Raw genomic sequence first — 72,089 nt, 5'->3', positions numbered from 1 at the left:
GTGTAAAACAGTTTTCAGAAAACTTCTTTGCATTTCAAATGAAAAGACTAAATGTGTTGTACAACACTGTATTAGATTTTTCGAAATGGAAAATGTATGATTTTCATTAAAATTGTATTAAACCTAAATACAATGAAAATGTTGAATTAAATTATATGGATACAGATTCTTTTATGTATACTATTAAATCTGAAGATTTTTATAAAGATATTCAGAATGATATTGAAATGAAGTTTGATAAATCAGATTATTCCGATTATTCCCAAAGCCAACAAAAAAAAGTTTGGTGTTTTTAAAGATGAACTCAATGGAAAACCTATGACGGATTTTGTTGGTTTAAGATCAAAAATGTATACCTTTTGTTGGGGCGGGGTGGCTTGATCGCTGAAAATAGGTGAAGCCCCAAAATCGGATGGTACGCATAAAAACACGGGGGTACTTTGGGGTTTTTACGCGACGTGCATATATGTTTATTTGAACACTTGGAAATAAGAACTGCTTAAGCCGAACTTAACTTAAGCGCTCCAGAGCAGAGCGGAGACTTAGGGGAGAGGTGGAGAGGGAGAGCGGACGGCAGTGCGAGCGCGCGAGATGTAGACATCTGGATAAAACTGCCGCTCGACACTGCCTCCTGAAATTAAACGCCCTTTTGACGTAAACACCTTTAAAACATCTAATAGTAATGACAGCTCTGAAAAACAGTGAAAAAATCAATGGGAGTTAAAAGAAGTGCAGTAGACCAATTAACTTTTAATAGTTTTAAAAAATGTTTGATTTCGGAAGAGGAAGTTATTAAGAGTTAAATGTAAAAAAGTAGTTCTCAGTCATAAAGACATAAAGGTTCTTATACAAAACAATAAAATTAATACACTACAATATGGGCATTATAAAATGGAAAAAAAAAGTTTAGAAAATAAACTTAATGAAATAGATTCAAATGTTTATGAACAAAGAATAAAAAAAATAGAGAATTGTCCTAATAGAAATAATTATCAAAACATTAGAATAGAAACATATAAGATAAATATAGATGATTGTAAATTAGAAATGTTTTATACAGAATTATAAGTAAATTTACTAAATTGTGGAAATAATAAATGTATATTATAATTGTAAATAAAACAGAACAAACATCGCTTTTTATTTAAAGGTTAAAATTTAAGGTAATGTATAATACAAAGGTTACAATTCACAACATTTTTATAAAATTTTTATTTAACAGAACAAACATCGCTTTTATTTAGAGGTTAATGTTAAAATTTAAGAAAATGTATTAATCAAACAAAACAATTTAGAACATTTTCAAATTTTATTTAACAGAACAATTACAATATTTTCTTGGAACTACATTCAATTTGCTTACCTTCTTCTATATTTAGTGATATAGTTTGGTTATAGTTACCTATACCACCCTCTAATCTATACACTTTATTGTCATCATTACTTAAAGGAATTGATTTAATGTATTCATCATTATCTTCATCTAAATTAAACGGTATAGTTTGAACATAGTTATCTATACCACCCTCAACAACAATAATTTCATCCTCACTAGATGATCTTGGAATACATGGTTCCGGATTATCATCATCATAAAGAATTACATCGTGATCATCATCATCATCATCGTCATTATACAAATCAAGAGAAACTTTGCCAAACTCTTATTTATTAATGTTTTGGAGTTCTGAAAATATAAATATTATTAGTATATATAAAAGTATTATTATACCCGTTACTCGTAGAGTAAAAGGGTATACTAGATTCGTCGGAACATATGTAACAGGCAGAAGGAAGCGTTTCCGACCCCATAAAGTATATATATTCTTGATCAGGATCACTAGCCGAGTCGATCTAGCCATGTCCGTCTGTCCGTCTGTCCGTCTGTCCGTCTGACCGTCTGTCCGTCTGTCCGTCTGTCTGTCCGGATGAACGCTGAGATCTCGGAAACTATGAGAGCTAGGCTATTGAGATTTGGCGTACAGATTCCTGAGCTTCTTACGCAGCGCAAGTTTGTTTCAGTAGACTGCCACGCCCACTCTAACGCCCACAAACCGCCCAAAACTGTAACTCCTACAGTTTTGATGCTAGATAGAAAATTTTAACTGAAATGTATTGTTCTCATCAATACCTATCGATTGACCTAAAAAAAAGTTTGCCACGCCCACTTAAACGCCCACAAACCGCGAAAACCTGTGACGCCCACAATTTGCATGCTAGATAAAAAATTTTAACTGAAATGTATTGGTGTCGTCAATACCTATCGATTGATCCAAAAATAATTTTGCCACGCCCACTCTAACGCCCATAACGCTTAAATCTGTCTACCGCCGGTAGGTGGCGCATTTTAATTTCGCTTTGCTGCTTGCATATCTCCATATCCCTTTGAGTAACGGCTATCTGATAGTCGAGGTACTCGACTATAGCGTTCTTCCTTGTTTTATATGTTTTCAATGAACCTTTTTGTGTTTTTTATTAATGTTTTTGAGTTCTGAAAATATAAATATTATTTGTATATATATAAAAATATTATTTTGTATATATATATTAAACTTTTTTTTAATTTACTCGAACTATTTCTTTCATTTGGAAATCGTTAATATCGTTAATGGGTATTTTATCTGTGCTAATCGCACTTTCTTTTTTGTTTAAATATTCAATCATCATTTGAGCTGCGAAATTTCTCTTTCTTAAATATAATCCATTAATTGTTTCTGCTTCATAGATTTCCATTTCGTGGATTTGTGGACCATCACTAAGATAACCTGGTTTTTCTTCTATTTTTTCTCGTTTACTTTCTTGTTGGAAAGAAGATCAGCATCTTTCGATATTCTTTCATAAACAATCCTATTTTCCGTCTCTATGCATTAATTACTGAATGGGACAAAACTTCTGCTAATTCAAAACAATTAATTCTTAACGTTGCTAGGGGGTATTAATATTGCGTTTAGATTTTCGGTGGCGCTGGCGGCTAGATAAATATTTAAAATTTGTACGTTTAGATTTACTCAGACTTCGCCTAGAATGTGATCTTCTATATATATTATTATAACGGCATTTAACTCCTACAGTAGCACTTTCTCACTTTCTTTTATTCTCAACTAATTATTGTTTAAAATTCTCTATTATTCCTCTATTTCAGTGCTTTTTAATTTATGAGTAGTGTTTCTTTTTATTGGAACCCGACTTACACCTTTAAATTCGGTATCACTATCATTGATCCCCAACATTAATTCTAGTGATGTATTACTAATTATAGGTTCTCGACTTACGTTTTCAAATTCTGTCTCACTATCATTATACCCATATCAATTTTTTTCGATTTTTCATCTCCTATGTTTTTATTTTCTATTTGATCAACATTTGTATTTTCGCTATTAAAATCAAAAAGATTGGGTGGGTTTGTAGTTGTTGCAGATGTAGTTGTTGAAGATGTTATTGTTGTTTCTTCTTCCGGAATTTCTCTTTTTAATGTAGTTGTTGCTGTTGTTGCTGTAGTTGCTTCTTCTTCCTCCTCCAGAATTCCCCTTATCATTGTAGGTGTACTTGCAGTTGCTGTAGTTGTTGCAGATGTAATTGTAGTTGATGTTGTTGTAGCTGTTTCTTCTTCAACTGTGCTTGCACTTGTACCTGTTTGTTAAGTCTTTTTCATTAATGCTACTTGGTTTCCTCACTTTCATCACTTGTCTTGTTTATGAGATCCATAAAAATATGGCTATCCTATAGGATCTCAAATTTTAAGTCAATTTTAATGATTTTTTTTTAGTTTTGGAACATTGATATATAACCCAATCGAATTTTTGGAAGTTGATGGGTTTTCCATTAAAGTCATTTCATGGGGGAGTGGTATCATTTTCACCATCGGATTAAAGAGAGAAAGTATTACAAAAAATATTATAAAAACCGTCATTTTTTTTGTTTTTTCACAAGCGAACAAACGAACGAACGAATGAATGAGCAAACGATCTCGAAATTGCGTTGCGCGAACGAATAGATGAAAACTGAATACTTTTTGAAATTCTTCCCCCTTTATAGCCTCCAGATTTGTATATATAAATATATATATATATATACATGAGTTGATTTCTATGCTTCCACTTGTTTTTTTTGTGAATCCCACAATCTTTAGATTTTAAATAGTCTACACAGTACACAACTATACAATCATCTTTTTGTTTCCTCCAAAACTCTTATCTGTAAACGCTCTTTTAGTCTAGCCACAAGTCCGTTCAAATTCTTATCTGTACATGCTTTTCTTCACACTTTATAAATAGAAATTGTGTGTGTGAAGAAACATAATTTGATTTCACACATTGACGTCAATGCCTACATTTTAATTGTTCTATGCTTCCTGTTATTATAATTATTAATCAATGTCGATGGGTTTAAAGCCAAGTATATTTTCCATTAAAACTAAACTCACGCTACATAAGTTCTTTTAATGTTCTATTAAGACGTTTCACAATAGATGCTTTAAGAGAACTAAATGTTGAGTAATGATTAATTTCATATCTTTTCATCAATTCTCTAAAATGTTTATTATAGAATTCATTTCCATTACCTCTTTGTAAATTCTTTGGTACTCCACGACCAGATTTTATTATTTTTTCCATTGCTTTTGTAACTTCTTCTGCATTTTTTGATTTTATTGCTTCACCCCATCCATATTTAGAAAATGTATCTATTACTGTTAACAAATACCTATAGCCTTTATTTGATGATGCATATGTCCCCATTTCAACCAAATCAGCCTGCCATAAATGATTAATACCCTTTAGTACAACTCTACGTCTTGGGAAATTCTTGAATGATGGGCGATGTAACTCATTTACAATATCTCGTTTACTCATAGCTTTATTTTATCTGGTATAAATGGTTTCTTCTCTAAAGATTCAGTTTCACCTTTTAAAACTGAGGTTGGTACAATTATATAATTGAAAATGTTACTTTCTATTTCATTTATATCCTCCACTACCTTATTAAAAGTTTTCATGAGAAATTCCAATTTTTTAGAAATTTCACTGACTTTTTCCTCAATATTATTGATTCGAGGTCTTAATCAAAAGATTTGTTGTTTCTGCGGTTGCTTAGAAATTTCATTAGATGTGTTCTGTACTAGTTTACTTATTTCATCATCAATATAAATCTTTGTTGCAATATCATTTTCATGAATGGCGGGTAGGGAATTTTTAAATCGTTTCCTCTGAACATTTAAATGTCCATCATAATCATTAAGTATACTTTGAAAATTTTCCAATTTATCAACAAACTCTTTTATTGAATTATGTTGAGCTATCATTTTTATTACTTTACTTTCCAGCTCTGATACTCTTTTATTTCGTAGTTGAAATGATTTAGTTATAGTTTCCATTTCATGTGATTTCGCTTCATTAATTTTATCATCAACATAAAATTTAATAGCCAAATCATTTCCATTTATTGGTTTTGAAGAGTTTTTAATTCTTTTTTTCTGAACATTTATGTGACCATCAGTGTCTAGATATATACCTGTAAGACTATCAACTTACCTTTTGAAAAGCGAGGAAAAATCTCTATCATTTGAAAAGTGACCAAACTTCTCAATGGACATTTTACTATTAAATAAAATGAGAAAATGTATTCTATTTTATTAATATATTATTTTTGCTTCGCGCAATTCTTCTATTATTGAAAGAATTTCATTAGTGTTCAGACCCACTGCCGGACGAATCTGGACCGGCCCCGCTATCCAACTGCACCGCTCACTCGCTCTCCCGCTCTCTCGCGCTCCCGCTCTCCTGCGCTGTTCCCAGCTCCCCTCCGTGAAGTCTCCGCTGCGCTTTGGAGCGCGGAGCTGAGCTCAGTCTTGAGTAGTTCAATTTTGGCATTAATATTGAATAAACCGCGGTCGTACCCCCGCCTAATTTTTACGAAGTGAACTTTTGCGTACTACTTTTAGGTGAAGGGGCACTTCGCGGTTCGAGTGGTTTTCTCCCCTACAGCCTAGACGCTTTCCGCCGCATCAGCATCAGCTTTCCGAAGCCCAGCGCAGCAGCCCGAAGATGATATTAATGGTTTAATAGTTGAAGAATATTTTTTAGAACGATTTCCCTTTATTTGACCATCTGGTTGATAGTTTCTTTTGTGAGCACTTGTTTCAATTAAAATGTTTTTATATGATTCTAAAACATTCTTAGTATAATCCTTAGGACTATTATGAAAAATTTAAGAGTATAGACCTGGTGATAAATTTCCACTAATTCCATTACATTTTTTTTAGTTTTAAGTGTAATATTACCCAACATTAAAATATTATTTTCTTCTCTTGGTACATAACTATTGTCTGAAATCTTTTCTTTCTTTAACTGATTAATGTTGAGATTGTACTTCACCCCGGTTTCTTCATATACACTTTCATTTTAATCATCTGTGTGAGACTGTTGTGAAACACCGGATTCATCTATAAGAGACTGTTGTGAAACATCGGATTTATCTATATGACAGTTTCGTGAAAAAGCATGATCATAAGCATCACTCTTACTATCACTTTCGATTACTCTCTCGTGTACCCTTTTTATTACTTTTATTCCATTTTTTTACTTTCAGTGAGTAATTCATGTAAAGGTTATGTGATAGGTTTAAAAGATTCCTCTAAATTTGATGCGTTCTCTTTTTTTATTTGTTTCAACTCATCAAATTATCTTTTTAATAAATTTCTTCTTTTCGTCAACTGTTCTAAAAGTGTATGCTTCATTTTTGTCCTTTTCTATGATACTCATGTGCTACTGGGAAAAATGTAGTATAATTTAAATTTGTTTATTACAAAGGGTTTGAGTTTGATGAAATTTTATTTTTTTTATCAAAATAGACACATTAATAATAAAAAAACTGAATACATTTAAAGCTTTATTTAATTCTAAATAGAGGTTGTTATCATTCTTTTTAAAAATTCAAAAAAGATTATCCTTTATATATTCAATTGTTAAATCCTCTAAAGTTGAGTATCGTTCCGGCAAGTACAGCATACACTCTTCAAGTTCAAGAGTGAGGGCCATTCCAAAGCTTGTTTTCTTACGTTGAGCTCGTCGAATAGGGTAGCGCTTGTCCGATTCCATCTTCTTCTTTGTTAAAAGAAGTTTTGGTGCGTTACCATTAATATCCTTGAGTACTTTCATTATTTCCGGATTGACCATTTGTAGTTATTGCTATTGTAGTTAATTCTTCTTGTAGTTGTTTCTTCTTGTAGTTGTTTTTGTCGTTGTTGTTTTCAGCTGTTTTTAGCAGTTGTAGCTGTTTTTGATGTTGTTGTTTTCAGCTGTATTTAGCAGTTGTAGTTGATTTTGTTGTTGTTGCTTTCAGCTGTTTTTAGCAGTTGTAGCTGTTTTTGATGTTGCTTTCAGCTGTTTTTAGCAGCTGTAGCTGTTTTTGATGTTGTTGTTTTACTGTTTTAACTGTTTTTGATGTTGTTGTTGTTGTTGTTTTGGGATGTTTGCAAGATTTTTTAGGTTGAAACTTTAGGTTGAGAACGTTTTAGCTTGAAACTTTTAGGTTAAGACTGTTTGCAGGTGGTTTTTAAATGTGAGTTAGAATAACTTTTGATCCATTTTTTATACCGTAAGGTAAACTTACCCTCCCTTTTTTATCTCATTCCTGATTTAGAATCGACCAATCATAGCAGCGAATAGCATGTAAGTAGGGCGTCTTTCAAGAATCATAGAGAAATTACTTGACCATAAAGAAAAAGTTAGGGTGGAATTGAGAGTCAGAATTGGAGGGACGGGTTTCCACAATTGGTACTATTAAAGGCTTGTTTTATCTCACAGATATAGTTAATGTTATTCCCCAAGTATTTCACAATTTTTTTGAGGGGTCGCAAATTTTCAAAACTACCAAAGTAATTAATCCTTTTTTTATTTTTGTTATAAGCTACTAAATGTATGTGGCCCCATTAATTCCGCAGTGATGCAAATGTTCTTGGGACAACGACGTGTTCAATTATTATGTGTAATGTTTATTTTATATTATTATTTGGAATCAGAAATACAAAAACTTAAGTTGTAGTGTTACATTTGATGATGTACAAGGGGTATGCTTATTGGCATGCGTAGCGCGTGAGATCTTGGCACCGACTGACTTTATTAGAGTTTTATTCTCTCTCGCGCTCTCTGGATCATTAAAAACGACGACCACTCCTGGTCTCTTTGATTGCTTGCTCTTCTGGTATCTTGCGACCATCCCTATTTCCTACATTCGGCCCTCCTGACGTGGTGTTCGTCCCGAACTCCTTCATAAACTCAGCCACAGTGGATGTTTTCAAAGGTCCTTCGCTATCTCCAACTTTCTCTACATCATACCTGCCATGATTGTGAATCTCAACTATTTTGTATGGTCCAAGATACTTTCCCTTTAGCTTTAGGCCCACTCCGTACTGGGTACGCCTGATCGCAACTAAATCGTCTACCTTGTAACGCTTTTCACCCTTTCTTTTCAAATCAAAAGATCGCTTGTTTTCCTCTTGAAGAGCTTGAATGTTTTCTCGGGCTTTTTTGCGTAACTGATCTCTCTCGTGGTTTAACTTTTCTACCAAAGACTGCTGTACCTGCTCTTTAAGTCCTGCTATGTCTACCACACGCATGTCAACACCTGTTAACAGCTTGAATGGGGTTACTTTTGTGCTCCTAGGCTCGATATTGTTGATCAATTGCTGCACTCTACCCACATGCTTGTACCAATTTCCAGGATTCTCTAAGCTCATCTTCGACAACATTGGCACAACGATTTTATGCATTCTTTCGACCTGTCCGTTGCCACGAGGTACTCCTGTAGTGATTAATAAGTGCTGGATCTTTTGTTTGTCGCAGTATTCCTTAAATAAGTGTGAAGTGAACGCTGCACCACGGTCTGATACGATCCTGAAGGGATTACCAAAGGATACGGCCTGCCTGTACTGCGTGTCGGATACAACCAGACAAATTTAGAAAATGCATCTACGACAACTACTATGTGATTGTACCTTTTCTTGGTGATATTCATCGGCCCCACGTGATCTATGTGATAAGTGACTAACGGTTTGTCTCCCTTATCGATAGGATTCAGATAACCTACCTGTTTTCCCGATTTTGCGTTTACCAAAATGCATTCCACACAGCTGCCTTCTACTCTGGAAACTTTATCCCTAAGATTTGGTATGAAATAAGATTTCTCCACAAAATCTTGGGTTTTTTTCGCCGAAAAATGGCCTTGTCTGTGAGCAATTTGAATGATTTCAGTCTCCATTTAGGATGGAACTACTATTAGCTCTCGGTCTGGGTCTTTGAACAAAATCTGATTGGCAATGTAGTAATCCTCATGTCCCTTATCTTCCACCAAACTACGAACTGCATTTGTCCACACGTCTGCCATCTGAGCTTCCTTCAATTTGTGCATCACACTCTCTGTCAATACAAAACAAGTAACTCTGCTAAGCGCATCCACGTGCCTCATCTTTGTTCCTGACCGATGCTCTATCTCGTAGTCGTAATCTTGCAAAAACATTGCCCACCTAGCTACTCGTAATGGAGTTTCTTTCTTTTTCATCGTCATGGCGAACGCATTACAATCAGTGATTATTTTGAATTTCGTTCCCAAGACATATACACGCCATTTGGTCAGTGCTGCGATGACTGCTAGCACCTCCAGCTCGTATGAGTGATAGTTTTCCTCACATGGTTTGGTTTTCCGACTCATATACATGACGGGGTGCAACTGACTGTCTTCTGGATCCTTTTGTAGAAGGACTGCGCCAAAACCAAACTTAGACGCATCCGTGTGTATCTCTGTGGTCAATTTAGGATTGTACAGCTTCAAAACTGGTTTCCTAGTCAATGCTGCCTTTAATTGCTCGAATGCTACCTGCTGCAATTCTCTGAACTCAAATTTGACATCCTTCCTCAGCAAATCTGACAACGGCTTTGCTATAACCGCATACCCCTCTTCGAACTTCCTAAAATACGATGTCAATCCAAGAAATCGCTGAATAGCCTTACGAGTTTTTTCATCACTGGGTGTGATCGAACCGTTTTCGATAATGTATCCGAGGAAATCTACCCTGCTCTGTAAGATTTGACACTTGGTCCAATTGATCTTCAACCCATGCTGCTCTGCTACTCGAAGCACTTTCACGAGCTTTTCCACTCCTTGAACAACGTCCTTGCTAGGGATGACAATGTCATCCATGTAGACAACTGCGTCACCTTTATTAATAAGGTCCCTAAGAACTGCCATTATAAAACGGGTAAAAACTGCCGGTGAGTTTGAAATGCCAAAAGGCACGTACAAGAACTCGAATTGTCCATTCTGTGTAACAAATGAAGTATACTTTTGTGAGTCAACTTGTACTGGTACATGAAAATAACCGTTTGTTATATCTAGTGTTGTGAAAATCCTCGCGCCCTGTAACTTCTCTATAACACTGTCCATTTGTACCATTGGAAAGTTATCCCTCACAATTTTCTCGTTCAATTTGAGGTAATCGCAACACAACCGTTTCTGTCCGTTCTTTTTTGCTACAAGTACGATCGGAGAAGCGAACTCTGAAGTACTCGGCTTGATAATATTCTGTTCGAGCCACTCTTGAACCTGCGCATCTACTACCTTCTGTTCGGTGTAAGGAATACGTCGAGGATGCTGAAATACTGGAGATTCATCAGTGAGTATAATCTTCATCTCGACAGGGCAATGAATAATTCTCTTCGGCTTGTATTCGTCTATCATCCGCTTCACAATACCTCTCTGAGAGTGTGGCAAGTGAGATAGTTCTATATCTTTCTTAGTTTCTGTCTGCTCTAAAGTGATCATACACAAGCTCCCAAACTCAGCCAAAAACTCTGTGCATGAACTTCTGTCTTGTTCTTGAACGTAGCGCTTTTGTGCTGTGACCACCTGACTCTCTGCTCTGCGAACCAGTTCTGTTCCGTTTTTGGTTATCTTCATATCAACGCTGTCTAAGAGAGTTCGACCCAAAATAGCCATGTCCTCGCCCGATATGATGTGGAACTCTACCTGAAGGTTAAATCCATCAATCTGCACTGGAATTGTAAGACTTCCAAAAGTCACAATCTGGCTTTCTCCTATTCCAGTCAAACATTTTTGGTCACCTGTCAATTTATCTACTCCAAGCTTTAAGAAAATACTGCGCCGCATTAAACACAAATCCGCTCCCGTATCTATCAACCCTTTAAAGATAACTTTTCCGAACGAAATGTACTTCAACTCCAGTCCCGAAGACGTAAACGTGCTTGTTGGCATCGCCCTGCCTTCCATCTGTACAAGATTTGTTGTCTTTTCCTGCTTCGCTACCATTTCGACCTTGCACTGAGCTGCTCTGTGTCCTGGCTGGTTACATCTGAACATTTGTAGTCCCTCTTTGGGCAATCTCGTTTGATATGACCCTCGTCTCCACAGTTGAAACATTTCCTAACTTTTTCCACTGCCCATACTGACTCTTTCTCTCCTTTATTGAAATGAGTGTCATACCTAACTTGTTTTGCTGATCCTCGCATCTTCTGATATGCCTCTATTTGTACTTTCAACTGTCTCATGCTTTTTGCTTGGTAGAGTAAAGCCTTATTCACCTTGGAGTCTGGAATACCGTCGACAAAGTATTCGATCAAGCTCTCGTCATCAAGATCAATTGGCTTTGCCAATTCCATTAACGCGTAGAGGTACTCATGCAACGATTCAGTTTTCTTTTGCTGCCGTTTGCCAAGTCTACGATGAACCTCTGCTGATGACACCCTCACACCGAATTCGTCGAGCAATATGTTTTTCAACGATCTCCATTCCCGAACATCTCGCTGACTACGGACAAAAAGTTTGGCATTCCACCGTCAGTGCACACTCTTCTAGTTCCTCAATCCACTGATTAATGTCAGGTGAATTAGTTCCTGAAAACTGTGACACACTTCCCTCCACATCCTTCAATGTAAACCACGACCTACCTGAAGCTGAATTTACTGTCTGAAGGTTCTGCCCTTCTACGACTGCATTCCTTTCGGATCTACCACCTGCCTGCATATTATTGGAATGTACGCTTTCGAAAGAGCCCTCATCATCCTCATCCACTTCGATGCCTTCATTGTCTTCATCAGCTTGCAAACCATAGTGAGCAAGCAGTCTATTTTGCAACTCAGGTTTTCTTCCATTTGTTCTGAGTCCCAGCTCTGTTAACTTTTCGCGTAAATCTGCTACAAGCAGTGCCAAAACCTGTTGCTTGTTTATATTGAAACTTAAATATACTTATACAATATAGGAGTAATATAGATATAGTAATATAGATTAATATAGATAAGCAGTAATATCAAATATAAAATACACAGCCAAATTACAGCTTTACGGTATACGTTACGTTAAATCAACAGCTTTATGCCCTGCTTAAAATTTGCTACGTTATATACGAAAGCACTTATTGACTCTCTTCTTGTTGTTGGAATTCGTCTCGCCGCTCTCTTCGTAGTTAATTTTCGCAATCCAAAATTGCCTGAATTCTTGTCTCCTCTTGTCGCCTTCAGCCAATTTTTCTGCCACTCACCAAGAATTTCATCAGAACGAACCGTTTGCCGTCTCACACATACAGCTCCAGAATGATGTACTCGCTGCCTCACAAATACAGCTTTGAATTCGTCTTCCAGCCGCCAAAAGTTCACCACCAATACAGTTCCAACAACGACTTCTCTTTGCTCGCCAACTATTGGTACTTCTCCAGATCTTCCTGCCCCTTCTTCGGCGATCTCCTCCTGTACCAGTTCCAGCTTCCTTCGTCTTGACCAGCCTCTTGAACACCGCTTCCTTAGCCTTGACCAGCCTCTTGAAGACCGCTTCCTTGTTTTATCTTGACGCGCAAATTTTGTTCCTTGTGTTCTCCTGACGCACAGCTTCTGTGATCCGTCTGTTACCGTAACTGCTCCACGCCTTAATTTGTGTCCAGATGACCACCGCCAACGATCCTGCCTTCCGCTGGTTGACGTTCACCACAAAATTTTTGCGCTGCTCCCAGATTCGGTACTCGCTGATTTTTCGCTTTTTTCTTTGTTACGCCAGTCGCCTTTGAGTCGGTTTTTCTTCTATTTCTTTTGCGTTGCAAAAATTGAATTTCGCAACATTTTCTTCTCGTTGTCACGCACTCTGTTTCTTGCTAATTTTTTGTCTTCTATTGCGCAGCAATTTTTGATTTTTAGCAATTGCAACTACCACCGCAATGCACAAGTTTATACCACTTTTAAACTCACAACTTATTAGTTTAATGACTGTAGTTTGTATTTGATCCAAATTTATCTCCGGTTGAGCCCCCAAAATTGTGGCCCCATTAACTCCGCAGTGATGCAAATGTTCTTGGGACAACGCCGTGTTCAATTATTATGTGTAATGTTTATTTTATATTATTATTTGGAATCAGAAATACAAAAACTTAAGTTGTAGTGTTACATTTGATGATGTACAAACATGCGTAGCGCGTGAGATCTTGGCACCGACTGACTATATTAGAGTTTTATTCTCTCTCGCGCTCTCTGGATCATTAAAAACGACGACCACTCCTGGTCTCTCTGATTGCTTGCTCTTCTGGTATTTTGCGACCATCCCTGTTTCCTACATTCGGCCCTCCTGACGTGGTGTTCGTCCCGAACTCCTTCATAAACTCAGCCACAGTGGATGTTTTCAAAGGTCCTTCGCTATCTCACCGTCTCACCGACTCAACGGCACACTGACCGGCCAATGCAGTCAGCACATTTTGCAGTGTCTGCCGAGCCAACTACACAAACTGCTACCATAATCAAAACTCCCTGACCTACCTACCTACTTTAGAATATAGCGCACTTCACTAATCTTTACACTAAACTTCCGTCTTCCAAGTAGTATATCAAAGCGTCCCCGTGCCAGCGACAAGTGCTCGTTACCCCCTTGTCCCGCGGTGTGACCCGGAAGTGTCTACTTCGGTTAGGCACAAACACCAGTATTTGGACCAGATGAGACGCACCACTAACTGATTACCACCATGTAATGAAATGAGATGCGTGAATGCGTGATGCAGCCAAGTGGGTCCATGCCACCAAAGCGGGTTATCCACCAACCTTTTGAAGGGGAACTCCTCGATTAGCCAAAAGGAGAGCCCCACATAACTCCAGCCTGGGAAGGGACACCGTTTTGACTGGCGCCACACGCGTCTTGGCCGTGAGCAAGTGCATGGCCCACCTCTACGCGCACATAGATCGCAGCACCGTATGCCTTTTTTTTTTTATTCTTTCCGCCACGAAGGCATACAATTGGATATTACGGCACGACGGCCATTTATTTATAAGTTATAAGCATAAGTTAGCCATAAGTCGTTACGCCACGAAGGCAATTTATTTAAGTTCAAACTAGAAGCTAAGCCTATCAGACTTAAATATCGCGCGCACCAGGGCTGGAAAACCACCCAGTGTTGGTCAACCGAGGGCCAACAGCTGATAGTGCCGATAGCGATAGGCGGAGGATCGATAAGAAACTGTGTTGGGAAACGAAAAAACTCGGCAAACCGAGCTCAGATGCGGCCGCAAGGGCGGAAGCTCGCTCTCATTCCCGAATGGCAGAAAAGGCGACCAGACCTAGGAGCGGACTTCAACCCGGAGTGGCACAGCGGCACGAGCGTCGGCACGCCGGATCCAAGGAGTAAGTGGGACACAGACAATAGAGATCAGACTGAGTGCGAGTAGGGGACTAGGAAAATAACTTGTGAAACTAGCGAATAATAAAGATAAAAGAGAATGAAGAAGTATTTCTACGATTACTCAGTGCAAACGACCACTCGATCGACCACAGGGAGCACAGGGAAGGGTCGCCTCCGGTCATCCTCCCCTCGGATCCCTACCCCCTACCCCAGTAGCTTGTGAGTCGCACATCCAGGGGGAGCAGCCCCGCCCTCCACTATACCTTTCGGGTGCCGTGTTGCGCTAGAGCCGCTTACTCGGTGCAACGCGGATACTCTGGCCTCTTTTCCCCGCAACTCCCCGCGGCAACTCCCAGTCCAGTTTCGTTCCTATATTTTTCTACAAATTTAACTGTAGAGGACCCTGGCCGGACGGAGTTTTATCCCAGCCTATGAAAAAGGTCTTTACAGTTTGGCGCCCGAACAGGGACGAATAAGGACGACTAGATATCCTTAAGGAGAGTTGGGTTTTTACCACCAACCGCATGGCCTAAAGACCCATGTCCAGTAGACGAGATTTAGAGAAAGATAGGAGACCGCAGGAATAGTTAGAGTAGGGGATCCCGTAACGCTGCGCCCGCCAACGCCAACCCACTCCCGGAGCGCCACATAGCCACGTGGCCTCCCACGAAGCCGTCAAGCGCATACCGCGCCGGATACGTGGTAACTAGCCACGCTACGAGCGCCACCAGGAGCGCGCAACGAGCGGCCACCGCGCCCTCAGCAACGTCCATCGTGCCGCCAGCAGCGCCGTCCTCAGGGCAACGGGAGCGCCAGTCGCAACCACATCGGTCGGCCACTGCCGCACGTCAGCAGCACCTGCCGTGCGCCCCTGGTAGCGCCCAGCGCCCAGTCACGCCACTAGGAGCGCTCACCGAGTGATCCCCAGCAGAGCCATCGGCAGCGCCACCGCGCGTATGCCCAGTTACTCGGGAAAGAAAACGTCAGAGGTCGCAGAATCAAAGCCAGATCCGGCAGCTGCCGGACTGGAAGAGGACAGGTTTTTCACCGTATCCGGGGGTGATTCCACGACCGCAAAAATGGGGGTCAGGTGGATAGCCTACCGCCGGAAGGACGAGCTGCAGGCTCTACTAAAAGAGTTTGGACTTGACCCGTACGGCCAAGTAGACGAACTACGACCACGATTGGCATCCTTCATCGGAGGAGGAGACCACAGCCCGGCTCTACGAGAGCGCTTTGCCGCAGAGGAGGCAATATACCCGGAAGCACCCACCCCGAGGACGTCCACCAGTCGGGCCACCTCACCGATGCCCGGAATCGAGGATCACACGTTTTCCGTGCCCTGCTTAGGGAACCTACGGAAAAGCCCTGGACGGGAGATACCGGCCGCCAACCCAGCCGCCCATCTTCCGCACAGCCCCATATCCGCGGCCGTGTTCGCCGAGAAACTGCGAGGATGGGGCGTACTTTTTGACGTTCAATTTATAGAACGCATCGAGGAAAGTGCCACGGCCTACAATGTGAGAACGAGTGACATACCGAGGGCCGTCATTGGACTTCTCTCAGGCCGCGCCGAAGGCTGGTACCGGGCATACCAAATGCACACCGAGCCATGGGAAACTTTCCGGAGAGAGTTTCTGGAGTTTTCTTCCCTCCGCGGTACTACCAGAGCCTAGAAGATGCCATCCGGACCAGGCAACAACAAGTGGGCGAGCTCTTCAAAATATACGTAGTGGAATTACGCCTGATGATGCAACGCGCCAAGTACTCACTAGACCAGGAGCTCGAGCGGATCTACGAGAATTTGATGCCGGAGTACCAGCTTTTCATAGGGCGACATGAGTTCTCCTCACTAGAGGGGCTTACCCAACTGACAACTGCGTTCGAAATCGCACGGGATCGAGACCCCGTTCCGACATGCAGCCCTAATTCCAACCGCAAGCTGGAATTCCGGCAGAGAGAGCAGCGAAAGATCCACACCTCGACCCCGGAACTTTCCCGCTCCAACGCCCTCTGGACCCAGGAGGCCGGCGATATCCAACGGGATGATCGCCCAGGAAGCGGAACCACCGGTTGACATCGGCCGAGCTTGTCACCGCTGCGGAGAAATTGGACACTTCACACGAGAATGCCGAAACCCACCGCTGATGTACTGCTGGGACTGTGGGAAACGAAGCATCCGTACTATCGACTGCTGCCGCCGGACGGAAAACGGCCAGGGTCGCCGCCCACGTCGTGAGCCCGCGGTGACCCACTCGGTGCTCCCCCATCACTAGATTCCCCACTCCGCCTGGCGGGGGGGGCGGATTGTTGCCAATGTTACCATCGAGGGACAACCTTTCTCGGCAACAATTGACACAGGAGCCTAGCGAAGCTTTGTCAGCGAAGCGATCGCCAAGCGCCTAGACTGAGGAAGAAACAGCAGAGAAGTCCGCTCCCGCATCTCTCTGGCGGATGGATCCCAGAAAGAGGTGACCAAGGCCCTCCGGGCGCAAGTCGGCTTAAACGACCGACCGATCGGGCTGACGCTACTAGTCCTGCCAACGATCCTGGATGAAGTGATTTTGGGCATCGACTTTCTCTGCGCCATCAGCGCAACTCTAATCTGCGGGCAAGTCTGCTTGCAACTAGCCCCACCTGCCACCCGGAAGGTAGAACCAACCCCAGATACGCGGGCGACTCCTACGGCCGCAACCGCGCAATCCCCAAGCACACCCGGTACGCCGCAATCATCGCAAGGCACCGAGGGGGGGACAAAAACAGTTCCAAAGCCTGCTCCGAGGACTCACATAAAGCCAAACGCGCCAGTGCGGAAGACAAGTCCTGACCCCTCGGGACCCCCGTTGTGCCTACAGCCCTAGTCGCATCCATCCAGGAGCAGGATCGACGGAGGGTGCGCTACCTGCGCCAGATCGAGGGTCATCGGTTCCGAGTCACCATCACCGCCGGGCGGGAGGTGATCGTTTCCCTCCGCCATAATCACGCCGAAGAAAGGGGGGGTGTGAGGATGCGTGAAACACACCCTCCACATTTCGCCACTTTTATTCTTTCCGCCACGAAGGCATACAATTGGATATTACGGCACGACGACCATTTATTTATAAGTTATAAGCATAAGTTAGCCATAAGTCGTTACGCCACGAAGGCAATTTATTTAAGTTCAAACTAGAAGCTAAGCTTATCAGACTTAAATATCGCGCGCACCAGGGCTGGAAAACCACCCAGTGTTGGTCAACCGAGGGCCAACAGCTGATAGTGCCGATAGCGATAGGCGGGGGATCGATAAGAAACTGTGTTGGAAAACGGAAAAACGCGGCAAACCGAGCTGACATGGGGCCGCAAGGGCGGAAGCTCGCTCTCATTCACGAATGGCAGAAAAGGCGACCAGACCTAGGAGCGGACTTCAACCCGGAGTGGCACAGCGGCACGAGCGTCGGCACGCCGGATCCAAGGAGTAAGTGGGACACAGACAATAGAGATCAGACTGAGTGCGAGTAGGGGACTAGGAAAATAACTTGTGAAACTAGCTAATAATAAAGATAAAAGAGAATGAAGAAGTTTGTGTCCGCGTGAATTTGTGCATTTTTCGGGAACCCACGTGCAGTGATTTGTGCCGGTCGGGAATCGTGTTGCATTAGAGAAGCTTGCTCGGTGCAAACGACCACTCGATCGACCACAGGGAGCACAGGGAAGGGTCGCCTCCGGACATCCTCCCCTCGGATCCCAACCCCCTACCCCAGTAGCTTGTGAGTCGCACATCCAGGGGGAGCAGCCCCGCCCTCCACTATACCTTTCGGGTGCCGTGTTGCGCTAGAGCCGCTTACTCGGTGCAACGCGGATACTCTGGCCTCTTTTCCCCGCAAATCCCCGCGGCAACTCCCCGTCCAGTTTCGTTCCTATATTTTTCTACAAATTTAACTGTAGAGGACCCTGGCCGGACTGAGTTTTATCCCTTTCATTTATGATTGCCATCTATTCTAGGTTTCAAAAATTATAACTATAAGTAATGGTAATAACTTTGAAATCCGTTTTCTAGATTCGTTTCGATTTATGCCTTCTGCATTAGATACATTAGCTTCAAATCTAGATAGTGAAACAAATGTATATAATATATATATATATATATAGTGACATGTCCATAGTACCACATACTCCTATGTACATGTCCACACACCCACACACACATACATACACACATTATGCAGTCACCCTCAAGACACCCTTTAAGAAATAAGAATCCAGATTTAATTGTAAACAAGCTAATGGAAAATTACTAAAGGCAAGCCAGAGGAAATTTCCATGAAACAAAAAACCAAACTTTATAGACTAAACAATTATCGAGCCGCTGTTCAGACTATCGGCACGTTCCCACGAATCAGGATACTCAGATTTCGGGACCCAAGTCTGGAGTCCAAAGTCGAAATTTAAAGAATCACTCAATTGCAATAGATCCCACTCACAGAAAGCTCTAAAGCTTAAAACCGAGGTATGATCGTAAGTGAAGTAGGAGTTAGAAAATGAGTTCAGTTTGAGACTTATCAACAGTAGGTCGGTGCTCTTCCAAAATATTGTAACCAGTGTAAAAGTAAAATTATATAAAGATTTTTTTTAATACACTTATGGTGCAAATCTTTAATTATATATATATTTCCCTAACTTAATGCGAAGAAAGGGTGTATTTCCAAATGAATATTTAGATTCAGTTGAGAAATTAAAAGAAAGTAAATTACCTCCTAGAGAAAGCTTTCTATAGTTCCTTAACTGAAAATGAATGTTCAATTGAAAATTATACTCACGCACAAAAGGTATGGAATGAGTTGTCTTGTAAGAATCTTAAAGATTGTTTAGAATTATATTTGAAAACAGATGTTTTATTAACGTCTGATGTCTTTAAAAACTTCAAAAGACTTTGTACTAAAATTTATTCACTCGATCCAGCAAATTTTTTCAGTACACCAGGATTATCATGGAAAGTTATGTTAAAGTGTACTAAAATTGAATAATACTTATTAACTGATATAGATCAGTATAAATTTATTCAAAGTGGTATTCGTGGTGGATTAGTACAATGTACATGTAGATATGCTAATGCAAATATTTGAATTTTGGTAGAACTCAAAAATCATCATAACTGATTTATTTGGATGCAAATAATTTGTATGGTTGGGCTATGTCACAATCTTTACCATATGGAGGTTTTGAATGGATTTGAAGGGGAACTTGATAGTATAAACATTACAGAGATTGCAGATGATACTGAATATGGATACATTTTTGAGGTATATTTAAAATATCCTTTTAAATTGCACAATAATTACAATGATCTTCAATTTTGTTGTAATAATCACTTACCAACAAAGTCTGATAAAATAAAAAAATTAATTGCTGATTTAAGGGATAAAGAAAAATATATGATTTATTTTAAAAATCTTTATCAGTGTATAGAAAATGGATTAATTCTAACAAAAATTCATAGAGATCTCCGGTTCTTCCAGAAGCCTTGGTTAAAAACATATATTGATTTGAATACATTCCATAGAACTAATGCAAAAAATACATTTGAAAAAGATTTTTTTTAACTTTTAAATAATGCTGTCTATGGAAAAACCATGGAAAATGTGAGCAAACGCGTTGATATAAAGTTAATTACTGAATAGGGAAGACCTTCACCATCAGATTCTTCTGGGGCAAAAAGGTATTGTGGTAGATATCTTATTTCAAAGTCAATCTTCTATAGTGTAAAACAGTTTTCAGAAAACTTCTTTGCATTTCGAATGAAAAGACTAAATGTGTTGTACAACACTGTATTAGATTTTTCGAAATGGAAAATGTATGATTTTCATTAAAATTGTATTAAACCTAAATACAATGAAAATGTTCAATTAAATTATATGGATACAGATTCTTTTATGTATACTATTAAATCTGAAGATTTTTATAAAGATATTCAGAATGATATTGAAACGAAGTTTGATAAATCAGATTATTCCGATTATTCCCAAAGCCAACAAAAAAAAGTTTGGTGTTTTTAAAGATGAACTCAAAAATGTATACCTTTTGTTGGGGCGGGGTGGCTTGATCGCTGAAAATAGGTGAAGCCCCAAGATCGGATGGTACGCATAAAAACACGGGGGTTCTTTGGGGTTTTTACGCGACGTGCATATATGTTTATTTGAACACTTGGAAATAAGAACTGCTTAAGCCGAACTTAACTTAAGCGCTCCAGAGCAGAGCGGAGACTTAAAGGAGAGATGGAGAGGGAGAGCGGACGGCAGTGCGAGCGCGCGAGATGTAGACATCTGGATAAAACTGCCGCTCGACACTGCCTCCTGAAATTAAACGCCCTTTTGACGTAAACACCTTTAAAACATCTAATAGTAATGACAGCTCTGAAAAACAGTGAAAAAATCAATGGGAGTTAAAAGAAGTGCAGTAGACCAATTAACTTTTAATAGTTTTAAAAAGTGTTTGATTTCGGAAGAGGATGTTATCAAGAGTTAAATGTAAAAAAGTAGTTCTCAGTCATAAAGACATAAAGGTTCTTATACAAAACAATAAAATTAATACACTACAATATGGGCATTATAAAATGGAAAAAAAAAGTTTAGAAAATAAACTTAATGAAATAGATTCAAATGTTTATGAACAAAGAATAAAAAAAATAGAGAATTGTCCTAATAGAAATAATTATCAAAACATTAGAATAGAAACATATAAGAAAAATATAGATGATTGTAAATTAGAAATGTTTTATACAGAATTATAAGTAAATTTACTAAATTGTGGAAATAATAAATGTATATTATAATTGTAAATAAAACAGAACAAACATCGCTTTTTATTTAAAGGTTAAAATTTAAGGTAATGTATAATACAAAGGTTACAATTCACAACATTATTATAAAATTTTTATTTAACAGAACAAACATCGCTTTTATTTAGAGGTTAATGTTAAAATTTAAGAAAATGTATTAATCAAACAAAACAATTTAGAACATTTTCAAATTTGTATTTAACAGAACAATTACAATATTTTCTTGGAACTACATTCAATTTGCTTACCTTCTTCTATATTTAGTGATATAGTTTGGTTATAGTTACCTATACCACCCTCTAATCTATACACTTTATTGTCATCATTACTTAAAGGATTTGATTTAATGTATTCATCATTATCTTCATCTAAATTAAACGGTATAGTTTGAACATAGTTATCTATACCACCCTCAACAACAATAATTTCATCCTCACTAGATGATCTTGGAATACATGGTTCCGGATTATCATCATCATTAAGAATTACATCGTGATCATCATCATTATCATCGTCATTATACAAATCAAGAGAAACTTTGCCAAACTCTTATTTATTAATGTTTTGGAGTTCTGAAAATATAAATATTATTAGTATATATAAAAGTATTATTTTATATGTTTTCAATGAACCTTTTTGTGTTCCATCCGAAATGTTATTTTCAACTTTTTTATTAATGTTTTTGAGTTCTGAAAATATAAATATTATTTGTATATATATAAAAATATTATTTTGTATATATATATTAAACTTTTTTTTAATTTACTCGAACTATTTCTTTCATTTGGAAATCGTTAATATCGTTAATGGGTATTTTATCTGTGCTAATCGCACTTTCTTTTTTGTTTAAATATTCAATCATCATTTGAGCTGCGAAATTTCTCTTTCTTAAATATAATCCATTAATTGTTTCTGCTTCATAGATTTCCATTTCGTGGATTTGTTGACCATCACTAAGATAACCTGGTTTTTCTTCTATTTTTTCTCGTTTACTTTCTTGTTGGAAAGAAGATCAGCATCTTTCGATATTCTTTCATAAACAATCCTATTTTCCGTCTCTATGCATTAATTACTGAATCTGACAAAACTTCTGCTAATTCAAAACAATTAATTCTTAACGTTGCTAGGGGGTATTAATATTGCGTTTAGATTTTCGGTGGCGCTGGCGGCTAGATAAATATTTAAAATTTGTACGTTTAGATTTACTCAGACTTCGCCTAGAATGTGATCTTCTATATATATTATTATAACGGCATTTAACTCCTACAGTAGCACTTTCTCACTTTCTTTTATTCTCAACTAATTATTGTTTAAAATTCTCTATTATTCCTCTATTTCAGTGCTTTTTAATTTATGAGTAGTGTTTCTTTTTATTGGAACCCGACTTACACCTTTAAATTCGGTATCACTATCATTGATCCCCAACATTAATTCTAGTGATGTATTACTAATTATAGGTTCTCGACTTACGTTTTCAAATTCTGTCTCACTATCATTATACCCATATCAATTTTTTTCGATTTTTCATTTCCAATGTTTTTATTTTCTATTTGACCAACATTTGTATTTTCGCTATTAAAATCAAAAAGATTGGGTGGGTTTGTAGTTGTTGCAGATGTAGTTGTTGAAGATGTTGTTGTTGTTTCTTCTTCCGGAATTTCTCTTTTTAATGTAGTTGTTGCTGTAGTTGCTTCTTCTTCCTCCTCCAGAATTCCCCTTATCATTGTAGGTGTACTTGCAGTTGCTGTAGTTGTTGCAGATGTAATTGTAGTTGATGTTGTTGTAGCTGTTTCTTCTTCAACTGTGCTTGCACTTGTACCTGTTTGTTAAGTCTTTTTCATTAATGCTACTTGGTTTCCTCACTTTCATCACTTGTCTTGTTTATGAGATCCATAAAAATATGGCTATCCTATAGGATCTCAAATTTTAAGTCAATTTTAATGATTTTTTTTTAGTTTTGGAACATTGATATATAACCCAATCGAATTTTTGGAAGTTGATGGGTTTTCCATTAAAGTCATTTCATGGGGGAGTGGTATCATTTTCACCATCGGATTAAAGAGAGAAAGTATTACAAAAAATATTATAAAAACCGTCATTTTTTTTGTTTTTTCACAAGCGAACAAACGAACGAACGAATGAATGAGCAAACGATCTCGAAATTGCGTTGCGCGAACGAATAGATGAAAACTGAATACTTTTTGAAATTCTTCCCCCTTTATAGCCTCCAGATTTGTATATATAAATATATATATATATATACATGAGTTGATTTCTATGCTTCCACTTGTTTTTTTTGTGAATCCCACAATCTTTAGATTTTAAATAGTCTACACAGTACACAACTATACAATCATCTTTTTGTTTCCTCCAAAACTCTTATCTGTAAACGCTCTTTTAGTCTAGCCACACGCACAAACTCATAATCAACTTCCGTTCAAATTCTTATCTGTACATGCTTTTCTTCACACTTTATAAATATAAATTCTGCGTGTGAAGAAACATAATTGGATTTCACGCATTGACGTCAATGCCTACATTTTAATTGTTCTATGCTTCCACTTGCTCTTTATAGAAATTCGTTTTTATGAATCCAACTATCTTCTGATTTTAAAAAGCCTAGCCAACGCACAAGCTTATAATCAAGTCCGTTCAAATTCTTATCTGTACATGCTTTTCTTCACACTTTATAAATAGAAATTGTGTGTGTGAAGAAACATAATTTGATTTCACACATTGACGTCAATGCCTACATTTTAATTGTTCTATGCTTCCTGTTATTATAATTATTAATCAATGTCGATGGGTTTAAAGCCAAGTATATTTTCCATTAAAACTAAACTCACGCTACATAAGTTCTTTTAATGTTCTATTAAGACGTTTCACAATAGATGCTTTAAGAGAACTAAATGTTGAGTAATGATTAATTCTATATCTTTTCATCAACTCTCTAAATTGTTTATTATAGAATTCATTTCCATTACCTGTTTGTAAATTCTTTGGTACTCCACGACCAGATTTTATTATTTTTTCCTTTGCTTTTATCATTTTTTCTGCATTTTTTGATTTTATTTCTTCATAAAATTTCGAAAAGGTATCTATTAAAAAAAAGGAAAAGGAATCTATAGCCTTAATTTGATGATGCATATGCCCCCATTTCAACCAAATCAGCCTGCCATTAATCATTAGTACCCTTTACTCTAACTCTACATCTTGGAAAATTCTTGAATGATGGGCGATGTAACTCATTTACAATATCTCGTTTACTCATAGCTTTATTTTATTTGGTATAAATGGCTTCTTCTCTAAAGATTCAGTTTCACTTTTTAATACTGAGGTTGGTGCAGTTATATAATTGAAAATGTTACTTTCTTTTTCATTTATATCCTCCACTGTCTTGTTAATAGTAAGAAAGAAATTCCAATTTTTTAGAAATTTCCCTCACGTTTCCCTCAATATTATTGATGGTTAGTCTATGGATTTCCTGTTTCTGCGGTTGCTTAGAAATTTCATTAGATGTATTCTGTACTAGTTTACTTATTTCATCATCAATATAAAATTTTGTTGTAATATCATTTTCATGAATGTGGGGCAGGGAGTTTTTAAATCGTTTCCTCTGAACATTTAAATGTCTATCATAATCATAATCATAATCACTTTGGAATTTTTCTACACCTTTTGTTATATCTGAGTACTGAGTACTCTTTCTCATGTAAAAACAACCAAACTTACATTTTAATTATAAAATAAATAATGAAAGAATGGAATATTTATGTATGATCCACATTAATTGTTAAAACTTCTTCTTCCTTTTCACGTCGTGAAAATTGACACTTTCGAAGTATTGTTCCATCTATTTGTATCTGATCAAAACGAATGATTGGTGGAGGGTTTTTTAAATGCTGGTTTATGAATTTGTTAAGATTTTCCAATTTATCAAGATACATTTTTAATGAATTATATACTCCATTTGAGTTATCATTTTTATTACTTTACTTTCCTGCTCTGATACTCTTTTGTTTCGTAGTTGAAATGATTTAGTTATACATGTAGTTTCCATTTGATGTGATTTCGCTTCATTAATTTTACATAAAATTTAATAGCCAAATTAATTTATTGAAGAGTTTTTAATTCTTTTTTTCTGAACATTTATGTGACCATCAGTGTTCAGATATATACCTGTAAGAATTTCAACTTCCCTTTTGAAAAGCGAGGAAAAATCTCTATCATTTGAAAAGTGACCAAACTTCTCAAAGGACATTTTACTATTAAACAAAATGAGAAAATGTTTTCTATTTTATTAATATATTATTTTTGCTTCCCGCAATTCTTCTATTATTGAAAGAATTTCATTAGTATGGTTATTATTACCAGCAGCTCTCGATGCCATTAAGAGTTGCAATCTTTGCAATATACATAGTTTGGTGGTATTTTTTGTAGTCTCATATACCCAGAACCAGTAAATTCTTCATTTACTGAAGATGATATTAATGGTTTAATAATTGAAGAATATTTTTTAGAACGATTCCCCTTTACGTGACCATCTGGTTGATAGTTTCTTTTATGAGCACTTGTTTCAATTAAAATGTTTTTATATGATTCTAAATCATTCCTAGTATAATCCTTAGGACTATTATGAAAAAATAAAGAGTGATAGAGTCCATAAGTTTTCACTTCCTAATTCCATTAAATTTTTTTTAATTTTAAGTGTTGTATTACCCAACTTTAAAATATTATTTTCTTCTCTTGTTGTCGTTTTCCCTGATACTCATGTGCTACTGGGAAAAATGTAGTGTAATTTAAATATTTATAGCAAAGGGTTTGAGTTTGAGTTTTATGAAATTTTATTTTTATTTTTATTTATCAAAATAGATACATTAATAATATTAAAAAGTAATACATTTTAAGCTTTATTTAATTCTAAATAGAGATTGTTATCATTCCTTTTAATAATACAAAAAATATAATCCTTTATATATTCAATTGTTGAATCCTCTAAAGTATCTGAGTATCGTTTCGAAAAGTACAGCATATACTCTTAAAGTTCAAGAGTGAGGGCCACCCCAAAGGTGGTTTTCTTACGTTGAGCTCGTTGAATAGGGTAGCACACCTCCGATTCCATCCTCGTCTTTGTTAAAATAGGTTTTAGTACATTACCATTAAAATCCTTGAGTACTTTCATCATTCCCGGATTGACCATTTGTAGATGTTTCTTCTTGTAGTTGTTTTCGTTGTTTTTTTTGCTTTTACCTGTTTTTGTTGTTGTTTTTAGTTGTTTTTTTAGCAGTTGTAACTGTTTTTGTTGTTTAATTTACCTGTTTTTTTAGCAGTTGTAGCTGTTTTTGTTGTTAATTTTACTTGTTTTTTAGCAGTTGTAGCTGTTTTGTTGTTGTTTTCAGCTGTTTTTAGCAGTTGTATCTGTTTTAATTGTTGTTGTTGTTTTACTGTTTTAACTGTTTTTTTAAGTTGTTCTTGTTGTTGTTGATTTTGATGATTGCAAGATTTTTTAGGTTGAAACTTTAGGCTGAGAACGTTTTAGCTTGAAACTTTTAGACTGTTTGCAGGTGGTTTTTAAATGTGAGTTAGAATAACTTTTGATCGAGTTTTTATACCTTGAGGTAAACTAACCCTCCCTGTTCTTTCTCATTCTTGATTTAGAATCGACCAATCATAGCAGTGAATAGTAATAGCATGTAATAATAGCATGTAAATAGGGTGGGTTTCTAGAATCATAGAGAAATTACTTGATCATAGTGTAAAAGTTAGGGTGGGATAGAGAGTAAGAATTGGAGGGACAGGTGTCCACAGTTGGTACTATTAAAGGCTTAAAGTTAATGTTATTCCCCAAGTATTTCACAATTTCTTTTGGGGGTTGTAAATTTCCAAAACTATCAAAGTAATGTATACTTTTTTTATTTTTGTTATAAGATACCCAATGCGTACCATTTGATGAACTATCATCTAGGTTTATAATTCCTGACTCTTTGGGCAGTGAGTCTCTCATAAACACACCTCGGAAATGTGGAATGTACTTTTGAGCAAAATTCAAAATTTCGAAATTTGAAAGAGGTTTTTTAGGTAGCTTAGTAATTAGTTTTTTGGATTTCCTCTAAATGGATTAAGATATAATCCATAACCTTTTCTATAAGGTTTAAGAAACATACCTTCACCCACCTTAATACTTTCCATTTTCTTATTAAGTTGTTTACTCTCTTCTAATTGTTTTTTCCCCATATTTGCATTATTGATAGTTTTAGCAATGGCTGCACTACCAGAGGCGAGACTACCTAATGCACTTAGTGCAGTCAAAATGGGTACAATAGGTAAAAAACCACCAATTTTCGGTACATTAATAATTCGAGGAATCTTAATATTTTTTTTATTTCTACCAATTGATTTATTGACTGCTTTACGTGCAACCTTAATCGCACTCATTAGATCTAGTGGCTTCCGACTTTTCAATGCCCGTATTCCTGTTTGGATAATATTTGAAAAACTCTGTAACGAACTGATTTTTATGGTCTGCTAGCTCAGCGGCTAGCTCAGTATATTGTGTGTTCGTCCCACCAAATTTATATTAACGTGACCGCCCAGTAGCGCAGTGAGAAAGCACAGAATTCACGGGTTCGTATTGGGTTTTATTGCGGGTATATTATTACAAGTGTCTTAGTCGCTTGGTTGGCCTTGACTCGTTGCTTGTGACCTTCGGTGCTTCCGACGGTCCTGTATGACTCGACGACCTCTCGCCTTGGTGACTCGGTGCTCCAGTCCTGTAGCTCCCTGAAGATACTCGCTGCTCCCTGAAGATCCTCGCCGCTCCCTGAAGATCCTCGCAGCTCTCTGAAGACGCTCGCTCGCTGTTCATTTCTCACGCGTGACTTGGTGACGGCTGGTAACGACTCGGAATCGCGAGGGGTATCGGCCGTACGGGCTTAGGGAAGCGTCACCGTTCTCAGACTAGGGTGAACAGAAGCTGCGCTCTCCAGGATCGCTCCTTTCGACACACCGCCGCCTGTCCCTTGCTCTGTCCCGGATGGTCCCACTGGGTTTCTGCTCAGCCCGCGCGGACAGTCAAGGCGGAACGCCAGGAAGCTGCCTCGCGCCTTACTTCGCTTCCACGCCTAGTGTAAACGAACGTTCCACCCTAGCCTCACCCTTTTGCCTTTTTGTCCGGGACGTTTCCGTGTGGCTTTTGGTACTCGGGGTTCGGGCACGCCGCTCCGGGACCTCGCAAGTCGAATCCGTAGGGCTCTCCTGGATAATTCCACTCGAGACCGTACCGATCGACCGCTCTCCCTTCTGGCTTGTTGTACTCGTGGTTCGGGCACGCCGCTCCGGGACCTCGCAAGTCGAATCCGTAGGGCTCTTCTGGACAATTCCACTCGAGACCTTATTGATCGACCGCTCTCCCTTCTGGCTTGTTCCAGGCGTAACGCCAGGACTTTGTGGACAGGGTTAATCGACCGCCTTGACCTAGCCGTGTGATGCCCTCTGGATCTCAGCTACCTGTGTCTCAATTCGGAGATTCCTGGTATCCCAATCCCGAACGTCTCGACGTAGCAATCTCGCTCCTTGTAGGCTCCCACGGCGCTGCTTCTCTGGCGACTCGACTTGCTGATGCTCCCTTGTAGATTATCTGGTTGTTTGATTGTTCACTTTGGTATCTGAGTGATCTTGACGGTTTGACTCCTTGTGATCGACTGATCCAGCTGCCAGCGCTCTGCGGCCTTATATAGGGCCTCCGGGTACCGTTATTTCCCTCTTGCGCATGGCCCGCTGGATCTCTCCACTCTGGGTCCAAAGTCCGTGCCTCCTGGATGACCCACTTGTCGTTCCCGTACCGCTTCCAATCGATGCTCCGCCCACTGCTGCCATCCCGCTGATTCCCGTGATGCTTGTGGCACGCCTGTGTGCCGCTCCACCGCCGAGATGTGGCACTTCCTCTCCCGGTCCAAAGTTCACGGGAGAGTCCAAAGTCCGGTGGAGTTCCGTTACCCGCTGTTGCACACGGCACTCTTGCCTTGCCCGCGAAGTCTCCACTCTCTCTCGATCTCCATCCTTGGTCTCCAAACTCTCTCGCTCTCCTTCATTGGTCTCCAAACTCTCTCGCTCTCCTTTGTTGGTCTCCAAACTCTCTCGCTCTCCTTCGTTGGTCTCCAAACTCTCTCGCTCTCCTCGCCGCGCCGTTACTACGCGAATTCGCCGCGTATCTGGCAAGCGGCCGGCCATCTGCTGCTGTTTCTATTTGTGGGGAGTTATTCAACTCCTCACATTCCCCCCTTACTTCGGGAAACATTTTAAACTTGTTCCTACTCTCCGGCGTTTTCTTGTTTATCCTAGCCTTCGAGTCCTTGTGAATCCCGCGGCGCTCCCTCGTTGCTCCCTCGATGCTCCCACGACGCTCTTAACTCCGTTGAGTTTCTACAGCGCTGGCCATCCTCCTCGTAGCAACTTGAATCTCCCGCGCCGATATCTTTCCTGACTCCACTGGGACATCGATACTCGTGTGCTATCGATCCCCAGCTCGCTGCTCATCGCTGCGTTCTACTCCTTTTATTTGCTTCCTCCGCCTGGTCACACCAATCGTGTGTGATCGATGTGCGATATCGATATCGACGGTGCGGCGTTGCCACCTGCTCGTTGCGATATTTCCACCTTTGGCCGATATTACCATTTGACGTGTACCCATCGATCGCACTTTCATCTAGTGCCAATCGATCGCCTATCGAGGCGCCCCCTTCCCTGGCTCATGGTGATTTTGCAACTTTCTAGGTAAGTTTTCGCATTTCTTCACTCCTTTCTATTTCATCCTTTCTCTCTCCGCACGACCTCTCTCGCCTCTCGTCTCTCTCTCTCGCTCTTCAATCGTCCTTAGCCGGCTGAGCCTGGCTTTACGCTGGCAACACTCGAAAGCTGGTGCGGAGAGGACTTCGCATTTGCTTCGCTGCAGGTAAGTATTTTGGTGTCGCTTGGCTGCTTCCTGTATTAACCCAATATTGATTTCAGGACGCTGAAGCTGCCATGTATGCCCCTTACTTCTGGCCCCTGTTTCAGACGCGTTTCCCGTTCTATGCCGGTTTTTTTTTTTAAACTCTGTTTTTCGTGTTATTTAACTTTTATTTCTGCTCCTTGAACACTCTCATGCCCGCCAGCCCCAACCGGACGCGGAACGCGCGCCTCTCTCTCCACACGCGCACGCTGCGCCTGCCGCCCAGGATGCGAGCCTCCTGCACCACCGGTGTCTCCGCGATCCCTTCGGGCCACTCCGTCTCCGCGATTTCTCGCCATCGCTGGCCTTCCGGCGCCGACACCGTCCGCGACAACTTCGGCCGGGCCACCACCTCGGACACTTCGGGCGCCGAGTGCTGCCGCTTGAGCGGAGGACGGCCGTTTTCCACGGGCTCAGGCCACACCCAGGGTCCTCGCTCCAGAGGCTCCGCGGTTACTGCGCTCCCGGTAGGCGTCGGCGTCGTTGGTCCGGTGCTCGGCGTCGGTGGTGCCCACTGCTCCGGTCTGCCACGGGTCCTGGGGTCCAGCGGGCTCACCCGGGGACCACACTCTTCCCAGATCCGGGGTTCTTCCGTCGCTGCCGTCTTATCCGCGGGTCCCTCCGGCCATGTCCAGACAACCGTCTGCTGTCGCCACCTTACCCCTTCGGCCACGAACGTCCGGGTGCTGTGGCTCACGTGGGCCGCCGGTATGTCTGTCCGGATGTGTTGCTGCTGCGGTGGTGGCTGCTGCTGCGGTGGTGGCTGCTGCTGTGGTGGCTGCTGCTGCGGTGGTGGCTGCTGCTGCGGTGACTGCTGCTGCGGTGGTGGCTGCTGCTGTGGTGGCTGCTGCTGCTGTGGTGGCTGCTGCTGCGGTGGCTGCTGCTGCGGTGGTGGCTGCTGCTGCGGTGGCTGCTGCTCGTGCCTCGGCGTGGGCGGTCGCGCTGGCGTCCACCGTGGTGACCCCTCGTACCGCGGTGTGGGCGGGATTTCGGGCAGCCACCGCGGAGGCGAGGGCGCCCAATCGTCTGCCACTTCTTGCGGCGGGGTGCAGGGTTCGGGCGCATACCTCGGCGTAGGTGGGCACCCCGGGTTTTCCCACAGCTGCGTCTCCTCCTCCTCGGCCATCCGTAGTTGGGCCTGCCACTCCGGCGTCTCCTCCATCTCCTTCAACCGCCTCTCCTCGTCTCGCCTTCGCGCCTCGCACTTGCGCCGGAACTCCCACGTAGCCGCTGCCACAGCCTCGGCATGGCTACTGGGAGTTAGCTAGTCCTGAAGCGACTCCCTTTAACGACACCTCGGTTCCGAGCCTTCCTCTTTGCTCAATCCCGCTATTTCCATCGGCCTCTCCTTCTTACTACCCAGATCTACGGTACAGCTCTCTGCTCTGTGCCGTCTTCCCCCTTCCTTCGGCAGACTTTTGATGCGTGTTTTTCTTTTCCTCCGATCAGTCCCAATCGAGACCTTAGACGCTCTGGTTCGCTCCCTTTGTGTTCTTAACGTTCTCCTGATGTCCTTTATGTGTTTCATCGCGCCTTTGTAGATGCCCTGTAGTATCCTTGGAGGTATCCTTGGAATTTGTTCGTAGTATCCTTTGGGAATCCTTGCAGGTATCCTTGGACTCTTTCCGTAGTACCCTTTGGGAATCCTTGGACGTATCCTTTGACTCCTTTCGTAGTATCCTTTGGGCATCCTTGGGGTATCCTTGGCCTCCTTTCGTAGTATCCTTTGGCCATCCTTGGAGGTATCCTTGGGATCCATTCGTAGTGTCCTTTGGTCATCCTTGGAGGTATCCTTGGACTCCCTTCGTAGTATCCTTTGGCCATCCTTGGAGGTATCCTTGGGATCCTTTCGTAGTATACTTTGGTCATCCTTGGAGGTATCCTTGGACTCCTTTCGTAGTATCCTTCGGGCATCCTTGGAGGTATCCTTGGACTCCTTTCGTAGTATCCTTTGGGCATCCTTGTAGGTATCCTTGGACTCCTTTCGTACTATCCTTTGGTCATCCTTGGAGGTATCCTTGGACTTTTAATGTTGTTTTGCATCTGTTGTGTGTTTTCCGTTTGTTGCTGTTTCAGCTCGCTTACGTGGATGGTCCGCTCTTTCTTTGTGTTTATGTGTCGTATTTTGCAGATTACTGGTGACGCAAAACCTATGACTTGGTAAGGTCCGTCGTATCTTGGGGCCAATTTTGCTGCGAACCCCTCCGCCGCTTTTGATAAATGGTGTTCCTTGGCCCACACGACGTCACCCACCTTTGGCGTCCATTGCCTCCTCCTTAGGTTATAATGCCTAGCCTGGTCCTGGGATGCTTTCTCCAGGTTCCGCCTTACAATCTCGAAGATTTCCCTGAGTTTGTTTGCATTCTCTTCCGGGGTCTCTGTCGCTCGTCCGGTTCCTACGGTTTCTCTGTCGTATAGGGCGCTCGGTAGTCTTGGTTCTCTGCCTTGGGTAATGAACGGCGGTGTGTAACCTGTGGATTCAGGAACGCTCGTGTTTACTGCCAGCATGATTTCTGGCCATTTTTCGTCCCAGTCTCTTTGGTTCTGCCCTGCGAACTGCGCAATCATCGTTTTCACCGTCCTATTGGCTCTCTCAGTCCGGTTCTCCTGTGGGGTGTAAGGAGCTGTGAACTGTTGCCTGGCTCCCATTTCGGCCAGGAAACTCTTGAAGGTTTTGCTGGTAAACTGGACTCCGTTGTCCGTTATGACTATTTTGGGGACCCCATACCTCGCGATTATGCGTTCTTTAAAAGCTTTCTTTAGGGATTCGGCCGTCACGCTTCGCAGCGGCACCAACTCAGTCCACTTGGAGAACCTGTCTATCAATACCAGCAGCATTTGGTTGCCGTGCTTCGAACGCGGCAGGGGTCCGACGAAGTCCGCACATACCGTAGCCCATGGTTCCTCTGGCACCTGCGTAAGCATTTTCCCAGCCATTTGCATCTGATTCGGCTTGAACCTCATGCATGTCTCGCATGCTCGCACGTAGGCTCGGGCGTCTCTGTGCATTCCTGGCCAGTAGTACCGGGCTGCCAGACGTGCTATTGTCTTTCGGCTTCCTACATGGCCAGCCGCCGGTGAGTCGTGGTTCTCCTTCAGCACCGTTTCCCGTAGAGCTTTCGGGACGCACATCTTCCATGTTGCAACATCTTCGCTGCCCGCTCTATGAGGTATATTCCTGTACAGGGTGTTACCCTCCATCACGTAGTCTGGATACTTTTGCGGCTGGGTCCTTATCTTTTCGCGCATTTCCAGAATCCAGCTGCATGCTGCAGAAGCTTCCGTCGCCGACGTCTCCTTGATCCCTCGAAGCGTTTCCGGCAGTGGCTGCCTTGACAAAGCGTCTGCCACCACGTTGAGTTGCCCTTTCCTGTACGCTATTTCGAAGTCGTACTGCTGCAACTCCAGGGCCCATCTGGCGATCATCCCTGAAGGGCTCTCTATGCTGTTGAGCCACTTCAATGCCATGTGGTCGGTTACTACTTCCAGATACGGCTTGAGCTTTCGGATTGCGCAGACGATTGCCAAGCACTCCTTCTCGGTAGTTGAGTAATTCTTCTCAGCGCCGTTGAGCGTTCGGCTTGAGTAAGAGATTACCTTTTCGCCTCGTTCAGTTTCCTGGGTCAAGATTGCCCCGATGCCGTAGTCGCTTGCGTCAGTTTGCAAGATGAATGGTTTGTCGACGTCCGGGCATGCCAGTACGGGGTCTGCGACGAGTCTTGCCTTCACCTCTTCGAACGCCGTCTGATGTTCCTGTGTCCACACCCATTTATTGCCCTTGCGTAGCAGATCGTTGAGAGGTTTGAGTATTTTTGCGAAGTCAGGTACAAACCGGCGGTACCATGATGCGACGCCCAGGTACTGTCGGAGCTCTCTTACTGTCGATGGTGGTTCTAGTTCGGCGATGGCTGCTACCTTTTCCGGATCCGTGCCTATTCCTTCGCTAGTCACTCGATGACCGAGATATAACAGCTCTTTCTTGAAAAATTGACACTTCTCCGGGTTTAATCTCAGATTTGCCTCCTTTAGTCGTCGGAACACTTCCTTTAGGTTGGCCTTATGTTCTTCCAGCGAGCGCCCGATCACTATGATGTCGTCCTGGTAAGCAAATGCGTGCGGCGACATTTCTGGGCCGATCACCCGATCCAGCACCCGTTGAAAGGTCGCAGACGCCGAATGAAGTCCGAATGGCATTACTTTCCATTGGAATAAACCTTTCCCCGGCACTGTAAACGCCGTATACTACCTGCTGTCCGCTTTCAGTGGGATTTGCCAGTACCCATCCTTTAGGTCCAAGCTGCTGATGTACCGTGCTTCCCTCAGTTGGTCGAAAATATAATTTATTCGGGGCATCGGGTAGGCATCCTTTACAGATTTGGCGTTTGTTTGCCTAAAGTCGACGCACAGTCTCCATTTGCCCGTCTTTTTCCTAACCATCACGATGGGAGAACTTTATAAGCTTGTTGAGTGTTCTATGTATCCCATTTGGAGAAGCTCGTCCACCTTCGCATTGATCTCCCCTTGAACTTTCGGATTCTTGGGATAGTATCGCTGCTTTATTGGTTTGTCGTCTTTCATCGTGATCTGATGCTCTGCCATGTTTGATGTTCCCTTCATGCTGCTGAAAGTCGATAGCTCTGCCTCCAGGAATTTCGTCGTGTCGTCATCTTCGCTTGCCCGTTGTACGACTGCCACCGACAACTTTTCCTCGAGCCATCCCTTGTGACGATTCCTGGCCGGTGTTATCACTTCGTGTCCAGCGCACTTAATTTCGGTACCGACTATTGTTAGAAAATTCCATCCCAACACCAATGAATCCACTACCCCTGGTAGTATCAGCAGGCTCATGCTCAGTCGCTTGTTCCCGAACGCGATTTCCACCTCCAGCTGCTCATCGATTCCGCCACATCTTCCGTCTGCCAACCTAACTTGCCGTCGTATCCTCGTAATCTTTCCGAGGGCAGCCAGGTCGTCCGCCAGCTCTTTGCTTATAAAGCTTGCTGTTGCCCCGGTGTCGATTGTGGCCTTGTATGTGCCCCCACCAATCGTCACCGCTGCGGACAACTGCTGCTCCTCCTCGATCAGCTTTCCCGTTAGTTTGGAGAGGTAGCATCTTGCGACCCCCGCTCGCCTCTCTGCGGCTGAGATCGCTGGGCATTTCCCGCCTGCTGGCAGCATTCAACGCTCCTGATGCCTACTCTCCCGCACACCCAGCAGAACAACAGGCGTTGGTGCCGACATCCCCGCGCCCAGTGTCCATGACCGCCGCACTTTCGGCAGGCCTCCTGGGGGTCTGTGATGTGTGTCGTTTCACGAGGCCTTTGTGTTGTACTTGGTGGCCTCCAAACATTGTTTGCTGGTTGCATCTGTTGCTGTTGTGGTGGTGTCCATTGGCCTCCGCGTGGTGCTCCTGTTGCCTGCTGCCCTGGTACTCGGTTAGGCGGCGACCATTGGTCGTTTCCCCGCGTCTCCTGGATTCCTGTCTCTTCGCATCTTCTGCATGTTACGTGCGCTGGCAATGCCGACTTGATCTTAGAGAATTTGTTTTCCTGCGCGAACGCTTCCCGCTCTTTTTCGAGTTCTTCATACTCGTCTGCTAATATCATCAGCGTGTCCAGGTCCGACACTTTGTATGCCCTTAGGAAGATCCTTAGACTGGGGGTGCAGTTTTCCTTGATGATCCTTAGGGTCTCTATAGTGGAGTAATTAAGTGGCTTCACCATCGTCTGCATGTCGATCATGTAGTCTTTGAACGACTCGCTGAAGCCCTGCTTCCGTTGCCTGACCTGATCCGCCAGCCTGGTGAAGAAGTCTCTCGGTAGAAAGTATGTGTGGAAACTATCTATGAACTCCGCCCAGGTTTTCCATTGTTTGTTGTTGGCGATGAACCACTTCAAAGCCCTTCCCTTCAGCAATTCAGGCATCGCTCGGGGAATCATGTCTAACTCCAAGCCGTATGTGTTGGCGGACCATTCCATTTGCTCCAGGAACTCGAACGGTTTTTCCGCCCCGTCGAACCTGAACGACCATTCGCGGACCTGTTTAGCGATCCTTGCATAGTCTGATTGATTGGGTCTCGAGATCAGCGCTGTTGTTTTCCTGTCTTGGCTTGATTCTCTCCTGTTTGCCTCCTTTTATAGGTTGTCAACGCTCAGGCTTGCCACTAAGTTGTCCCCTTCGGCGGTTGTTAACGTGATGCTGGGGCCGGCTTTGTCGTGGTATGTGGCTTCCAAATCGGCCCAGATGTCAACGAGTTGTGGCTCATTATCCGTTTCTGAGTAATACTCGGATAATGCTTTTCTCATGTCCTCTAATCTGCCGTCCAGGGTGACATTAAGCCTCTGTGCGACATTGGCGAAATCCTCCCTTTTAAGCCGGTAGATCCACTTCTTCCCCATTCTGTTTAAATTGCTTTCACTGCTGGGACAATCACGTTGGGCGCCAGATGTAACGAACTGTTTTTTATGGTCTGCTCGCTACGAGATTCGTGCGGCTAGCTCAGTATATTGTGTGTTCGTCCCACCAAATTTATATTAACGTGACCGCCCTGTAGCCCAGTGAGAAAGCACAGAATTCACGGGTTCGTATTGGGTTTTATTGCGGGTATATTATTACAAGTGTCTTAGTCGCTTGGTTGGCCTTGACTCGTAGCTTGTGACCTTCGGTGCTTCCGACGGTCCTGTATGACTCGACGACCTCTCGCCTTGATGACTCGGTGCTCCAGTCCTGTAGCTTCCTGAAGATACTCGCAGCTCCCTGAAGATCCTCGCCGCTCCCTGCAGATCCTCCCAGCTCCCTGAAGACGCTCGCTCGCTGTTCACTTCTCACGCGTGACTTGGTGACTGCTGGTATAGACTCGGAATCGCGAGGGGTATCGGCCGTACGGGCTTAGGGAAGCGTCACCGTTCTCAGACTAGGGTGAACAGAAGCTGCGCTCTCCAGGATCGCTCCTTTCGACACACCGCCACCTGTCCCTTGCTCTGTCCCGGATGGTCCCATTGGGGTTTCTGCTCAGCCCGCGCGGACAGTCAAGGCGGAACGCCAGGAAGCTGCCTTGCGCCTTACTTCGCTTCCACGCCTCGTGTAAACGAACGTTCCACCCTAGCCTCACCCTTTTGCTTTTTGTCCGGGACGTTTCCGTGTGGCTTTTGGTACTCGAGGTTCGGGCACGCCGCTCCGGGACCTCGCAAGTCGAATCCGTAGGGCTCTCCTGGATAGTTCCACTCGAGACCGTACCGATCGACCGCTCTCCCTTCTGGCTTGTTATACTCGTGGTTCGGGCACGCCGCTCCGGGACCTCGCAAGTCGAATCCGTAGGGCTCTCCTGGACAATTCCACTCGAGACCTTACCGATCGACCGCTCTCCCTTCTGGCTTGTTCCAGGCGTAACGCCAGGACTTTGTGGACAGGGTTAATCGACCGCCTTGACCTAGCCGTGTGATGCCCTCTAGATCTCAGCTACCTGCGTCTCAATTCGGAGATTCCTGGTATCCCAATCCCGAACGTCTCGACGTAGCAATCTCGCTCCTTGTAGGCTCCCACGGCGCTGCTTCTCTGGCGACTCGACTTGCTGCTGCTCCCTTGTAGATTATCTGGTTGTTTGATTGTTCACTTTGGTATCTGAGTGATCTTGACGGTTTGACTCCTTGTGATCGACTAATCCAGCTGCCAGCGCTCTGCGGCCTTATATAGGGCCTCCGGGAACCGTTATTTCCCTCTTGCGCACGGCCCGCTGGATCTCTCCACTCTGGGTCCAAAGTCCGTGCCTCCTGGATGACCCACTTGTCGTTCCCGTACCGCTTCCAATCGATGCTCCGCCCACTGCTGCCATCCCGCTGATTCCCGTGATGCTTGTGGCACGCCTGTGTGCCGCTCCACCGCCGAGATGTGGCACTTCCTCTCCCGGTCCAAAGTTCACGGGAGAGTCCAAAGTCCGGTGGAGTTCCGTTACCCGCTTTTGCACACGGCACTCTTGCCTTGCCCGCGAAGTCTCCACTCTCTCTCGATCTCCATCCTTGGTCTCCAAACTCTCTCGCTCTCCTTCATTGGTCTCCAAACTCTCTCGCTCTCCTTTGTTGGTCTCCAAACTCTCTCGCTCTCCTTCATTGGTCTCCAAACTCTCTCGCTCTCCTCGGCGCGCCGTTACTACGCGAATTCGCCGCGTATCTGGCAAGCGGCCGGCCATCTGCTGCTGTTTCTATTTGTGGGGAGTTATTCAACTCCTCACAACTCTTTACCTTTGATTTCCTTTTCTTACACTTTCTCTTTGTTCCCTTTTTCACACCCATTCCGAATTTCTTTTTTGTTTTCATAATATTTGTAATCAAGTATGCTGCTGTTTTCTCTGCAATACTACTATCTTTTGAACCAACACGTTCCCACGCTTTATTTATTAGTTCTGCGTCAGCCTTATGTCGATCAGCTAGATCCTTATATTGTGAATATGCAATATCATGTACTCTACAAGCTTCATCCAATTGATTTATCCCACGATCACCGCGCTCCAACCTTTGCTTTAGCTTTCTTCCAGGTCCACAAAAATTATAACCAGGAACATGTACTTCAAATGGAAGTGTGTTAATTATTTTGTTGATAATACCACTACCTCGTTTCAAGTTTGAACTCTGACTGCAACAATTATAAAAACTTTTACCTTTTTTATATAATGTTTAATCAAGGAGCATTTCTCATCGAATGAAGTACATTACACACGTGAATATGCGTTTAATGCGTCAAAAACAAGAAATCTGTGTTAGAAATATCGACATACCACGACATAGTTCTTTATTACCCAATACAATAAGAGCATTGGTTGTCGGTCCCTCAAACTGTGGAAAATCAAATGTTATGCTCAGCCTTATTGAAAGTCCAAACGGGCTAAAATTTGAGAATATATATGTATTCTCAAAGAGTTTATATCAACCAAAGTATGAGTATTTAGAGAAACTAATTAAACCGATAAAGGGAATGGGATATTATACGTTCTCACAAAATGATGAAGTTTTACCACCCGCTAAGGCTAAAGAAAACTCTATTATGATTTTTGATGATGTTGCTTGTGAAAAACAAAACAACATTCGTTCATATTTCTGTATGGGGCGTCATAAAAATATAGATTCTTTTTACCTATGTCAAACATATACTCATATTCCAAAACATCTAATACGTGATAACGCGAATATGATTATAATGTTTAAACAAGATGATTTAAATATGCGTCATATATATCGTGATCATGTAAATACTGATATGTCCTATGATTCATTTATGAAAATTTGTCAAAAGTGTTGGAGTAATAAATACGGATTCCTCATAATAAGTAAAGATAACGATATGGAAAAAGGAATATACAGGAAGGGTTTTAATGAATTTATAATTATTTGAGAATATAAGTTTCATTCTGTAAGCTATATTTTCACAGTACATTATTAGATCCCAAAATGAGTAGATCATTCACTCTTACATTAAAGGGCAATGAACCCATTACAATCATTTCTTATTTCCCACACATTGAACTGACAAATGGTGAATATGAGTGTGCACTCATTGACTTTCATATGTACAACTCTATACCCAATGTTGATATAAATAATAATCTATTTCATATTGGTGATAAAGTAATTCAACTTCCAATAGGATCATATGAACTCAATGATATTTATGATTTTCTAAAAAATAAACTAAAAGATTATGATCTTGAGAAAACATTTCAAATGGAGAATAACACACTTCAAGTTCCTATTACAACTACCAAGGAACCTATTTATTTTAATAGAAACAACTCCATTGGACAATGGCTTGGTTTCAATATAAAAATAATTTACCCCGACTTAAAAAAAACATATATATCTGATCAACCTGTTAACATTTTAAAAATAAACACAATACGCTTAGTATGTAATATTGTAAGCGGGTCATATATTGATAGTAGACAAGATCATTCATTATACGAATTTGGAATTGATGTTTCACCAGGCTATAAAATGAATATCACACCACACAATCTTATTTACTTACCAGTCAACACTAGAGAAATAAGTACACTCTCTATACACATAACTGATCAGAACGGTGAACTAATAAATTTACGCGGTGAAAACTATACAATTCGTTTACACTTAAGATTAATACAATGATTATATACAATAAAAGAGGTGATACTTACCATCATCAGCACACTTTCAAACATAAAGTTATAGGAAGAGGATCGAAACCAAAAAGACACATACTTACATTAAAAAATAAGTTAATTCTTAAATCATTGGGCTTCAAAGTGCGAGTTTAAGTAAAGTCATGGGATTGAATGAAATATTGGCAGTACGGAAAAAACCTTTCTCTGATGAAAGTATATCAAAGAAGGAATATCACAGCTATCAACCCTATCAACAATCATTTAATCCAAATGATGAGATAAGAACTACAATCCAAAATCAAGATTTATATGTACTCCCCCATGAGAGTCTTCTAAGTTTTCAAGGAGATATAACCCTAATTAAGGAAGGGGGAGCGGTAGAAACTCAAAATGTTATTGCGAGAATGAGAAATAATTGTATGGCATACTTTTTAGATGAAATACGCTATGAAATCAATGGTGTTGAGATAGATAGAACAAGATTTAGTGGTATTACATCTACAATAAAAAACTTTGTTTCTTTAAATCAATTTGAAAGCAAGAGACTTTACAATTCTGGATGGAGTAAAGGACCCGAATTCAAATTAACCCCCCACTTCAACTTTTCAATACCCCTTAAAAATCTTCTTGGATTTGCTGAAGATTTCAAAAAGTATTAATAAATTGTAAGCATGAACTAGTACTATTAATATCAAAAAATTTTAATGATGTACTTGAGCAAGATAAATTTGAGAGTGCACAATTAGTCGGAAAATATCATCTCAATATGACTAATATTACATGGAAAATTCCTCATATAACAGCCAGCGATTCAACGAACATTAAAATGTATGATATTATAAAAAGTTGAACCAGTCTACCGATTGCATTCCGCAGTTGGGATACATACATTAATCCTAAACTAAGTAATGGAACATATCATGTTTGGAATGTTAAATTAGCTGCTGTGAGGAGTTGAATAACTCCCCACAAATAGAAACAGCAGCAGATGGCCGGCCGCTTGCCAGATACGCGGCGAATTCGCGTAGTAACGGCGCGGCGAGGAGAGCGAGAGAGTTTGGAGACCAACGAAGGAGAGCGAGAGAGTTTGGAGACCAATGAAGGAGAGCGAGAGAGTTTGGAGACCAAGGATGGAGATCGAGAGAGAGTGGAGACTTCGCGGGCAAGGCAAGAGTGCCGTGTGCAAAAGCGGGTAACGGGACTCCACGGGACTTTGGACCCTCCCGTGAACTTTGGACCGGGAGAGGAAGTGCCACATCTCGGCGGTGGAGCGGCACACAGGCGTGCCACAAGCATCACGGGAATCAGCGGGATGGCAGCAGTGGGCGGAGCATCGATTGGAAGCGGGGCGGGAACGACAAGTGGGTCATCCAGGAGGCACGGACTTTGGACCCAGAGTGGAGAGATCCAGCGGGCCGTGCGCAAAAGGGAAATAACGGTTCCCGGAGGCCCTATATAAGGCCGCAGAGCGCTGGCAGCTGGATCAGTCGATCACAAGGAGTCAAGATCACTCAGATACCAAAGTGAACAATCAAAAAACCAGATAATCTGCAAGGGAGCAGCAGCAAGTCGAGTCGCCAGAGAAGCAGCGCCGTGGGAGCCTACAAGGAGCGAGATTGCTACGTCGAGACGTTCGGGATTGGGATACCAGGAATCTCCGAATTGAGACGCAGGTAGCTGAGATCCAGAGGGCATCACACGGCTAGGTCAAGGCGGTCGATTAACCCTGTCCACAAAGTCCTGGCGTTACGCCTGGAACAAGCCAGAAGGGAGAGCGGTCGATCGGTAAGGTCTCGAGTGGAATTGTCCAGGAGTGCCCTACGGGTTCGACTTGCGAGGTCCCGGAGCGGCGTGCCCGAACCCCGAGTACCAAAAGCCACACGGAAACGTCCCGGACAAAAAGCAAAAGGGTGAGGCTAGGGTGGAACGTTCGTTTACACTAGGCGTGGAAGCGAAGTAAGGCGCAAGGCAGCTTCCTGGCGTTCCGCCTTGACTGTCCGCGCGGGCTGAGCAGAAACCCCAATGGGACCATCCGGGACAGAGCAAGGGACAGGTGGCGGTGTGTCGAAAGGAGCGATCCTGGAGAGCGCAGCTTCTGTTCACCCTAGTCTGAGAACGGTGACGCTTCCCTAAGCCCGTACGGCCGATACCCCTCGCGATTCCGAGTCGTTACCAGCAGTCACCAAGTCACGCGTGAGAAGTGAACAGCGAGCGAGCGTCTTCAGGGAGCTGGGAGGATCTGCAGGGAGCGGCGAGGATCTTCAGGGAGCTGCGAGTATCTTCAGGAAGCTACAGGACTGGAGCACCGAGTCATCAAGGCGAGAGGTCGTCGAGTCATACAGGACCGTCGGAAGCACCGAAGGTCACAAGCTACGAGTCAAGGCCAACCAAGCGACTAAGACACTTGTAATAATATACCCGCAATAAAACCCAATACGAACCCGTGAATTCTGTGCTTTCTCACTGGGCTACAGGGCGGTCACGTTAATATAAATTTGGTGGGACGAACACACAATATACTGAGCTAGCCGCACGAATCTCGTAGCGAGCAGACCATAAAAAACAGTTCGTTACATCTGGCGCCCAACGTGATTGTCCCAGCAGTGAAAGCAATTTAAACAGAATGGGGAAGAAGTGGATCTACCGGCTTAAAAAGGAGGATTTCGCCAATGTCGCACAGAGGCTTAATGTCACCCTGGACGGCAGATTAGAGGACATGAGAAAAGCATTATCCGAGTATTACTCAGAAACGGATAATGAGCCACAACTCGTTGACATCTGGGCCGATTTGGAAGCCACATACCACGACAAAGCCGGCCCCAGCATCACGTTAACAACCGCCGAAGGGGACAACTTAGTGGCAAGCCTGAGCGTTGACAACCTATAAAAGGAGGCAAACAGGAGAGAATCAAGCCAAGACAGGAAAACAACAGCGCTGATCTCGAGACCCAATCAATCAGACTATGCAAGGATCGCTAAACAGGTCCGCGAATGGTCGTTCAGGTTCGACGGGGCGGAAAAACCGTTCGAGTTCCTGGAGCAGGTGGAATGGTCCGCCAACACATACGGCTTGGAGTTAGACATGATTCCCCGAGCGATGCCTGAATTGCTGAAGGGAAGGGCTTTGAAGTGGTTCATCGCCAACAACAAACAATGGAAAACCTGGCGGAGTTCATAGTTCATAGTTCATAGTTTCCACACATACTTTCTACCGAGAGACTTCTTCACCAGGCTGGCGGATCAGGTCAGGCAACGGAAGCAGGGCTTCAGCGAGTCGTTCAAAGACTACATGATCGACATGCAGACGATGGTGAGGCCACTTAATTACTCCGCTATAGAGACCCTAAGGATCATCAAGGAAAACTGCACCCCCAGTCTAAGGATCTTCCTAAGGGCATACAAAGTGTCGGACCTGGACACGCTGATGATATTAGCAGACGAGTATGAAGAACTCGAAAAAGAGCGGGAAGCGTTCGCGCAGGAAAACAAATTCTCTAAGATCAAGTCGGCATTGCCAGCGCACGTAACATGCAGAAGATGCGAAGAGACAGGAATCCAGGAGACACGGGGAAACGACCAATGGTCGCCACCTAACCGAGTACCACGGCAGCAGGCAACAGGAGCACCACGCGGTGGCCAATGGACACCACCACAACAGCAACAGATGCAACCAGCAAACAATGTTTGGAGGCCACCAAGTACAACACAAAGGCCTCGTGAAACGACACACATCACAGACCCCCAGGAGGCCTGCCGAAAGTGCGGCGGTCATGGACACTGGGCGCGGGGATGTCGGCACCAACGCCTGTTGTTCTGCTGGGTGTGCGGGAGAGTAGGCGTCAGGAGCGTTGAATGCTGCCAGCAGGCGGGAAATGCCCAGCGATCTCAGCCGCAGAGAGGCGAGCGGGGGTCGCAAGATGCTACCTCTCCAAACTAACGGGAAAGCTGATCGAGGAGGAGCAGCAGTTGTCCGCAGCGGGGACGATTGGTGGGGCACATACAAGGCCACAATCGACACCGGGGCAACAGCAAGCTTTATAAGCAAAGAGCTGGCGGACGAGCTGGCTGCCCTCGGAAAGATTACGAGGATACGACGGCAAGTTAGGTTGGCAGACGGAAGATGTGGCGGAATCGATGAGCAGCTGGAGGTGGAAATCGCGTTCGGGAACAAGCGACTGAGCATGAGCCTGCTGATACTACCAGGGGTAGTGGATTCATTGGTGTTGGGATGGAATTTTCTAACAATAGTCGGTACCGAAATTAAGTGCGCTGGACACGAAGTGATAACACCGGCCAGGAATCGTCACAAGGGATGGCTCGAGGAAAAGTTGTCGGTGGCAGTCGTACAACGGGCAAGCGAAGATGACGACACGACGAAATTCCTGGAGGCAGAGCTATCGACTTTCAGCAGCATGAAGGGAGCATCAAACATGGCAGAGCATCAGATCACGATGAAAGACGACAAACCAATAAAGCAGCGATACTATCCCAAGAATCCGAAAGTTCAAGGGGAGATCAATGCGAAGGTGGACGAGCTTCTCCAAATGGGATACATAGAACACTCAACAAGCCCATAAAGTTCTCCCATCGTGATGGTTAGGAAAAAGACGGGCAAATGGAGACTGTGCGTCGACTTTAGGCAAATAAACGCCAAATCTGTAAAGGATGCCTACCCGATGCCCCGAATAAATTATATTCTCGACCAACTGAGGGAAGCACGGTACATCAGCAGCTTGGACCTAAAGGATGGGTACTGGCAAATCCCACTGAAAGCGGACAGCAGGCAATATACGCCATTTACAGTGCCGGGGAAAGGTTTATTCCAATGGAAAGTAATGCCATTCGGACTTCATTCGGCGTCTGCGACCTTTCAACGGGTGCTGGACCGGGTGATCGGCCCAGAAATGTCGCCGCACGCATTTGCTTACCAGGACGACATCATAGTGATCGGGCGCTCGCTGGAAGAACATAAGGCCAACCTAAAGGAAGTGTTCCGACGACTAAAGGAGGCAAATCTGAGATTAAACCCGGAGAAGTGTCAATTTTTCAAGAAAGAGCTGTTATATCTCGGTCATCGAGTGACTAGCGAAGGAATAGGCACGGATCCGGTAAAGGTAGCAGCCATCGCCGAACTAGAACCACCATCGACAGTAAGAGAGCTCCGACAGTACCTGGGCGTAGCATCATGGTACCGCCGGTTTGTACCTGACTTCGCAAAAATAGTCAAACCTCTCAACGATCTGCTACGCAAGGGCAATAAATGGGTGTGGACACAGGAACATCAGACGGCGTTCGAAGAGGTGAAGGCAAGACTCGTCGCAGACCCCGTACTGGCATGCCCGGACTTCGACAAACCATTCATCTTGCAAACTGACGCAAGCGACTACGGCATCGGGGCAATCTTGACCCAGGAAACTGAACGAGGCGAAAAGGTAATCTCTTACTCAAGCCGAACGCTCAACGGCGCTGAGAAGAATTACTCAACTACCGAGAAGGAGTGCTTGGCAATCGTCTGAGCAATCCGAAAGCTCAAGCCGTATCTGGAAGTAGTAACCGACCACATGGCACTGAAGTGGCTCAACAGCATAGAGAGCCCTTCAGGGAGGATCGCCAGATGGGCCTTGGAGTTGCAGCAGTACGACTTCGAAATAGCGTACAGGAAAGGGCAACTCAACGTGGTGGCAGACGCTTTGTCAAGGCAGCCACTGCCGGAAACGCTTCGAGGGATCAAGGAGACGTCGGCGGCGGAAGCTTCTGCAGCATGCAGCTTGATTCTGGAAATGCGCGAAAAGATAAGGACCCAGCCGCAAAAGTATCCGGACTACGTGATGGAGGGTAACACCCTGTACAGGAATATAACTCATAGAGCGGGCAGCGAAGATGTTGCAACATGGAAGATGTGCGTCCCGAAAGCTCTACGGGAAACGGTGCTAAAGGAGATCCAGGACTCACCGGCGGTTGGCCATGTAGGAAGCCGAAAGACAATAGCACGTCTGGCATCCCGGTACTACTGGCCAGGAATGCACAGAGACGACCGAGCCCACGTGCGAGTATGCGAGACATGCATGAGATTCAAGCCGAATCAGATGCAAATGGCTGGGAAAATGCTTACGCAGGTGCCAGAGGAACCATGGGCTACGGTATGTGCGGACTTCGTCGGACCCCTGCCGCGTTCGAAGCACGGCAACCAAATGCTGCTGGTATTGATTGACCGGTTCTCCAAGTGGACTGAGTTGGTGCCGCTGCGAAGCGCGACGGCCGAGTCCCTAAAGAAAGCTTTTAAAGAACGCATAATCGCGAGGTATGGGGTCCCCAAAATAGTCATAACGGACAACGGAGTCCAGTTTACCAGCAAAACTTTCAAGAGTTTCCTGACCGAAATGGGAGCCAGACAACAGTTCACAGCTCCATACACCCCACAGGAGAACCCGACTGAGAGAGCCAATAGGACGGTGAAAACAATAATTGCGCAGTTCGCAGGGCAGAACCAAAGAGACTGAAACGAAAAATGGCCAGAAATCATGCTGGCAGTAAACACGAGCGTTTCAGAATCCACAGGTTACACACCGTCGTTCAATACCCAAGGCAGAGAACCAAGACTACCGAGCGCCCTATACGACAGAGAAACCGTAGGGACCGGACGACCGACAGAGACCCCGGAAGAGAATGCAAACAAACTCAGGGAAATCTTCGAGATTGTAAGGCGGAACCTGGAGAAAGCATCCCAGGACAAGGCTAGGCATTATAACCTAAGAAGGAGGCAATGGACGCCAAAGGTGGGTGTCGTCGTGTGGGCCAAGGAACACCATTTATCAAAAGCGGCGGAGGGGTTCGCAGCAAAATTGGCCCCAAGATACGACGGACCTTACCAAGTCATAGGTTTTGCGTCACCAGTAATCTGCAAAATACGACACATAAACACAAAGAAAGAGCGGACCATCCACGTAAGCGAGCTGAAACAGCAACAAACGAAAAACACAAGCGAGCGGCTACAGCAAGCAGACACAACAGATGCAAAACAACATTAAAAGTCCAAGGATACCTCCAAGGATGCCCAAAGGATACTACGAAAGGAGTCCAAGGAAACCTCCAAGGATGACCAAAGGATACTACGAAAGGATCCCAAGGATACCTCCAAGGATGCCCAAAGGATACTACGAAAGGAGTCCAAGGATACCTCCAAGGATTCCCAAAGGATACTACGAAAGGAGACCACGGATACCTCCAAGGATGCTCAAAGGATACTACGAAAGGAGTCCAAGGATACCTCCAAGGATGCCCTAAGGATACTACGAAAAAAGTCCAAGGATACCTTCAAGGATGCCCAAAGGATACTACGAAAGGAGTCCAAGGACACCTCCAAGGATGCCCAAAGGATACTACGAAAGGAGTCCAAGGATACCTCCAAAGATGCCCAAAGGATACTCCGAAAGGAGTCAAAGGATACGTCCAAGTATTCCCAAAGGATACTACGAAAAGAGTCCAAGGATACCTCCAAGGATTCCCAAAGGATACTACGAACAAATTCCAAGGATACCTCCAAGGATTCGAAAGGGATACTACAAACCGACTCCAAGGATTCTACAGGGCAACTACAAAGGCGCAATGAAACACATAAAGGACATCAGGAGAACGTTAAGAACACAAAGGGAGCAAACCAGAGCTTCTGAGGTCTCGATTGGGACTGATCGGAGGAAAGAAAAAACACGCATCAACAGTCTGCCAAAGAAAGGGGGAAGACGGCACAGAGCAGAAAGCTGTACCATAGATCTGGGTAGTAAGAAGGAGAGGCCGAAGGAAATAGCGGGATTGAGTAAAGAGGAAGGCTCGGAACCGAGGTGTCGTTGAAGGGAGCCCAGGTTTCAGATGAACAATCAAAATCGACGAGCATCATGAGCACACGTGTGACGAGCTGGTAGAAGACCCGCGGGTGGAGCAGCGACGATGGCGGCTTCGCAAGGCGGTCAACCGGGCCGACGGCCGCATCCCGACTGGCGCGGCTGAGGTCAAGTGGGCTAGCGAAGAGCCGCCCCAGAACCAGCTGGCTCCCAGTAGCCATGCCGAATCTGTGGTAGCAGCTACGCTGGAATTTCGACGGAAGTACGAGGCGCGAAAGCGGAGCGAGGATCGGCGGATGAAGGAGATGGAGGAGTCGCCGGAGTGGCAGGCCCAACTGCGGGCGGCCGAGGAGGAGGAGCAGCAGCTGTGGGAAACCCACCCACGCCGAGGTATGCGCCCGAGCCCTGCATCCCGCCGCCAGAAGTGGCAGAGGACTGGTCGACCTCACCTCCGCGGTGGCTGCCCGAAATCCCGCCCACACCGCGATACGAGGGGTCACCATAGTGGACGCCAGCACGACCACCCACGCCGATGTTCGAGCAGCCACCACCGCAGCAGCAGCCACCACAGCGGCAGCAGCTCGAACTCGAGCACCGCAGCAGCAGCTCGAACGCGAGCAGCCACCACCGCAGCAGCAGCCCCAACGCCAGCGGCGCCGGCAGCACGAGACCGATCCGCCGCACCAACAACACATCCGGACGGACATACCGGCTGCCCACGTGAGGCACAGCACCCGGACGTTCGTGGCCGATGGGGTAAGGTGGCGGCAGTAGACGGTTGTCTGGACCTGGCTGGAGGGACCCGCGGAGGAGACGGCGGAGACGGGGGAGCCCCGAATCTGGGAAGAGAGTGGTCCCCGGGTGAGCCCGCTGGATCCCAGGACCCGCGGCAGACCAGAGCATTGGCCCCCACCGACACCGAGCACCGGACCGGCGACGCCAAGGATAGGGCCATCGACGCCAATGCCAACAGTGAGCGCGACGGTAACCGCGGAGCCAGACGAGCCGCTGGAACGAAGACCCTGGGTGTGGCCTGAGCCCGTGGAAGGCGGCCGACCTCTGCTCAAGCGGCAGCACTCGGCGCCCGAAGTGTCCGAGGTGGTGGCACGGCCGAAATTGTCGCGGACGGTGTCGGCGCTGGAGGGCCAGCGATGGCGAGAGATTGCGGAGCACGAATGGCCCGAAGGGATCGCGGAGGCACCAGCAGTGAAGGAGGTTCGCATCCTGGGTGGCAGGCGCAGCGTGCGCGTATGGAGAGAGGGGCGCCCGTTCCGCGTCCGGTTGGGGCTGGCGGGCACGAGAGTGTTCGAGGAGCGGCCGAATAAAGTTTGAACAAAAGAAACAAAACGGAGTTTGAAAACCGGCATAGGACGGGAAACGCGGCTGAAACAGGGGCCAGAAGAAAGGGGCATACATTGCAGCTCCAGCATCCTGAAATTCACGTTGGATTAATACGGGAAGAAGCCAAACGATACCAAAATACTCACCTGCAGAGAAGCAAATGCGAAGTCCTCTCCGCACCCGCTCTCAAGGCCAGCAAGGAGCCAGGCTCAGCCGGCTGAGGACGATTGAAGGGCGAGAGAGAGAAACGAGAGGCGAGAGAGGTCGTGTGGAGAGAGAAAGGATGAAATAGAAACGAGTGAGGAAATGCGAAAACTTACCTAGAAAGTTGCAAAATCACCATGAGCCAGGGAAGGGGGCGCCTCGATAGGCGATCGATTGGCACTAGATGAAAGTGCGATCGATGGGTACACGTCAAATGGTAATATCGGCCAAAGGTGGAAATATCGCAACGAGCAGGTGGCAACGCCGCACCGTCGATATCGATATCGCACATCGATCACACCCGAATGGTGTGACCAGGCGGAGTAAGCAAATAAAAGGAGTAGAACGCAGCGATGAGCAGCGAGGTGGGGATCGATAGCACACGAGTATCGATGTCCCAGTGGAGTCAAGAAAGATATCGGCGCGGGAGATTCAAGTTGCTACGAGGAGGATGACCAGCGCTGTAGAAACTCAACGGAGTTAAGAGCGTCGTGGGAGCATCGAGGGAGCAACGAGGGAGCGCCGCGGGAATCACAAGGACTCGAAGGCTAGGATAAACAAGAAAACGCCGGAGAGTAGGAACGAGTTTAAAATGTTTCCCGAAGTAAGGGGGGAATGTGAGGAGTTGAATAACTCCCCGTAAATAGAAACAGCAGCAGATGGCCGGCCGCTTGCCAGATACGCGGCGAATTCGCGTAGTAACGGCGCGGCGAGAAGAGCGAGAGAGTTTGGAGACCAACGAAGGAGAGCGAGAGAGTTTGGAGACCAATGAAGGAGAGCGAGAGAGTTTGGAGACCAAGGATGGAGATCGAGAGAGAGTGGAGACTTCGCGGGCAAGGCAAGAGTGCCGTGTGCAAAAGCGGGTAACGGGACTCCACCGGACTTTGGACTCTCCCGTGAACTTTGGACCGGGAGAGGAAGTGCCACATCTCGGCGGTGGAGCGGCACACAGGTGTGCCACAAGCATCACGGGAATCAGCGGGATGGCAGCAGTGGGCGGAGCATCGATTGGAAACGGGACGGGAACGACAAGTGGGTCATCCAGGAGGCACGGACTTTGGACCCAGAGTGGAGAGATCCAGCGGGCCGTGCGCAAAAGGGAAATAACGGTTCCCGGAGGCCCTTTATAAGGCCGCAGAGCGCTGGCAGCTGGATCAGTCCTGGAAGTCCTGGCGTTACGCCTGGAACAAGCCAGAAGGGAGAGCGGTCGATCGGTAAGGTCTCGAGTGGAATTGTCCAGGAGTGCCCTACGGATTCGACTTGCGAGGTCCCGGAGCGGCGTGCCCGAACCCCGAGTACCAAAAGCCACACGGAAACGTCCCGGACAAAAAGCAAAAGGGTGAGGCTAGGGTGGAACGTTCGTTTACACTAGGCGTGGAAGCGAAGTAAGGCGCAAGGCAGCTTCCTGGCGTTCCGCCTTGACTGTCCGCGCGGGCTGAGCAGAAACCCCAATGGGACCATCCGGGACAGAGCAAGGGACAGGTGGCGGTGTGTCGAAAGGAGCGATCCTGGAGAGCGCAGCTTCTGTTCACCCTAGTCTGAGAACGGTGACGCTTCCCTAAGCCCGTACGGCCGATACCCCTCGCGATTCCGAGTCGTTACCAGCAGTCACCAAGTCACGCGTGAGAAGTGAACAGCGAGCGAGCGTCTTCAGGGAGCTGGGAGGATCTGCAGGGAGCGGCGAGGATCTTCAGGGAGCTGCGAGTATCTTCAGGAAGCTACTGGACTGGAGCACCGAGTCATCAAGGCGAGAGGTCGTGGAGTCATACAGGACCGTCGGAAGCACCGAAGGTCACAAGCAACGAGTCAAGGCCAACCAAGCGACTAAGACACTTGTAATAATATACCCGCAATAAAACCCAATACGAACCCGTGAATTCTGTGCTTTCTCACTGGGCTAATGGGCGGTCACGTTAATATAAATTTGGTGGGACGAACACACAATATACTGAGCTAGCCGCACGAATCTCGTAGCGAGCAGACCATAAAAAACAGTTCGTTACACTGCTAACCGAGAACGTCCACGATTTGCTTTAATTGGATTTAAAGATAACCACTATCTGATTACAAACAATTTGAGAAATCTAAAGGTCTATTTAAACTCTGAAACTTATCCCTACGATGACTTAAACTTGGACTTTGATAAAGATCGATTTGCTCACCTGTATGATATGTACTGCAAGTTTCAATTTAGCTACTATAACCGAAGTGAATCTCCTTTACTATCACCTACAGACTTTAAAACTAAAGCTCCTATTATCGTAATTGACTTATCATATCAAAATGAAGTGGTTAAATCGGGACCCATTGATGTTAGGATTTCAATTGAACTTACCAAGCCCGCTATCGAAAATGTTCAAGTATATTGCGTGCTCATACATGATCGTTTAGTTGAATGGTCTAGTTCAGCGGATTGTCTAACAATTAATCAATCAATCATGAGTGAAGATATTGTTGCAATTGATGTTCAAGGATTTCTTGGGAACAACAATAAATGTATTCTAAAGGAAATTGGAGTCGTATTCAAAAACGAGACAATCTTGAATTCTAATTTTATCATACACTCTCCACATGATTTTATTGAATTGAATAAGAAATGTAGAAAAACAGCTACTTGGCTAACAAAAAAACATCACAAAATTTATTGGAATGATGGAGTATACTTTTTCAAAGAAACACAAATGTATTTAAGAGAAATAATTAGAAAACAGGAAATAATTTGTAAGGGATATCAAAAAAGGTTATTCCTACACAAATTTTTAAAAATTGATAATGTAATTAACATTGATGAAATTGGTTGTCCCTCTCTAAAAATAATGGATGGAAAGCACTTTCCATATTGTTCATTACATGCTCGGGATGGTGTCTGCTCTCTGAACAATGCTCATAAAATCTTAAACTTTTACACAAACGAAAACTCCTAAACACCTTTTAAACAATTCATTCACATTTTGAGAGTCGGGAAAATAGGTTTACGAAATGACTGATTCTAATAACAATCTTAATATACCGACTTATTCATCTTTAATAAATAAAATTAATTTTTTTATTAATACATTTGGAAATATGATTTCAAAAGAGGACTTGAAATTACTACTGGAGACAAGGAACATGTTTATGGGTACTGACGTAAAGGAGTTTATAAAAACAACATTTGGAGAACATTTAAATTTATGTACATTTTCTGATGATAATATAGAAACTTGTGCTTGTTTTCATTTTGTAATTCAACAATATAGAGTTAGAAAATTAATTTCATCATATATTGAAATTTTTATATAAAGAGAAAACCAAAAAAAAAAAAGAAAATTTCTATTGTTTTGAATTTGTTTTCGAGGGTGGGTCTATCATCAGCTGTTGCATTTTTTAACATCTGTTTTCTAAGTATAATACAACGAGTTATCTCTACCAAACTTTAGTTTAAGATAAACATTCAGACTATTACGTTGAAAGAAAAAATTATTTCCTCAAAAATTGAAGAGTTCTTAAGGGAGCATGGAAGTGAGATCTTCAAGGAACATGCTACGAAATTGAAATCATTTCATACATTTTTAAAGATGTAGAATCCACCTCAGTAATTCATTCAAAGTATGGAGAACACCTATCATCCTGTGCATGGGCATATGATGATTGTAAAGTTGGACCTGACACTTGCAGGTGTATGCATGTTGAAAAGAAAGAAGAAGACGCCTTAAAATTGATGGAAAGATACATTCATTTATTTAAAAAACTCCATGAAAACTAATTTAACACGAAAATGATTAAATAAAAAAGTATTTGACTAAATAAACGATCTCATTGGTTTTTGTGTATATTCTGTTAGGAACCACAACCATCACCACCATTTTGACCACAAGACCGTAGACAGGTTACACTAACAGATTTCATATACAACCCTAATTGAATCTACCCTATTAAAACTATCCCTAATTGAATCAACAAAACGCCCACGCATAACAAAACAACGTTTTTGTTAGAAACCACCACCACCAACACACCTCTTACACTCCTACGCTCACTTTCCCATCTAATGCTCGCTAAAGAGGGGGAGGTTACCGAACTCACGCTTGTTTCACACCACAAAGTATGCGGTCTAATATCCCTTAAACCAACACCTTTTGACCACACGACCGCACACAGGTTACACTAACAGATGTCAACTACAACCCTAATTGAATCAACAAAACGCCCACGCATAACAAAACAACTTCCCCTCCGCCTAAATATAGTTTTACAAATTCATACGCATGACAAAACACCCCTCCAAGACAAAACAAGACATATCAAAACACCCTTCTCTAAATAAAAACGTATTTAACTATGTCGGGTCACGCAGCCGCAGCAGCCAACTAACTTCTTAATTCGATCTCTTATATTAATGGCATCGCGAAAGGTAGCTCTCTTTATCTAGCTCTCTCGTCTTTTGTGTACTTGCATTTTTCGGCCCAGCTTTCGGCTGGCTGTCCGTTTGTAAAATCAGTACGAATTCTGATCTCGACATTAAATGCACTCTCGTCTCGCCTGCTGTAGTCTTTTTCGCAAATAAATTGTTAACAAGCATAAAGCTAAAGCAACCTGAAATTCGTATTTTTTAATTTAGCAATAACTAATAAAAAAGCTTATTAGTTCAACATTGGTGACCCCGACGTGATTTGTGCATAAATAACACTAAGTGCAAATCATATACATAAGTCTATTTATTGACCTTTTCATTCTTGCTGCTGCGGTGCATTGGCGGAGCAACAATCATAAGGCCTTAAATGCAGTGAGCGCTATAAAATAAATAGCAGTTGGTGATTGCGGAAATTTACATATAAGGCGCAAAATCAGCTATACATAGAAGCGTACATAGCCAAGTAACGGGCTGTTATTCCTTCGTTTGCGTTGCGCTCATCTTCCCGCTTGAGCCGAATTTCGGGCATTTCGTCTGCTGTTGTTGTTGTAGCCATGCCTACGGGAACTTTTGGAGATGTTACCGCTGATGCAAACAGGGCAATATTTTTAAAGCGCAAGGCAACGGCTTTATTTAATAGAGTGGAGCGCTTAGTGGATTCCCTATCAAGTGCGGCGTTAACTTCATGCGACGAATCCGGTCTTCATGTGAGGTTAGAGTTGATTGATGAGCTTCAAGAGTCATTTAAAAAGGTGCTCGGTGAGCTCGAAGAGTTGGATTTAGAGGAAATTGAAAGTGATTTAAGTGAGAAATTTGATGACATTCTCGTAACTCTGAAGTCATCGGTTCGATCCGAAATTTCAAAGCGCACCTCACAGCTTCTTTCGCATTCAACTTTTGCTGACGGCATCACTCCGGGAGTTTTCGGCCCCCAGCAGCGTCAGCCTCGACATAGGGCAGCATTGCTGCCCCCACTGGAGCTTCCAAAATTCGCTGGAGGTTATGCAAATTGGTCTGACTTTTATTCTATGTTTACCACGATCATAGATAGTCATCCGGACCTCACCAACGTAGAAAAGCTGCAGCATCTACGATCATGCCTGAGGGACGCAGCGTTGGAAACTATTCGCTCATTGGAAATTTCGGATGGCAACTACGCAATTGCTTTAGATTTGCTGAAAAATAGATTTGATAATCGACGTTTGGTTTTTCAGGCACACATTATTGAGATCCTGGGACTAAAGGCGGTTCAGAGTGGTTCCGTCTCGACACTTCGGGATCTGTCCGATTAATTCAATGCTCACATTCGTGCTCTCAAGGGACTGGGCACGACAGAACAAATCGCAGGATGCATCATCGTCCAAGTCCTGTTCCAAAGGTTGGATCCGGCAAGTCAGGCAAAGTGGGAAGAGCGTTTAGAGGACCCTGCCTTCGTCAATTTAATTCCTACGTGGGAGTCAATGGCATCATTTCTGGAGCAGCGATGCAGGACGTTGGAGACTATGGATTTCGCCATGGCAAACTATACGCCGGGCAATCAGGTGGGAAGTAACAGAATACCCAATGCGCGTAGATCAGCATTTGTTGCCTCGAAAGCTAACCCCTGGATTTGTATATTCTGTAATGATACAGGGCATTCCATTTCTTATTGTCAGAATTTTAAAATCCTGTCTCCTGCGAATAGGTTTCAAGAAGCGAAACGGCTCGGTCTTTGCATAAATTGTCTTAAGGTTGGTCATCAAGTTCGGCAATGCAACTCTAGTAGTTGTCGTTCATGCGGATCTAAGCACCACACCCTGCTTCACCTGGGAAACTCACCTTCTTTTCCTTCACAAGAAGGAGCACAGCTTCAAGAAGCACTTCCTTCTGCTTCACCCTCTGCACTGCCTTCCACTTCGACTGCTCTTATTGCACAGGAATTTAGTAATGATATTGTGCTCTTAGCAACGGCTAGCATTTTAGTAAAAAACCGTTCTGGGGTTTTCGTTCCCTGTCGAGCTCTACTCGATTCGGGCTCCCAACTGCATCTAATAACGTCCCGATTCGCAAATCAGCTTCAAGTAAAGAAAGTAAAATCCTCAGCATCTGTAACTGGAGTTGGAGATTCCAGTTTTGTGACGGACGGTCACTCGGTCAATATTACGATTCAGTCCCGAACTTCCGAATACTCGGTTAACATTACCGCGGTGATTGCTCCGAACATAACAGAGCGAGAGCCTAGCTTCAACGTCGACATTGGCAGCTGGAACATACCCAAAAATATACAGTTAGCTGACCCAAGGTTTTATGCTCCCCAGCGGGTGGATCTTTTAATCGGAGCCAGCCTCTTTTTCGAGATGTTGTGCGTTGGCCAAATCAAGCTCCCACCTGGATTACCCCTAATTCAAAAGACGCGTCTGGGTTGGGTTGTTTCTGGAGGCTATGGCCTTTCCGATGGCTCGGTTTTAATGTCGTCTCAAGATGAACTTCTCGCTAGTAGAGAGAATAGTTTCGATCGGTTAGATGATCTTCTTCGACGATTTTGGGAAGTGGAAAGCTGCGCCGAGCCAATTATACGCGCTACTGAGGAAGAATTGGACTGTGAAGCACATTTCGTAAGACACGTCAATCGTTTGCCAGCTGGTGATTATTCTGTTCGGCTGCCTGCCAAGTTTAATCTAGATCTTTTGGGAGAGTCCTACCAGCAAGCTTATCGAAGATTTTTGTCCCTAGAGAGAAAGTTGAATCGTCAGCCATCTTTGAAGGCTCAATATGCAGCATTCATAAAAGAATATCTCGATCTAGGACATATGTCATCAGTTTCTGCCGCTGACATCGGGTTGTGCCGATATTTCTTGCCTCATCATTGCGTCATAAAGGAAGATAGCTCCACTACAAAGCTTCGCGTAGTTTTTGATGGATCGGCGGCCAGTTCCTCAGGCTATTCGCTCAACGAGTCTCCTCTCTGGACTCATGGACCAAAATTCCTCTGTGGTCCCAAAGCTGACTGGCCGACCCCATTCACTGCTGAAAAGCCAACGCTTGAGGTTCGCCGGAGGATTCTGCTAATAAAATCTCCATATGAAGACAGAGTGTCCAGTTCCAAATTTGCCAATTCCTTTGCTGCCCTTCAAAGAGCTTTCGCATACGTCTATAAGTTTAGTAATCGCATCCATCGCCCTACGCTCACGGTGTCTGACCTTCAAGGCGGTACGCTGCTGTCGCTTCGTCTTGTCCAGCGCTCACATTTATGGGATGACATCAAATCATTGCAGTCAAAGGGAATCAAAAGACGCGTCTGGGTTGGGTTGTTTCTGGAGGCTATGGCCTTTCCGATGGCTCGGTTTTAATGTCGTCTCAAGATGAACTTCTCGCTAGTAGAGAGAATAGTTTCGATCGGTTAGATGATCTTCTTCGACGATTTTGGGAAGTGGAAAGCTGCGCCCAATTATATTACCACGGAGTCATTCGGTCACTATTGCCATTATTACTCACTTTCATGAACGCAATCTGCACACTGGGCCACGAGCATTACTTGGCATAATTCGATCCCAATATTGGCCTATTGGGGGGAGAAAGACGGTAATGAAGGCGGTAAACAAATGCATTAGATGCTTTCGAATGAAGCCTCGAGTAGTGGAGCATATAATGGCGGATCTTCCAAAGGAACGACTTGATGGATCTCATGCATTCGAAGTCACTGGCATTGACTTTTGCGGGCCATTTCTCTACAAGTCAGAGGTGCGAAGCAAGCCTCCAGTAAAATGCTATGTTTGTGTCTTCATTTGCTTCGCCACGAAGGCTATTCATCTGGAGTTGGTCAAGGATCTCTTTACGGTATCGTTTCTACATGGCCTCAAACGATTTATATGCACTAGAAGAAGGCCGCGGCAAATTTGTGATCATCAGAGAGCTACATTGGACTTTTGCCTAGCTGAGGCTATTGATTGGTGTTTCATTCCTCCTAGGTCGCCACACTTTGGCGGTCTTTGGGAAGCGGCTGTGAAGATCGCTAAGCATCATTTCTACCGCGCTGTTGGCACTGCTGTTTTAGCCTTTGAGGAGTTGCGGACCCTGGTGTGTCACATTTCGGCGGTTGTTAATTCTCGACCATTAGTTTCGATTTCAGAAAACCCAGCTGATCTGGATGTATTAACCCCAGCACATTTTTTGAATGGTGGTCCGCCTTCTTCTTTCGTCGAGCCGGATGTGACCAGTCTTAACTTCAATCGCTTGGATGGATGGCAACGCGTGGCTTACTTGCAGCAGATCTTTTGGTCCCGATGGAAGGAAGAATACCTAACATTGCTACAACAGCGCTCCAAGTGGCGCACCCCAAAACCTGGCCTGGTTGTCGATGACTTAGTTCTGGTTAAGGACGAAAACTTGCCAGAGTGATCGAGCTTCTCTTCGGTGGAGATGGGGTTGCTCGAGTTGCCGTTCTGAAGACAGCATCAGGAGTGACAAAGCGAGCAGTAAACAAGCTGTGTCTGCTACCCCTTAAGGATAATGTTGAAGCCCAGGCTTCCAACGGGGGGAGTATGTCGGGTCACGCAGCCGCAGCAGCCAACTAACTTCTTAATTCGATCTCTTATATTAATGGCATCGCGAAAGGTAGCTCTCTTTATCTAGCTCTCTCGTCTTTTGTGTACTTGCATTTTTCGGCCCAGCTTTCGGCTGGCTGTCCGTTTGTAAAATCAGTACGAATTCTGATCTCGACATTAAATGCACTCTCGTCTCGCCTGCTGTAGTCTTTTTCGCAAATAAATTGTTAACAAGCATAAAGCTAAAGCAACCTGAAATTCGTATTTTTTAATTTAGCAATAACTAATAAAAAAGCTTAATAGTTCAACAAACTAAATAAACGAACTCATTTGTTTTTGTGTATATTCTGTTAGGAACCACCACCACCACTATAGAATTGAAACATTTAAGATTACTCTCGCCTTAACTTAATACAAGTTAGAAGCAACATACTTTAAGTGACCTGTGTGCAACCATTGCACTCCTACATGACATTTGCACCCCTCACACACAAGCAATCACAAATTCATACGCATGACAAAACACCCCTCTTACACTCCTACACACCCTATTCGGGTAAAGATCACTCTAAACAACCACAAAATCCTACACATGTCATTTGCACCCCTATCACACACACACCTTTAGGGTGAGAAAAAGACAAGACAAAACAAGACATATCAAAACACCCCTCTCACACACTCCTACACACCCCTTTCTAACCTCATTAAGTGACTAATTAGGGTCGCCACCACCACCAACTCCTTTTTCTAATCATGCTAAATAGGTCTAGGGTCACCCCCACCCCCTTTTTTGACATGATTTATTACCTAGTGAGCCAGCTCCCGTATTACCTATCTACTTACACCTTAAAATTTTATTTGAAATCCCTAAAACGGTTTTTGAAAAATCAGGAGAAAGGCTAAAAAAATGTAATATAAAAAACAACTTTAAAGCTTAATTTTTATTCGGTGGTATTTAGACAAATCGTGTTTAAAAAGCGTACGTAGTATTTCGAAATACCTTTCTAACGACGTACAGCACAAGCCTGTAGGTTCAGTACTTCACAAGTTACGGGTATACAAAATCTAGCTATTTATATATGTTTCCTCGGCAAACTAGCTAGTTTTTCCAAAAGTGGTAGAACTAATGTTTCTTATATTAAGCTGTTTAACATTATCTTAAATTTCCAGGACCTCCAAATAGATTTTGGATTCGCACAAAAAAGGTCAATGCTCAGGCAGTGTAGGATGCTCTGAACTGGTAAATGTGGTCATTTTTGTGGTTTTTGTATAAGAATGTGTCGTATACGAAAAGTTGAAAAAACCTCAAGGGCTATACACCTTAAAATTTTATTTGAAATCACTAAACCGGTTGTTGAAAAATCAGGAGAAAGGATGTAATATAAAAAACTATTTTTAAACATAATTTTTAAACGGTGGTATTTAGACAAATCGTGTTTAAAAAGCGTACATAGTATTTCTAAATACCTTTCTAACGACGCATAGCACAAGCCTGTAGCTTCAGTACTTCACAAGTTACGGGTATACAAAGTCTAGCTGTTTATATATGTTTCTTTGGCAAACTAGCTAGTTTCTCCAAAAGTGGTAGAACTAATGTTTCATATATTAAGCTGTTTAACATCATCTTTAATTTCCAGGAACTTCAAATAGATTTTGGGTTCGCACAAAAAAGGTCAATGCTCAGTCAGTGTAGGATTCTCTGAACTGGTAAATGTCGTCATTTTTGTGGTTTTTGTATAAGAATGTGTCGTATACGAAAAGTTGACAAATCTCAAGGGCTATACAACTTAAAATTTTATTTGAAATCACTAAACCGGTTGTTGAAAAATCAGGAGAAAGGCTAAAAAGAATGTAACATAAAAAACTATTTTTAAACATAATTTTTAAACGGTGGTATTTAGACAAATCGTGTTTAAAAAGCGTACATAGTATTTCGAAATACCTTTCTAAAGACGTATATCACAAGCCTGTAGATTCAGTACTTCACAAGTTACGGGTATACAAAATCTAGCTATTTACATATATTTCCTCGGTAAACTAGCTAGTTTTTCCAAAAGTGGTAGAACTAATGTTTCTTATATTAAGCTGTTTAACATCATTTTAAATTTCCAGGAACTTCAAATAGATTTTGGATTCGCACAAAAAAGGTCAATGCTCAGGCAGTGTAGGATGCTCTGAATTGGTAAATGTGGTAATTTTTGTGGTTTAGTTGACAAATCTCAAAGGCTATACATCTTAAAATTTTATTTGAAATCATTAAAACGGTTTTTGAAAAATCAGGAGAAAGGCTAAAAATGTAATATAAAAAACAACTTGAAAGCAAAATTTTTATTTAATGGTATTTAGACAAATCGTGTTTAAAAAGCGTACGTAGTATTTCGAAATACCTTTCTAAAGACGTATATCGAGAGGAAGGACCTGGAAATTTAAGATGATGTTAAGCAGCTTAATATAAGAAACGCTAGTTCTACCACTTTTGGAAAAAATAGGTGGCTTGGCGACAAAACAGCCATAAATAGCTCAATTTTGTATACCCGTAACTTGTGAAGTATTGAAGCTACGGGGTTGTGCTATACGTCGTTAGAAAGGTATTTCGAGTTACTATGGACGCTTGTTAAACAAGATTTGTCTAAATACAACCTTTTAAAAATTATGGTCCAAAGTTTTTTTTATTTATATTTTTTGGTAGCCTTTTACTGTGTACGCCTTTTAAAGACGATTTGTCTAAATACCACCGTTTACAAATTATGGTATATTTTTTTTTTTCTTTATATTTTTTTTACCCTTTTACCTGATTTTTCAAAAACGATTACATTGACTTCAAATTAAATTTTAAGGTATATAGCCCTTGAGATTTTTTAACTTTTGGTATATGACACATTCGTGTACAAAAACACGTTTCAAAGTTATTAATCAACAAAAACTTCCACATTTACCAGTTCAGAGCTTCCTACACTGCCTGAGCATTGACCTTTTTTTGTGCGAATCCAAAATCTATTTGAAGGTCCTGCAAACTTAAGATAATGTTAAACAGTTTAATATAAGAAACATTAGTTCTAAAATTTGTGGAAAATCTAGCTAGTTTGCCGAAGAAACATATATAAATAGCTAAATTTTGTATACCAGTAACTTGTGAAGTACTGAATCTACAGGCTTGTGCTATACGTCGTTAGAAAGGTATTTCGAAATACTATGTACGCTTTTTAAACACGATTTGTCTAGATACCACCGTTTAAAAATTATGCTTTAAAGTTTTTTTTATATTACTTTTTTTTAGATTTTCTCCTTGTAATAGGCAATAATTGGCGATAGCTTTAGTTTAAACTCTTTATTTCGTGATTTGACAACCGCTTTCCTTGAACGCGTAACACAGAATGCCGCAAAGCTAGTGCATTTTCTTGACATTTTTCTGCTTTGATTCTAACGTTTTCCAGGTCTCTGTCTTCTGGTGCATTATCTAATTCTTCAAGCTTTTCTTATACTTCGTCTACTACTTTTCCTCTTTGCTCTAAGCCGAATAACATTTTGCTTGGACTTTGTTTAATACTACGGTGTTGGGTGTTGTTTAGCACATGCTCTACTTTATCTATTACTAAGTCCCAGTATATACCTTTCTCAGGCTCTACCAGTTTGGCTATCATTGGTCCAAGACTTCTGTTTATTCTTTCTACCTGGCCATATGCTTGAGGTGATCCTGTTGCTATTTTCATATGCTTAATATCAAACTCTAACATAAAATCGTCAAACTCCTTGGATGTGCAGCAGCTTTCTCTATCTGAAACAATGCACTTGGGCTTGCTGTATGCTCTAAAATAATCCTTAAGGGCTATGATAACTTCTATGGTATTTGTTGTCTTTGTGGTATATAAACGTACAAAATTAGTAAAACCGTCAACGACGACAAATATATGTTTCTTTGATCTTCCTGAATCGACTGCACCATAATGGTCAATGTGGATAAGTTCAAAGGGCTTACTGCCTTTTGGAATTGAATGTAAAAATCCTGTATTGGGGGAAAAATGATAAACATTTTAGGCAGTTATTTATATGGCTCACACACTTCTCCTTGGCGTTTGGAAACCAATAACTTTTTGCAATAATATCTTACATTTTGTCTCTCCCAACATGACCGATTTCATTGTGGTATTTGAAGAGTATATGCTCTTCCATATCACGTAAAATTACAATTACGTAAAATTACAATCTGTCATCGTTAATTTTTCTATAGACTATTCCGTTTCTCATTTCGAACAATTTATGCTCATGTTCCTCTAACTGTTTCCTTATCTTCTGAACTTTTGGGTCCTTGGCTTAAAAAAATAACCAGATTGTCTTCGAATGAAATTGTTTCTACTATTAAGATGTTTGTACACCTGCTAAGGGCGTCAACGTGTTGCATTCTGTTATACTGCTATACGCGGATTCAGTTCGATTTTATTAAGTGTTAGCGTGAGAGAGTTATAATCTTGAAATGTCTACCAAACAAATATAACCTAAATCTACGCAATGCGTGAATAATGGCCATGGTTTCAAGCTCAAAACTATGGTATTTCGATTCAGCAATGCTGGTGCGCTTGGAAAAATAAAAAATTTGGTGCAATTTTCCATCTTCTTTCTTTTGGAGTAGTACGGCTCCGAAACCAAGAGAGCTGGCATCGCAATGTAGCTCTACTTCATCTTTGTGGTTATATAAGGCTAACACTGGTGATTCAATTAACTTATTTTTAAGCTTCATAAAGCAGCTCATTTTCTTTTCTCCAAAATGGAATTTCTCGTCTTTTTTCAAGAGATCACATAAAGGTTTGGCTAGAGTCGAAAAATCTTTAATGAATCTACGGAAATAGGAACATAAGTCCAAAAAACTTTGAACATGTTGCGTTTTGTCTGGTATTGGAAAATTTTGAATGGCTTCTATTCCTTTATCATCAGCTCTGATGCCCTCGCCGTTTATAATCAAACCCAAATATTTAATACTTTGTTGTAGGAACTCACATTTATCCATACGTAGTTCCAACTTATTCTTAGCTAGTCTGAGAAACACCTCCTTTAAAATCTAAAAATGTTCACTAACATCTTTGCTGGCGATTATAGTGTCGTCCATGTACACAATTACTTCATCCTGTCTAATAAGGTCATCTAAGATTTTATTTATAAACCTTTGAAAAACTGCTGAAGCCGTTTTTAGACCCATTGGCATTCTAAGGAATTCAAATTGGCCTAACGGTGTTACAAAAGAAGTATACTTATTTGATTCTTTATTGACAAAAACGTGAAAGTAACCGTTTTTTAGATCAAGTTTTGAAAATACTTTTTTATTAGCTGACTTGTCTAACAGGTCATCGATAAGCGGTATAGGGTCATTGTCTTTAATTAATTTAATTTTTTAAATAATCGTCCAAAAGTTTTTGCAGTTTTTCTTTTTCCACATACGCTAGCCGCCGCAGAGCACAACTAAACGGTTTCGAGTTTCAAATTTAATTTTTATCTCCTTTTAATAACCGGTTCCTTTGGTTTCTCTACCCAATTATCAATTATCTCTTTTAATTGAGGTAAAAGATCTTGATTATCGATTGTACCGCATATGTAATCAGTGTCTTCGTCATCCATATAGTTTATGCTAAGCATTTCACGAATCGTTTTAGACATATTGCTTTCATTTTTGTTATTGACTACATCGCCCTCACTAGCTTCGTCGATGGCAGCCAGACAGGTTGCCTTACTAACTATAGTGTTGACTTTATTCCCGATTGAAACACTTATTGCTCCACAATCTTTAAAACTAACTGTTTCAGTACCTGTACCACCATTTTTTTGTATAACTGTATCATTAACTGCTTCGCTAAATGAATCATTAATCGAATTACTAAATGTATTACTAATTTTTTCTCTGACTGTATCTCTAATTGTATCTTTTACTGTTTCTCTAACTTTATCATTTATTGGTTCGCTAACTGTATCACTAACTGTATCACTAACTGTTTCTCTAACTGTATCACTAACTGTTTTACTAACTGTATCACTAACTGTTTCTCTAACTGTATCACTAACTGTTTCACTAACTGTATCACTAACTGTGTCACTAAGTGTATCACTAACTGTTTCTCTAACTGTATCGCTAACCAACTGTATCCATAATAATTTCACTAACTTTATCACTAACTGTCTCCTTCAAAATGTCGACAGCACTTTCCGGTTCCTTGCTAGCATCTAAATTATGCGTTAATTTTAATTCCCAGGCATTGCATACACTTTCATTACAATCGGCATTCGTAGGCTCAATCGTGATCATTTTTAAGGTGCTTAAATCTAATTCTAAGTTGCAAGCATCCATAAAATTCCTCCCAAGAACAACCTCATGGCTCATAGACTCATTGGGCACAATATAAAGGTAGCAAGGGAGAACGCTATAGTCGAGTACCTCAACTATCAGATACCCGTTACTCAGCTAAATGGAGATATGCAAGCAGCAAAGCGAGATTAAAATGCGCCATCTACCGGCGGTATACAGATTTAAGCGTTATGGGCGTTAGAGTGGGCGTGGCAAATTTTTTTTTGGATCAATCGATAGGTATTGACGAGACCAATACATTTCAGTTAAAAATTTGTATCTAGCATGAAAATTGTGGGCGTCACAGGGTTTTGCGGTTTGTGGGCGTTAAAGTGGGCGTGGCAAACTTTTTTTTGGGTCAATCGATAGGTATTGATGAGAACATTACATTTCAGTTAAAATTTTCTATCTAGCATCAAAGCTGTAGGAGCCACAGTTTTGGGCGGTTTGTGGGCGTTAGAGTGGGCGTGGCAGTCTACTGAAACAAACTTGCGCTGCGTAGGAAGCTCAGGAATCTGCACGCCAAATCTCAATAGCCTAGCTCCATAGTTTCCGAGATCTCAGCGTTCATCCGGACAGACGGACAGACGGACATGGCTAGATCGACTCGGCTAGTGATCCTGATCAAGAATATATATACTTTATGGGGTCGGCAACGCTTCCTTCTGCCTGTTACATACTTTCCGACGAATCTAGTATACCCTTTTACTCTACGAGTAACGGGTATAAAAATAACATTTTAATCGTTCTTTAATTATGTAACAAAGTATTCTTCCATAAATTTTCAGTTGGCTTTTGTTCAGCCCAAAGTAGTTTTCAGAGACTAACTCCACCTTAATTTTAGAGGATATAACACCGGTTTTGGCGAATGATATTGGGCTGCCAGAGTCTATGAAGCATGCTGCAATTAAAGGGGTTTTTGGACTGTTGTAAAAAATATTTCTATGTATCTTACGTATTTATTTGCATTTGCGCTTTTACGCTCAGGGCATTGACCCACAGAGTGTCAAAATTTGCCACATGCGTAACACGATCCGGGCTCTCGTTTCGGTTTCTGGCAGTCCTTGGCGTAGTGGCCCTTCCCACAATTGGAGCAACGGAAGTCCTTTGTGTCTGCAATCATTCCGGATGAGGGCTGCGAAGAATTGATTTCCTGTTTTCGTTCAGGTAGACGGACTCCAGAGGAAGATTTTAAAATCTGCATAGCTTCAGCGAAACATTGTATGCGAGCTTGGTCGCGCAGCCCTGGTGCTGGAATTCCTTTGATGATGTTTTCGAGGAGCTCCTCCTCGTCAATGTTAATATCCTTGGCCAGCATAATTTTCTCCTCGAAATAAGAAGCGAACCTTTCTCCTGAACGCCACTGACGACTTTGGAACGCGTTCCTCAGCTCCGCCTTTGAAATCTTAGTTGCAAATGCTAGGATCAGCTGCTCACAAAGGCGGTCGGTTGGCTCCAAAATGCGTGTTGCGTTTGTGTGCAGCCAAATTTGGGCCTTTCCCTTTAGTTTGGCAATAAGGAGCATACGCACACCAAACGAATCCAAGTTGTATACCCGCGCAATGATTTGCAGTTGTGTGACCCAGTTACGGGCACACGAGTTGCCATCGTAGTCCATTGTTACTTCCTTTGCCAGTGCGAGTGTTGTTGCTGGAGATTCTAACAATTTGTTTACATTAGTAAACTGGCATTGATCAGCACTGTCTGTGGCGTGCTTTCCAACTCTAGAATTATCGATATTAAAGTTATCCCTGGCGGTGTTAACCCTGGGGCTGTTAGCATTAACAGCGTCGATGCAAGCGAAACTGTTAATGTTGCCAGAAGTTTCAATGTTGCTTTCGATGACGTCATGGACTTGCTGAGCATGATTTGGCTTGTCCCTGGTGACGTCAGCGATCTCCGCCTGAAGCTGTTGCAATATGGCCTTGTTTGCGTCGATTTCGTCGAGAATTTTCTGCAGCTTCACCCTTTCGACATCTACCAGAGAAACGTTCTCCGAGCGTATACCGTCCACTGCCTGTGACGTCGTCGTACCAGAGTCTAACCGAGCTTCCTGTGCGCCATTGAAATGTTGTTGCAGCGGCAATGATGCGGCTCCCTCTAATTCGGTTTTTGGCGGCTGCTGGCTGTTGAATGAAGCTCCATTTTGTAACAGGCTGGCTATTATATAGTATAACAGGCGTGCTAGTTTATATGTATGAGCCCGTTCTAACCGAGAGTGCGAATAAAGAAGACCTAAAACTAAAAACCGTTTGTGAACTTCATCCTGATACAATCTCAGAAGTGGGATACCGGAAAAAAATCTATAAAAACTTAAACAGTGAAATGGATATCCAAATTAGTGACGTGTCTGTGACACAACTAAAACGGTGGTTGGAACTGCTTAATTTGCCGACAACTGGATCCAAGGCCGAACTTTTTTCGCGACACCACGCAAGAAGCCGCACGTGTCAAAAAAAAATCGCCTTCAGAGACTTGAATTCGCTAAAACGTTCAAAAGTCATCCGGTTGAGTTCTGGATAAATGTTATTTTCACTGACGAGTCGAAATATAATAAATTTGGATCAGATGGCCGTTTTAAGGTTTGGCGGCGACCTGGAGATGCCTATAAACCAAAATGTACGATTAAGACCGTAAAGCCTGGTGGAGGAGGAGTAATGGTTTGGGGTTGTATGGGCTCTGCAGGCGTCGGGAACATGGAATTCATTGATGGAATCATGGATCACAAAATGTATATCGAGATCCTTAAAAGGAACTTAAAAGAAAGCGCAGATAAGCTTGGAATTGGATCATCTTTTTACTTTTACCAAGATAATGATCCGAAGCACACGGCCTTAAATACTCGCCTCTGGCTGCTGTATAATGTTCCGCACCTGCTTAAACCCCCTCCGCAGAGTCCCGACCTAAACCCCATAGAGCACGTATGGAATCAACTGGAAAAAAACATTAGGAATCGCGAGATTCGCAAGAAAACGGATCTAAAGGCAGCGCTACAGGAGGAGTGGAACAAAATGGACCCATCTTATCTGGAAGCATTAGTTTCATCCATGCCAAGACGACTTAATGAGGTCATTAAATGAAGGCCCCACAAAATATTAAATTTAATTTAAAGCTGTGAAATTAACTTTTACGTTAACTTAATAGAAAGTGTATCATCACTTTTGTGGAACAAAATGTGTTACGTTTTTAAGTTTTTTCTAATTTCTAAGTAAACCAAAGGAAAAAATCTGAAATAAGCAACATGGCATCCTTACTTTTTTTGTTTATTTTTTAATTAAGGAGTTATCGTTAACTAAAGTATAAATCGTCTGCTGTATCATGAATTAAGTGGCACACTGTAGCAGTCTCCCGCCGGAAAATCGGGGAGTCGTCCCGCAAGTCGATCAGGAAGTCGGAGAAATCGTGGACACGGTGACTACAGACTCGGAAGACGAAAATATCGAGTCACAAGGTCCGATGAAGCCGATTTGTGGCTTAGAAACCATGGACAAGTTGCGCTTGGAAATCGAGAAGGCCCAGAAATTTCTAGAATTTCTGCATAAGCAAGTCGACAGCGTTAGTTCAGCCAGTGGAGCCAAAAGCCACAATTCGCAGAATTTTACGAAGTCGGACGGCGGCGCAAGCAAGAGTTCGGAGAATTCCAAGAACGGGCATGAACGAGATGGCAAGGCAAGCAGCGGTTCCGAGAATTCCGAGAACGGGCAAGAACGAGATGGCAAGGCATTCAAAAGTTCGGAGAATTCCGAGAACAGGCGAGAGCGAGTTGGCGAGCGAAGCAGCGGTTCTACGAACTTGCAACAACTTGGCTGCACAGATTACGGTGGCAACAACGGCAAGGAAATTTTGATGGACTTTGCCGAGAAGATTCCTGTACGATCCTGGATCTCCCAATGGGACAACATATCCACGTTGTATGACCTATCGGACATCCAGCGAAGAGTGTTGCTGATCAGCAAACTAAAAGGCAGCGCTTTGGAGTGGATGCATGCGGACCCTTCTCGTTTTGTTAAACCAACGAGTGAGTTGCTGCAGCAATTACAACTTGCTTTAGGTGGTAACGAGTCGAAGGCAAATATGAGGCGTAAATTTTATTTAAATATTAAAATAAATTAAATAAAATTATTAAAATATTATGTTTTATAATGAAAAAAGAAATAAAAATTTTTTTAAATTTAATTGTTGTGGCTGATGAATCTATGGGTTGTAATATTGTGCTGGGTAGAGGTTTTATGAAAGCCCTCGATTCGGAAATTAATTTAGAAACTTTAAATATAATAACTGTAGAGAGTACTGAGACCCAAGATAATAGAAAAATTGGGTCAATTTATAAGGTGCCTTGAAATTTAAGAAATGATTTGGAGTGTGAACGAAATGAAAAGTTAGGAAATGAGATCTTAGAGGATAAAATGTTAGATAGTGAAATATTAGGAAATGAAAAGTTAGGGAATGAGATGTTAGAGGATAAAATGTTAGGTAGTGAAATATTAGGAAATGTAAAGTTAGGAAATGAGATGTTAGCATATGAAATGATAGGTGGTGAAAAATTAGAAAGTGAAATTTTAGAAGAAACTGTAGAAAGTAAAATTTTAAAAGTAGAAAAGGAAACAATTTTTGAAAGTTTTGAACAACAGATGATGAAAATAAATATGGTAAAAGATTCGGAAAAGGAAAGTGTCTATAATAATGGTGAACAAGTTAGCTATATAGACCAAAAGAAATTAATTGAATTAGTGGAAAAAAGGTATGTCCAGGTAAAGCGACCTGAAAATCCAAACATTAAATGTGAAATGAACATCGTGTTGGAAAATTCTAAGCCATTCAGTTGTGTACCTAGAAGACTTTCGTACAGTGAAAAGGAAGTGTTGCAGAAAATGTTAGATGAATATATTAAGGATGGCATTATTCAAGCTAGTAGATCGGAGTATGCCTCTCCGATTGTATTAGTTAAAAAGAAGTCGGGAGACCTTAGACTGTGCATAGATTTTAGACGCTTAAATAAGATCATGGCCAAGGATAAATATCCGAATTCCTTAATTGATGTCCTGTTAGATAAATTAGTGGGAAAATCAGTATTTACGAAATTAGATCTTAAAAATGGTTACTTTCATGTGTTTGTTAACAAAGAGTCGGTAAAATACACATCGTTTACTACGCCTTTAAGGCAATTTGAGTTTTTACGTATGCCGATGGGGCTTCTCCACAAGTACTTCAAAGTTGTTGTGTATATGAACGACATTTTGGTCGCCAGTAGGAATATAGAAGAACACTTCGAAATATTAGCAGAAGTATTTAAGAGACTAGTGGAAAATAAGTTAGAATTGAGAATGGACAAATGCCATTTTTTACAAGACAAGGTCAAATATTTCGGGTTTTTGATTTAATGTGATGGAATCAAAGCTGATGAGAGGGGCTTAGAAGTCATACAAAATTTTTCAATTCCGACTAAAGTACAAGCAGTCCAAAGTTTTTTGGGGCTCTGCTCTCATTTCCGCCGATTTATTAAGGACTTTTCAATAATAGCGTATAAGGGTTTATACGATTTAGTGAAAAAAGATAGGGTATTTAAGTTTGAGGAAGATGAATTAAATTGTTTTTCAAATTTGAAAGCGAAATTGATGGAAGCGCCCGTTTTAGCTATATACGATCACAGAGACGAAATTGAGTTACACTGCGATGCCAGTGCTTTAGGGTTTGGGACGGTACTTCTTCAACGAAAAGCAGACAAGAAGTTGCATCCTATATTCTATTTTTCAAAACGGTCAACAACTACAGAAGCGAAATACCACAGCTTTGAGCTGGAAACCTTAGCCATTATTTACGCATTAAGAAGATTTAGGATATACTTACAGGGCAAGCGCTTCAAAATTGTAACGGACTGCAACTCCCTTACGTTAACGCTTAATAAAATTGATTTGAATCCAAGAATAGCAAGGTGGGCTTTAGAGCTTCAGGAGTTTGATTACGACTTAAGCCTTTCGAAATCATTCACATAGATCATTATGGACCTGTGGATAATAGTAGATCGAAAAAGCACATATTAGCTGTTGTAGATGCGTTCACAAAATTTGTTAGGCTGTATACGACCAAAACAAGGAAAACGAAAGAGGCAGTAAATGCATTGACAGATTACTTTCGAGCTTATAGCAGGCCCAAATGTGATATTTCAGATCGCGGAAGCTGCTTTACTTCGACATATTTAGCTAAATTTATGGAGGAAAATAACGTAAAGCATATTAAAATTGCAACGGGATCGCCACAGGCCAACGGCCAAGTTGAGCGAATCAAGGACCTATGATAGCGAAGTTAGCGGAACCAGAGAATGGTTTACATTGGGATAATGTCATTGAAAAAGTAGAGTATTCTATGAATAATACAATTCACAATAGTATTAAGCAGAGGCCTAGTGAAACGCTGTTTGGCATAACTAAAGGGGGAAAGTTTGTGATGAGTTAAAGAAAGATTAGAGGAGAGTAGTTATGAAATAGAGGTTAGGAAAACGTTAGAAGATTTTAGGAAAGAAGCTGAAGAAACACAAGCACATTCGCAGAGGAAAAATGAAGCATACTACAATGCGAGAAGAAAAAACGCAACCGAATTTAGAGAAGGTGATTATGTCATGGTAAAGAACTTTGATAGTACGGCGGGTGTAGCGAGAAAACTTATTCCAAAGAATAAGGGACCTTATGTAATTGAGAAGATTTTGAAAAATGACAGATATTTGATCAGAGATATTAATGGGTTTCAGTTATCTCGAAACCCATATCAGGGTGTTTGAAGTGTTAATAACATTCGACATTGGATGAAGAATAGTAGTATAAAACAAGGAAGAACGCTATAGTCGAGTACCTCGACTATCAGATACCCG

The sequence above is a fragment of the Drosophila suzukii genome, chromosome Y, assembly GCF_043229965.1.
Source record: "Drosophila suzukii chromosome Y, CBGP_Dsuzu_IsoJpt1.0, whole genome shotgun sequence".
Classification (NCBI taxonomy): Eukaryota; Metazoa; Arthropoda; class Insecta; order Diptera; family Drosophilidae; genus Drosophila; species Drosophila suzukii.
Note: the sequence above shows the minus strand (reverse complement) of the source record.